The sequence below is a fragment of the Adiantum capillus-veneris genome, chromosome 22, assembly GCF_014529385.1.
Source record: "Adiantum capillus-veneris isolate H3 chromosome 22, ASM1452938v2, whole genome shotgun sequence".
NCBI classification, from domain to species: Eukaryota; Viridiplantae; Streptophyta; class Polypodiopsida; order Polypodiales; family Pteridaceae; genus Adiantum; species Adiantum capillus-veneris.
Window position 1 is genome coordinate 97,975,168 of NC_140952.1, and position 55,744 is coordinate 98,030,911.

The 55,744-nt window shown below is 43.7% G+C and overlaps 1 protein-coding gene across 1 annotated transcript; it reads right to left on the reverse strand.

Annotated features, from left to right (window-relative positions):
• Nucleotides 1-297: 297 nt before the first annotated feature.
• On the reverse strand, nucleotides 298-41,372 carry LOC147429875 (uncharacterized). The gene is made up of 4 exons (XM_086496067.1): nucleotides 41,110-41,372; nucleotides 39,946-41,000; nucleotides 39,642-39,773; nucleotides 298-644 (listed from the first exon to the last, which is right to left on the reverse strand). The coding sequence occupies exons 2-3, from the start codon at nucleotides 40,982-40,984 to the stop codon at nucleotides 39,697-39,699; spliced, it is 1,116 nt and encodes a 371-aa protein (XP_086352193.1). The 5' UTR covers nucleotides 40,985-41,000; nucleotides 41,110-41,372; the 3' UTR covers nucleotides 298-644; nucleotides 39,642-39,696.
• Between the last annotated feature and the right edge of the window lie 14,372 nt (nucleotides 41,373-55,744).

Genomic DNA, 55,744 nt, shown 5'->3' on the forward strand with positions numbered 1-55,744 from the left:
TTTGGACAGAGGCCGGGGGGGGGGGGCACAATTACAGATACAAGACCTTGGTTTTCCAGAACCTAAAGGTAAGTTTCACCCACCAATGTTAAGTGGAAGGACTTGTCCCAAAGCAAAGAAAATGCAAGTATGTGTACAGCCACTTCAACCAATGTGGCTCGTAAATGCAAATTTAAAGAATAGCTTGATCCAAGGCAAAGAAAGTTTCTCAATGATAGTTGATTTGCTTATGCAATGAAAGTAACATAACTGACAGACAAGCTTCCTTTTGCCACAACATCCACAAAGCTAAGGGAGTTTGCAAACAACTCTGTCATTTCAACACAATGCGCTTATTCATACAAACAAGACCTGGGAGCGTGTTAATTCAGCACATAGCTGGTATACATAGAAGTCGGTATGCTCAACTAAATTTACAGAGAATATACACAGCTAAGATCCCACAATAGAGAGCTTGCTTATGTTAGGACAACACGAGGGCGTTTTGCTGCTACAACTTACTCAACAAAACGTTAGAAGTTTCAAATATCACGATACAATCTACCATGTTGAAGAGCGCAACGATGAGCCATCTTCTTGCATGTCCAATGGAACCAAGTCCCTCACCTTTGTGCTCCACAGTAAGCACCATTTCAGCAGCCTATCTGAATTGACAAAATAAGAAGAATGTGACATAAGTTTGAGCAATAGCACCAAATTCAACCACCCAAAATAAAGTTCGCCAGAAAAACAACTCCTCACCCACAGAATACAGAAAAGCTAATTGTTTACCAAATGAAAGGGCATATCCTATCTTGCACTAAGGCCGGGTACTGCATATGTCCAACTCACCTTTTCTTATGTGGACCAAAGACACGTCCAACACCCTTGCAGTCCTTGACATGCTGACTCACGGACAACCCCCTACAGAGATGTTCCAGGCTGGTAACCCCGCCCATGGGTGGACACTTCGCTTAGCCAATCAGCGACAGTAAGTGCCCACAGGAAAATCACAATTTGGCTACTATTGCACTTGGCAGTGTTTTTTGTCACATGGTTGCAAGACCTCCACATGCACCACCTTTGCCCATGTTCCTTCTCCTCTGCCACCGCCGCGATTTCAGAATTGACACAGCCTGGATATTATCTATACTACCAGTAGCAAGTGGGCTCTCTTCCTCGACTTTCAAGGATTGTGGGTTATAAGTGCAGCGGAAGTGATAACTCAGAATGAGTGCTCAATACGTACTCAAGGTTCCTTTTATTTCATAAGAGAGTTCCTTGTACTTCATGAGAGATGTGCAGAGACTAGAGAGAGGAGAGAATGATACTGAGTGAAGGTTCTGAGAGAGAGCGAGAGAGAGAGAGAGAGAGAGAGAGAGAGAGAGAGAGAGAGAGAGAGAAGAAGGCTAACACCAGATGGGGTCCCAAACCCCCCTCCAAGGGGCCCCCTCTCTATCGCTATAGAGGTATTTGCTTTAGATTTGCACAAATGCTGATACGATGGTCCTAGATGCTGAGATGCGGATGGGATCTTGCTACCAATGCTTGGATCAGCAAGGCTCAGGGCTGACATGCGAAAAAAAATGATGATGGAACTGATGGGATCTACAAGGACTAACGATGCTATGGGCTGAAATCTACAAGGCTGGTCTGTTGATGCAAAAACGCCATGGCTGAAAACCGATCTGAGGGCTGAAATCCACTAATGCTGGGGCTGGTCTACTGCTGATGATGGCGATCGGCTGAATCTGGTCCGGATGTTGGCGATAGGCTGATGGTTAAAACTATTAGAGAGATGAAGGTGATGATGGTGCAGAGGAAATGCTAGTGTTGTTGGGTACAGGGTACTAGACTTAGGTTGAAGAGGTGAGCCTATAAAGGTCCTAAATACTGGGTCGAGCAGCCTCGTGGCTGGTGGACATCCCACGACTTCACGAAATAATGCAATATGTCAATTATTAGTAAGTTAATAACTACTAATAAGAGGTGCTTCCTATGCACAGGTCTAGACACCTAGGCCAATGTAACAATGTCATACTTTGTAAATAATTAATTTATTTACGAGAAAAAATTTATCTAATTAGTTGTGTGCACATCAGAATAGAAGTAGTAATTCTAGGGCCTCAGGTATGCCCAAACTTGGGCCAAAGCATCTCAGGGAGACCATTGCAAAAATACCCTGAAGCCCTGGTGATTGGGAAATCGGATCTTCAATAAGGGGTAGACAGTAGCCTCAGATTTTAGGCTCAGAAAATTACGCGCGTCAGTGCGAGCACAGGAATGAGATGGGGTCCTTAGAACATTAATCCTAAGGCTCGGATTATTTTTAAGGCTTAGATAAGTCAGTCAAACTAATTTTCATTGTTTGTACCGGACCAAATGACCAGACAAGTGCGAACAGTTAATGCCAGACAATGTCGGTACAGCATTGTGCTGCAGAGCAGCTAACGTTTTTATTAGTAGTATCCATGTGTGCAGTTGTGAGTTAATTTTCACATTTTATTAATAGCCTAGGAACTTTTTAAATGTGAAAGTTGAATGGTTTTAAAGATTATTAAGTAAGTGTTCCACTTGGCACACTTACCAATGCAAAGTGACTCTCTCACGAGTCACTCTCACTCTCACCCTCCCTCATCCTCTAGCGCCCCCTCTTCTGCCTGGTTATAAAGGAGCACCCTTCCCCCTCTTCACAAGTTGGCAGTGCACCTACCCCCCCTAAAGTGAGCGTGCTCTACGCACCAGAGGTCTCCATTGAAGCTAGAGAATCAGCCTTTGTGGTGTATATGGAGTCCTGGAGCTCCCATCACCTAGAACAAGGTATCTCTTGATCATAGTCTCACGATTGTGACTAATAAACATCATACATACACTCATGAATGCAGGTAGGCGAAGTGCCATGCCAAGGAGGACCCCTACGCTTGGATGGTTGCGACCCTTCGCCCAAAAAACATGCCTCTTCACCAAAAGCCACACTCTTTCAACCATTGGTCACACCCCTTCGCCCTACGGGTGCAACTCTTCACCCGATGGTTGTAACTCTTCGCCGAAAGGATGTGTCTTTACGTCTAAAGTCATGTCTCTTCACTAAGAGACGTGCCTCTTCACTAATGACTCTTCAATTCCTATAAAAGGAACCCTTTGTACTCAGTTTTATTCATTCAATCGAACACAGTCTCTTGAGTCTCTTATCAGAGTTATCTTCTAATTCTAGTCTTGTGCTGAAACATAATAAATATATATGAAGTAATATAGAGATCTTCACAGTGGTATCAGAGCAAAAAGTCCCGCACCCTGAAGGTTGTGAGCTTCTCACCCTTGCAGCTACACTCTACCCTCTCCTGGAGTTGCATGGAAGCAGCAGAAAGATGGACTACACACAGACACATATGAGGTAATCTGAAACCCTCTTTTATAAATACATAAATAACTCAAGAGAAGGCGATGTGTGTATGCCGCATACCTGCTGCAATTCTCGACGTATGTCTCTTCATCAAGTGGTGTCTCTTCGGGTCGACGGGTTGCACCTCTTACCGATGAAGGGTCACATCCCCTTGCAATTCCCGGCCTTGGTGTATGCCCCTTCGCCTCGCATACCCTTCCGCCTGGCAGCTATTCACCTATCGCTGCTTTTAAACGCTAGCAGCCCAGCCTACACTGGCAGGCTTTGTAAATTAAAGTCCACGCTGGTGATTTCTCTACGCAACGTATGGTTTTTTTTTAAGGCCAGCTACTAATCAAAGCAAGGTTTTCTTCATTACCCACTAAGGGCGCCCAACCTTGCCCGGCCAACTCACTTTATTAAACACTGTCATTTGAAAGCACCTTCGCTAAATACAAGCCAGCGATATCAACACAACCATGCAGGCAGGATCATTTTTTACGCCTCTCCCCCAAAGAGCCCACGCTGGCAAATCCGGCCCCTTGCACATCGTTTCCCGCGCCGTGTGCCCGCATTCACTATGGCCGATGAACATCAATGGAATGCTTTCCCGTACATAGACGAGATTCCGAAGCATTCTTGCCGACGTACCCTCTCCCGACACCCGAAGTAATTATTATTTCCGATACTCTAGAGCCAGAACCGGACTCAGCACCCAAACCACAGGTCATCATCATTCCCGATTCCTGAACTCCAGAACCAGAACCCGTTCAAGAACCTGTCCCTGCACCTGTTCCAACGCCCCACGCCATGCCAATCCCACAGGGGTATTTACTATACGTCACCCACCGCCACGAGACACAGTTCTAGACTTGGGTGGTGTGGCATATTTTTGTCACCTGCGACTCTCGGCACCTTCAGCATTACGAGTATTTACTTGGGCGATATCCCCATCTTGCCTACTCACTGGTAGAGTGCAGAGTGGACGTTGTCAACAATATAATATCCCTCCAGCCCCTGGTACGTGTTCACAGCGAGTTACGACTTCCAAATTACACACCTGTGTCGCCCGCTCCAGCAGATTACACACCTCCTGTCTCGACGAGGTCGAGGACATCTCAGATTCTTCATTTGGCTCAAAAATCTTCACCGAGTTTGGCGACGAGTTTGCTTCAGCTTCTCCCGACTATTTACCTCACACCTCGCCAGCTTCCCCTCATTATTCCCTTTGAGATATAGCCATGCCTACATCACAGGATAGAAGCCAAGCAGAGGACACCTTGGCTGTTCTCAAGGAACAAATGGGAGTACTTACGGCCAGCCTCGCGTCCATTTCCACTCGCTTGGACCAGATGCAGATGCAGACCTCTTCTCAACGTCACCACACTACTTCGCGGACTCCACATGCAGCTTCTACATCACCTTCTTCAGAAGCCTCCGCGGACAACAACGTAGAACCAGATCCGACGACTGAGGTAGATAATCATGAACTCCAATTACTTTATAAAATCTTTAATGTTGCTCATAAAAAGAAACTTGACGTTAAATTGCTGAAGCCTTATAATGGTCGTCACGACACACGCGTGCTAGACCAATGGCTGTTTAAGATGGAAATTTATCTGTCCAATATGAATTTGGCCGAGAGCAAAAAGGTTTCACTAGGAAGTCCTCTACTGAAGGACACCGCTTTCCTTTGGTGGCAACGACGGGTTGCAGATAACAAACACACCCCTTCATGGAATAAATTCCGACGCGCAATTCGCAAGGCCTTTGAGCTTGCCAACGCGGACTTTCATGCCCGGTCTTCTCTCCGCCGCCTAAACTAGAATGGTTCCTTGGCCGGCGGCCACGTATATCACAGAGTTCCAAAGGTTGACTCTGGAGATAGAGACCCTCAACCCTTCTGATAAACTCCACAGTTTTGTCGATGGGCTTGAACCCACCCTATAGGATGACGTGCACAAATACAACCCGGCCACACTGGATGAAGCCATTGCCTATTGCCTTGGTGATAATCGGCGTCCTCAGAGGAATTTTCCTCTTGGAAACCAATTCTCCAATAGAGCTTGTCCTTTCCAACGTGATCGCAAAGGACAACAGCAACGTTCATCTCAAAGCTCTCACCAATCTTCTAGACAACCCTTCTCAGGACAGCAAGCCTTTCGACCCCATTTTTCTGGCCGAGCATCAATTTCTCAAGCAGGATCCTCTTCCAATGGTAATCAAAATCGAGGCAGGTTTCGTCCAGATAACCGTCGAAATGGCCGTCGTGATTTTCAGCCCAATCCTTCTACTGGACAACAAACCTCTTCATCGACTCCCTCCACCTCTAAGTCCAATTGCACAGGATTGTGCACAATCTACTGTTTCACACAGATGGTTTGAATGTCTAAAGCGCCCTAATCCTTCTAACATTCAGCAAAATTCAAATATGGAGTCATGCCCAAATGCAGAACATTGTCCATCTCTTGTACCGAACAAAGGCAAACACACTATTCGTGCGATTCGAATTTCCAAAGTGGTCAACACATTGATGCTGAATGCACACAATCGAACCTCAATTCCTATTGATCTGTCTAACCAGGTTCTCGATCTTCTTGGTTTCATTAATCAACATCCAATCAATGTGCTCGTGGATAGTGGTTGTTCTATGAATTTCATGAGCACTTCCTTAGTAAGCAAGCTCCGCTTACCAACACGACAGAGTTTGGAAGCTTTTCAAGTCGAACTTGCAGATGGATCATTTTTGAAGTGCAACAGGAAACTTCAGCAGTTACAGTTCCAGATTCAAGATTACCAAGATCAATTAAATTTCTCAGTAATGCTCTTGTCACACTACGACATGATTCTTTTGGCCAATCTTGGTTGTACCAGTATGATCCCCTTATCAGCTTCAGAGATCATTCTATTCGGCTTTATCATGATCATCGAGAAGTGGAACTCCGTGGTCTTTTTAATGCGAAGCCTATCACATTGGTCTCAACTTTACAAGTTGAACGTTTGGTACGCAAGCGTGATGGTGCAACGGCCTTGGTTATGTTGCGAGAAAAAGAAGTTGAAAACGAAAAAAATCAAAATCCTCACCATCACCCACTGCTTACTTGCGACAACCCTTCTTTCAACCATTCTTGGACTTATTTCTTGATGAGCTCCCAACTACACTGCCTCCTTGGCGTCCCGTGGATCATGCCATTGATTTAATCCCAAGACAACCTCCACCAATTCGAGCTCCTTATCGAGTTTTGTATTCGGAATCTCAAGAAATACAGCGGCAGTTGGAAGATTTATTGGATTAAGGGTCACATACGTCCCAGCAGAAGTCCTTTTGGAGCCCCAATTTTATTGGTCAAGAAGAAAGATGGTTCTATGCGCCTTTGTATTGATTACAGTGCTCTCAATAAGCTGACAATTAAAAAACAAGTTCCCTTTGCCTCACATCGACGAACTCTTTGATCAGTTATTGGTTCAAAGGTATTGATCTCAAGGCTATCACCATATTCGCATACAAATTGGCGACGAGTACAAAACAGCCTTTCGTACAAAATATGGCCATTATGAATTTCTAGTTATACCTTTTGGGTTAACCAATGCCCTAGCTACCTTCATGACTTTGATAAAAAAAAATCTTCAGCCCTCATTTGAATAAATTTATGATCGTGTACCTCGACGACATCCTTGTCTTCAACAAAACCATGGCAAATCACAAAGAACACTTGCAGATTGTTTTTGAGATTTTATGTACAAATGTGATGTACATTAACAAGAAGAAGAGCGAATTCTTCAAGGATCACGTGGACTATCTTGGACATGTGATTTCTGCTACAAGGATTGCAGTGGATCCCAAGAAAATCCAGGTCATTGTAGATTGGCCTTTACCTCTCACTATTTCGATGTGCGTTCTTTCTTGGGACTTGCCAATTTTTATCACACCAAAGTTCACAAGTTTTCGGATATTGCTTCTCCTTTGACGGAATTGACAAAGAAGGATAAGCTACAGTGGACTCCTGAAGCAAACAAGTCGTTCAATGATCTTAAACATGCTTTGACAACAACACCAGTCTTGGCAACAGCAGATCCTACTCAATCATTTGATATAATGACAGATGCTTCTAATCAAGCGTCAGACGCAGTCCTTATGCAGAATGATCGCGTCATAGCTTTTGACAGTCGGAAATTTTAAGAAATCTAGATGCGATATCCAGTATATGACAAGGAATTTTTGGCTATCGTGCATGTTTATCGCACTTGGAAACATTACCTTCTTGGCGAAAAATCAGTGGTTAAAATAGATCATCAGTCTTTGACGTATATTGTCACTCAACCTATGATGAATCCTACTCAAGGAAGATGGGTTGAATTTTTGGCAAACTTCCACATGGTTATTCAGTACATGCCTGGTTTACAAAATGTGGTTGCAGATGCTTTGAGTCGTATGCCTACAGCAACAAATTATGCCATAAGTGACGTACAAATGAAAATTCCTGTCTGTTTCAAGAATGAATACTTCACAGATCGTGATTTTGGAAATGAGTATCGAGCTCTTAAGTCATCCTACAGAAATGAACATGTTCGCACCTTATACAATAGTGGATGAATTATTGCATTACATTGATCGTATTTGTGTACCTCACAATACACAATTAAGGAAGATTTTGATACAAGAACATCATGACGTTCCTTTTGCTGCACATCCTGGAGTCAATAAAACATATCGGCTTTTGTCAACAACGTATTTTTGGCCACAAATGCAAGCAGTTGTGATAAAGTTTGTAAAGGCTTGTCACTCATGTCAGATCATGCAAGCTTCTCGACAACTACCTCAAGGTCTACTTCAACCTTTATCCGTACCAAAAGAAAGATGGGAAAGTATAAGCATGGATTTTATCACCACTTTGCCTCGCTCACCCAAAGGCAATGCTCAAATCCTAGTGGTGGTTGATCGGTTTTCCAAAATGACGCATTTCATTCCTTGCAAGAAAACGGTTTCTGTCCCAAATGTCGCAACACTATTTGTACAACATATTTCAAACTGAGATCCAAAGTTCACAGGAAATTTTTGGATTTCTCTATTCAAATCTCTTGGCACCAATCTCTTGTTCAGTTGAGCTTACCATCCTCAAACAAATGGTCAAACAAAAAGAGTGAATCAAATTCTAGAAGAGATGCTTCGACACTATATACAGAATCGCTTAGCATCTTGGGAGGATTACTTGCACCTTGTGGAGTTTGCTTATAACAATTCTCCTCATTCAGTGACTAGAATGACCCCATTTCAAGCAGCATATGGACACACTCCTCTTGTACCTACGAACTTTGTTCTTCAACACAAAGTAGCGTTAGCAGATCGGTTGGTTCAATACAGATTCGAGATAAACTAGTTCATGTTCAACAAAAATACCAGAAGCAGGCCAAGAAGCATCTTCGTTATGCAAAATTCAAGGAAGGAGATTTGGTTTCACTATATGTGGCATCCCATCACTACAAAACAGTCAAATCAGTATTTCCAAAGTTACGTCCTCACTTCTATAGACCTTTCAAGATCATCAAGAAAAATTAAGATGTCAGTTATTACAAGTTGGAACTTCTCACCTTCATGGGGAAAGATACATCCAACTTTTCACATTTCCTCGCTCAAACAGTATATTCAAGGAGATTCGCTTGTTGCAGACTTATCTTCTTATGTACCAGAAATGGAAGATGAACATATTATTCTCGTTCCAGAAAAGATTCTCAATGTTCGTCATAAAGAAACAAGACAAAAGATTACAGCTGAGTTTCTTGTTAAGTGGATAGACTTGGATGAGTCAGATTCTACTTGGCAAACAGATGAAGACATGCAACAAAACCCTCACCTACTTCAAGAATTCTTTAACAAACAGCAGATTTTCATTTAACACATGGGTTTTATTTAAAGAGGGAGGAAATGTCACGATTGTGACTAATAAACATCATGTACATACACTCATGGACGCAGATAGGTGAAGTGCCATGCCAAGGAGGACCCCTACGCTTGGATGGTTATGACCCTTCGCCCAAAAGCTCTTCACCAAAAGCCACACTCTTTCGACGACTGGTCACACCCCTTCGCCCTACGGGTGCGACTCTTCACCCAATGGTTGCAGCTCTTCGCCGAAAGGATGTGTCTTTACGTCTAAAGTCATGTCTCTTCACCAAGAGACATGCCTCTTCACTAATGACTCTTCAAGTCCTATAAAAGGAACCATTCGTACTCGGTTTTATTCATTCAATCCAACACAGTCTCTTGCGCCTATTGTCAGAGTTATCTTCTAATTCTAGTCTTGTGCTGAAACATAATAAATATATATGAAGTAAGATAGAGATCTTCACACATAGGCTACTGTGGGGGAAGATTCATCGCGAAAAGTAGAAGGAAAAACTCTTTCTTTCACGCCTAGCTCCTGCAAATTCTCTGTTTTCAATCCCTAATCATCTCTATTAGGGTGAATTTCAGCAAAGTACTCATAAAATCTAGTTCTTCTCTACCTACACTACACGTACACAGAGTTTGGTGCGATTAAATCACGAAAAAGGTCTCTGTTTCGGCATTGGAACGTGCTCAGGTGACATTTTCAGGTTATGTGCAAAAAATTGCAACAAGCATGTGTGCGTGCATTTTGTGTGTTTCTCCCTTGTTTTTATCGAAGGAATGATTATGCATAAAGGGAAACAATTAGCGGAAGGTAGACTCTCATTTATAAGCGCTTCCGTGGAGTTTTGTGGAAGATAGACTCTCGCTTACAAGGAGCTTCCCAAAATCTCACAGCAGAGGGAAAATCCTCTCAATAGTCAGAGAGTAGTTTTCTCACTCTCTCAGTCAGAAGCAGAAAAGAAAGAATAGAGGACGAGCTTTTGCCCCGTTCCTATGCTTGTAAAGATTCTCCCTTAGTAATAAAGATATTCTCTTTATGGGGGGGGGGACCAGCCCATCTTCTCCTCCCCAATGAAGTGTCAAGCGCTCTCTCTCTCTCTCTCTCTCTCTCTCTCTCTCTCTCTCTCTCTCTCTCTCTCTCTCTCTCTCTCAAATTCTCTTGAGTATTTGAAGTGCAATTAAAAAGTCAATTTACGCTTCCGTATCTTTGTGACACTGGTTACGCTAATTAACCATAGCTATTTTGTGAGTTTATTATGAGTTTTGGTGTTATTCTCACCAGTGTCCTCAAAATTTTGTCTTATTAAGGCTAGACTGTAACCGGCCTGTTCAATCCAAAAAGGGCGGTAGACTCTACTTTAAACCTTGATTTAGCTTTCACCCATTATTAGTCGTCTATTTTACCTGTACTTTCAAGACACAACAAAGGGGAGAGGGATACAGGCTGCTAGATTGCACCTGTATGAGTAGACGGACACCAGATTGGCCCCTAACTTAGGCGCCCCTTTCGGTATTTCTTTATTGTTCAAAAGAGGGAATAAACGCTGTGGTTCCTACAAGCTGCCCCGCACAAACTCGGCTGAATTTCCACTGTTCCAGCCCGATTTCGGCAGCATAACTGTACTAGAACCCTTCACAGTCAGTATTCCCACGCATTGAATGACTTTCCCGACGCATACGGGCACTTTGCAAAACCTGGCGAGAATCTGCAGCACGCTGAATTCTCTGTTTTCAGCCCTGAAAATGCGCCAGATCGCCTGTACAGCGGTCCCCTTGCGTCCCCGAACCTCCTGGGGGTATTAGGGTCCGTTTAGGGCCAAAACCCTAAACCTGCAAAAATACACAGCAGGCTGTAATTCACTGTTTCGGGCTCCGTTCCGCGTGCCGGTCGCATCCCTAGCAAGTCCTCGAGCTCCCGCACCTGTAGGGCTACTTGCCCTTTGAATCGGATGAGATTTCTGGCGTGAAACCTCTCCGAATTCACCTGTACCTGCGGGGGGATTAGCCGCTAGCTAATCCAGTACCTGTGCAAGAGGCTCTTGCCTCGGCAATCGCGCATGAACCCACACAACTGTACATTGGTCAAATGAAGAGCCCACTAGAGGGGCATAACATACTGCCAAAGGGGAGAGAGAGGGCAGTGCGTAGCGTGCAGGGCATCACTCCTGGCACCGCACTGTGCATAAGAGGGAAAGCAAGCACTCCATAGCTCTTAACCTGTGACAAAATCTGAAAATGAGGCTCTCTCCTCTTCAAATTCAGCGCCACTTCTTGTTGCATAAGGCAAGTGCACCAGAAGGTGCCACTTGGCACTTTTACAAGCATTTTCCCGTTTCGGGGTTGCCGCCTAAAAATATCCCAACCGGTTGCCCAGTTGACTTCACGGCGGAGTAAGAAAATGTTCCCTTTGTCATTCCGGAGGTAATGACGCCAACACATTTTCAGGTCCCAAAATAGCAGTTCCCTAAATTTTAGGAGATGCTGCCATTGTATCTTTCTAGGTCATCCGACCCTCTTTGTACACTGCGGCCACATCCAAAACTGAAATGTAGCCTCTGTAGCAAAGGATTCCACTTTGGCTAGTCAATGACCCCACTTGGCTAACCATACTCCTTGTCCAACCTTAGTGCTCTCTTGCCCTCAGGCCTGGACTCCCTCTGGACAGTTCCACACTAGCTATGCAATGCAGGGCAGTTAGATTTCCCGAGGGGTGTTTCCAAAAAGTGAAAGTAAATAGATAATAAGAAAGAAATCAACAAAAAGGATAGATAGTAGTCACACGCTGGTGACATACCCCCCTCTTGAAATCTCAAACGTCCTCGTTTGCATCTATGTCGTACATGCTTACTGTCAACACTGATGTATTCAACACCTGTCGACACATATACGACACATACATGCTCATTGTCAACCCTGGTGTATTCAACACCTCGTCGACTCATGTATTGCCTGCGTGTGAACCCTGTCCCAATGACATAGTGGTAGCTTCGCACTCTGCCATTGCTTTGAGTCACTAACTTTCCAATGACAAAATGATAGCTGCACATTTTGCCACTGTCTTATCGTACACGTTGGATCCCGTAACACTTTCGAGCATACCCAAACCGACAGTTTAAGAATGCAGTTACACATGTACTCTTCAATAGAAGCAATCACTGTATCCTTGACAAACTGACAAGAAATACTCACTTCTATAGCACTAACCAAAATTTTGGACATTCCATAAGAGCAATTGCCAAACTGACAATCTGTACAGCTCTAACATTCATGTAACAGGTATTTCATTTGAGCTCACTTTAAATACCATGTACATCATTTGTTTCAGAAGCCATTGTCACACTGACAATCCATTTAGCTTTGAAACTCAAGGGGTCAAGGTAGGTTGCAAATCGAAGGCTTCCAGGTAAAGTGATAACACAGTTGGTGACTCTGCAAGTTCACCTTCTTCCATCCACTTAGCATCCATTGGTGGATAGTTTCTGAACTTTACCAAGTAACGCCTAGCAACCTTGCCTTTCACTTTCCTTTCTTTGTGTGCCAAAATCTGTTCAGGGACCAAGATCTCGTCAAGTTCCTCGACTTCCGGCTGATCTTCAGCTGGAATAGCTTCTGGCACATCACCCACATAGGGTCTGAGAAGACTCACATGAAACGCATTGTGAATCTTCCAACTGTCAGGCAATTTCAGCCTATATGCAACATCACTGATTATGTCGCACACTTGAAAAGGCCCATAGTAACGCATGCTGAGCTTTGGAAACAGTCTTTCCTTGCCCTTCATCTTCTTTAACCTTGCCTTTTCAAACCGTAGAAGCACCCAATCACCAAGTGAATATACCACTTCACGACGGTGACGATCAGCTGCTTTCTTTTGCTTTGCCTGAGTCCTTTCTAAGGCCACTTTGACCTTCTTGTACATTTCATCCATGTCTTGAACATACTTATCTGCTTCAAATATCTTGTCCTTTGTATGCAGTATGGGAGGAACTTTCTTGCCACCTTCAACTATCTCGAAAGGTGCCTTGCCAGTTGATGAATGCACTGTATTATTGTATGCATACTCCACCAATGGCAAATACTGCTCCCACTTTCCTTTATGCTCTGACACATAACACTTCAGCAGATCTAGGACAGTAGAATTTGCCTCTTCTGACTGTCCATCTGTTTGAGGATGAAATGACGAAGAGAATTTGAGCGTGGTACCCATATTCTCAAACAAGCCTTTCCAGAACAAACTAGTCATGCGTGGATCACGGTCGCTAATAATCGACTGTGGCATGCCATGATACTTGAAAATATTGCTCATAAACAAGCGTGCCATCTGATCTGGCTTTATCTTCTTCCTGACAGGAATAAAATGAGCCTGTTTGCTGAATCTGCAAATAATGGTCCAAATACCATCGTTTCCTGTCTGCGTTCTCGGAAGATCAAAGATAAAATCCATAGCAATACTTTCCCATGGTTTATCTGGAATAGGTAGTGGTTGCAATAACCCTGGTGCCTTTTGCCTGTCAAACTTGACCTTTTGGCATATTAGGCATTCTCGCACAAAGGCATCCACATCCCTTCTCAATGTAGGCCAATAGAAGAATGTCTCTACCGCTTTAACTGTAGCATCGATACCACGATGCCCTGCATACGGTGGGACATGACTCTCTTCCATAACTTTGCGTCGCAATGGCTTTCTTGACAAGGCATCAGCCACAACGTTCTTCTTGCCTTCCACATGCACAATCTGAAAATGGAACATGGACAAGATATTTGCCCATCGCATATGCTTCTCAGATAACTTTGTCTGTGTCAAGAAGTATCGCAAGGTCTGATGGTCCGTTTGGACAACAAAGTCTGCACCTAGCAGGTAGTGTTTCCAACTTAAGAGCGCATGAATCACAGCCAGTAACTCTTTCTCATAGACCTGCATGGTCATCTCTGGCCCTTGCAAAATTCTGCTCTCATAGGCTACTACCCTGCCATCTTGCATTAGCACAGCACCAATGCTACTACCGCAGGCATCACACTGGACCACAAATGACTTCCTAAGATCTGGCAACACAATGACTGGATCCGAAGTCATCTTTTCCTTTAAGAGATTAAAAGCTGAAATCTCTTTTTGTGTCCATCTAAAGGTGACTGCCTTCTTTTGAAGAGCATGTAAAGGTGAAGCAATCTCAGCGAAATTTCGGATAAACCTTCTGTAATAGGAGCATAGTCCCAAGAAGCTTCGGACATCATGCACCGTCTTCAAATTTGGCCATGACTTGATCGCTTCAACTTTTGCAGGATCCATTCTGACACCATCCTTTGAGACAATGTGTCCCAGAAAGTGAATCTCTTCCAGAAAAAACTCACTTTTCTTTGCATTGATGAGCAACCTATGACTGCGTAGCTCTTTGAACACAATGGCCAAGTGATGCCTATGCTCCTCTTCATTCTTTGAGTAGACTATCATGTCATCAAACAACGTACCAACAAACTGCTGGTGTGGACGGAAAATTCTGTCCATCATCCTATTAAACGTAGCAGGAGCATTTGTGAGACCAAAGGGCATCACTAAAAATTCGTAAAGGCCAAACGTTGTTCTAAAAGCAGTCTTGTGCACATCCTCTGATCTAATGCGGATCTGATGATACCCACTCTTTAGATCTATCCTGCTAAACATAGCTGCTCCTTCTAATTTGTCCATAATATCATCAATTCTAGGTATAGGGAACCTATTCTTGATGGTATTCTTGTTCAGTGCACGGTAGTCGATGCACATACGCCATGAGCCATCCTTTTTCTGCACCAACAACACTGGAGAACAGAATGGAGATGAACTGGGCTGAATCAGCCCCTTTTCTAACAACTCCTGTACTTGGCCCATTATCTCTTTCTGCTGAGCCGCACTAACCCTGTACGGAGGCTTATTTGGTGGGCTATTGCCTGGCACCAAATCTATCGCATGGTCCTCGGGTCTCTCTGGCGGTAATTGAGACGGTAATGAATCGGAAAAACAGTCACTATACTGTTGTAAAAACATTGACCTTTCTTTATCTAGCACAGATAAATTTGATTCATCACAATCTGACACTTCACGTGCAAAAACCAAGTACGCAGAAAGATGCTTTTTCATTACAGAAGTAATAGCAGAAGCTGATACAGTAGGAATAGACTCCCCTTTAAGCTTTACATCCAGAATGTGAGTCTTTCCCCTGCTCTGTACAGTGATCTTTTTGTTGTAGGCATCCATGATTCCCTGTACACGAAATAACCAAGGAATACCTAACAACACATCACATCCGTCCAGTGGCATGATGTAAAATTCTTCAGCATCTACATAGGACTGGATATGTAGACGCAACTTTCCAATGATGGGTGTCACAGCCTCTGTATGGCCAGGACATGCCAAACCTGCCTCTGCTGTATACCCCATCTCTTCAGGTCTGATTCCCAACTTTGAAGCCAATTCTGGGGAAATGAAGTTGGCTTTGGCACCTGGATCAAAGAAGATAAGCACTGTTTGATCCCTAACCTTTCCCCATGCTCTGCAAAGCTCACTTGCATCTGAATTTGGCTTGTCGCCCACCATATCTGGCACTAGACCAGCCATGGGCTTCTTTCCTTTCTTGTCTTCCTTGTCTTCAGAATCAGCTGGCCTTTTCTTTGTAGGACAGTTGTAAGCGATGTGGCCAGGCTGCTCACATATAAAACATTTGTTCTCTGTCCTCAGGACCTTCTTTTGCTCTTCTGACTTGCGAGGAAAACGTCTTTTCCATTTCTTTGCTGGTCCTTTTTCTGATTCAGCCGTAGCTTTGTCTTTCCCTGTGTTGGCTGACTCCTGAGTCCCTTTAGGAGCCTCATTGGGAACGTGCTTCTTGGCTGAATTTTTCTTGCCTGATCCTGCCTTGACGCCAGTGTTAAATTCACAATCTTCTCCCTTGAGCAAACCATTGCCAGTGTTTGCTACCTCGATGAGCTGCGTCAAAGTAGTGACTTTTGTCTTTGTGCAGTATTTTCTCAATCCTTTGGGTAGGCCACAACAGTATTTTTCAATCTGTTCTGTCAATGGCACAAACCTATAGGAAGTTACTGGAAGTAGAGCTTTCCAAAACTTCCGATTGTAATCATCCAGATTTCTGCAAGTGGCAGCATTAAGCTGGTGCCATTCTGTCATGACATCTGCTTCGAAATCATCAGATAACCATGCTGCTGCAAAAATCTGCTTGAAGTAAATCCATGTGGACGGAGCTTGCCCTTGAAGCAATAAAGTTGTCCACCATTGTCCCGCATTCCCTGTCAAGAAAGTGGCTGCCTTGCGGACCTTTGAAGCCTCTGTAAAGTTTCCCCCTGCATAGGCCTTGTCAAACTGCTGGAGGAATGAAAGAGCCTTCTTCCTGTCATCAAACCCTGTAAAGGTCGTGAATGACACTCCTTTGCCACCTTCTTTGTACGGAGTTGGCCTCTCCAGCGGCGTTAAATTGTCATATGGAAGTGACTGAAACATGGGAACACTAATAGGGTTCATCTGTGTTCCTTGGCCGCTATTAACTTGACCTGGAAATGCCATATTTGGCTGCTGATTTGTAATTCCAGCCATGCCAAAATTTGCTTGTGGCATCCCAAATTGTCCCTGAGTGCTTTGAAACCCTGGTTGCATACCCATGACACTGTACATGGGGTTAGGCATCATCGTTTGAGCACCCCCAAACACTGTTCCTGGCGTATAAAACTGATTTCCAGGTGCATGACCAGCCATGCTTTGGAATACGGATCCACCTCCAAAATAGCCAGGGTGTACTGAAGGTGGTGGGAAGACCTGTTGCATAGCCTGTAAGTTGCTTCCCTGCCCATTAGAACCAGCTATAGGCTGCTGAAAGGTGGCGGACTGAATTGGTACAGCTTGAAAAACTGGCATCTCAGCCACCTGTTCTTGCACCTTAGGCATACGTTGTGGAGACTGCATGTTCTCCGTCAAGTGTACAGGTGTTTCCATTGACTGTGCGGTATGAATCACCTGTGTTCGAGCCTTAACAGGCTTTTGAATATGATCCAGTGACCCAACTTGCTGAGACGGAACAGGAGGTTGCAGAAAGGCTAAAAACCTTGGGTTCTGCATTACTTGTGTGAACATAGCCACAGCAGTAGCCAACTGGGTCCTGAATATATCATCATCAGTCTGTGGTGGTCTTGAGGACTCACCCACTTCATGTGTCTGTTGACCCTGTGAAGAGGAAACCTCTTCAGTCACATCATCTGGTCTGTCAGCCATAATTACAATTCCCTGTGTCTGGTCTATGATCCCCTGTGTCTTCAAGCCCAAAACTGACCAAGGCTCACTTCTATGGGAAAAAGTGATTTAATCCCGTCGATGGAACCATGTAACCGGCCTGTTCAATCCAAAAAGGGCGGTAGACTCTACTTTAAACCTTGATTTAGCTTTCACCCATTATTAGTCGTCTATTTTACCTGTACTTTCAAGACACAACAAAGGGGAGAGGGATACAGGCTGCTAGATTGCACCTGTATGAGTAGACGGACACCAGATTGGCCCCTAACTTAGGCGCCCCTTTCGGTATTTCTTTATTGTTCAAAAGAGGGAATAAACGCTGTGGTTCCTACAAGCTGCCCCGCACAAACTCGGCTGAATTTCCACTGTTCCAGCCCGATTTCGGCAGCATAACTGTACTAGAACCCTTCACAGTCAGTATTCCCACGCATTGAATGACTTTCCCGACGCATACGGGCACTTTGCAAAACCTGGCGAGAATCTGCAGCACGCTGAATTCTCTGTTTTCAGCCCTGAAAATGCGCCAGATCGCCTGTACAGCGGTCCCCTTGCGTCCCCGAACCTCCTGGGGGTATTAGGGTCCGTTTAGGGCCAAAACCCTAAACCTGCAAAAATACACAGCAGGCTGTAATTCACTGTTTCGGGCTCCGTTCCGCGTGCCGGTCGCATCCCTAGCAAGTCCTCGAGCTCCCGCACCTGTAGGGCTACTTGCCCTTTGAATCGGATGAGATTTCTGGCGTGAAACCTCTCCGAATTCACCTGTACCTGCGGGGGGATTAGCCGCTAGCTAATCCAGTACCTGTGCAAGAGGCTCTTGCCTCGGCAATCGCGCATGAACCCACACAACTGTACATTGGTCAAATGAAGAGCCCACTAGAGGGGCATAACATACTGCCAAAGGGGAGAGAGAGGGCAGTGCGTAGCGTGCAGGGCATCACTCCTGGCACCGCACTGTGCATAAGAGGGAAAGCAAGCACTCCATAGCTCTTAACCTGTGACAAAATCTGAAAATGAGGCTCTCTCCTCTTCAAATTCAGCGCCACTTCTTGTTGCATAAGGCAAGTGCACCAGAAGGTGCCACTTGGCACTTTTACAAGCATTTTCCCGTTTCGGGGTTGCCGCCTAAAAATATCCCAACCGGTTGCCCAGTTGACTTCACGGCGGAGTAAGAAAATGTTCCCTTTGTCATTCCGGAGGTAATGACGCCAACACATTTTCAGGTCCCAAAATAGCAGTTCCCTAAATTTTAGGAGATGCTGCCATTGTATCTTTCTAGGTCATCCGACCCTCTTTGTACACTGCGGCCACATCCAAAACTGAAATGTAGCCTCTGTAGCAAAGGATTCCACTTTGGCTAGTCAATGACCCCACTTGGCTAACCATACTCCTTGTCCAACCTTAGTGCTCTCTTGCCCTCAGGCCTGGACTCCCTCTGGACAGTTCCACACTAGCTATGCAATGCAGGGCAGTTAGATTTCCCGAGGGGTGTTTCCAAAAAGTGAAAGTAAATAGATAATAAGAAAGAAATCAACAAAAAGGATAGATAGTAGTCACACGCTGGTGACACTAGACACTCTATTAAAAGTTTCCTTTTGGCACTAGAGCAAAAGTAGTGTCAAGTTTTTAGTGTTTGAGCAATTATTATGGCACAAAAGAGAGCACATATAAGTGGAGTCCATGACCACGAGGGTTGCCTAAGAAGCAAACAAAACGAGGCTACATTTTGGTTGAGGATGTTTCAAACGACTTGCAAGGCAAGCAATAGGCAGATCGTTACCTGAAGTCTTAGTTAACGCAATGCACTGCAGAAATGGAGGGACATGAGATAGAGTCCACTATCCTTCAACAGCAGGTGACAGAGTTCTCTCTCCCATCCAGAAGTCCAAAAGATTCTTTATACCCTTGAGAAAGGGATCGAGAGAAATCCCGCAAAATGCAAAGTCGCAAGAACCAAAGAAAGATACTTTAATTGGAACCTCCCGCATGCAGGAGAGACAAAAGAAACCTCCCGCATGCAAAATGCAAAGTCGCAAGAACCAAAGAAAGATACTTTAATTGGAACCTCCCGCATGCAGGAGACAGAAGAAACCTCCAAAACGTCATGTGCAGTTTAATCCAAAGGTTCAAGAGCAGGATCCTCCTGACTCTCCTCAATTTTCTTTCATGAAGAATCTGGCTGACATAGTCGCTCCAGAGGACATGTTCCTTGACGATCCGCCGTAGTAGGAAGTACAGTCAAGGGAAAGGACTCCTATCCACAAGGAGTCTAAGAATAGAAAGAAGGAGCATCATAAGAAGAAGCACCACAAACAGAAAACAATCAAGTCACGTGACAAAGATGTAAAATTTGACACCTACAACGGATAGCGTAATAATGACAAAGCTTTGGCTTTCATCCGCCAATTTGAAGTTGCATTTGGAGAAGGGAACTTTAAGGAAAGGTCTAAGCTTCGCCATGTCAGTATGTACCTAAAAGGCACCGCCAGCAGTTGGTGGCTGACCCTAATCCTAGAAAAACACAAGCCCCAAGATTAGACTACTTTCAAGAAGTTCTATGCACAATTCCTTCCTCCAGACTATGAGGAAGAAGTAAAGAAAGAATGGGATCGACTCTTACACTCAGAGAACAAAACTGTTGCACGTTATGTGGATAGGTTTTGAGACGTTCTCTTGAAAGTCACCCCATTCAAGAAGATTGAAGATTCGGAGAAGATGCGCAAGTTTGAAGCACGATTGCATGAAGCCTTGCAAAAGGCTATGAAGCTTTATCCTCAAGAACTTGTAGATACTTATGGAATCAGCTCGCATAGTTGATGGTATACATGACAAGGGTACTCCCAAGAAGATGGAGCAAAGCACCTATCATACCAAGCAAAAGGCTCTCCATGAACAACCTACTTCTACTTCTTCTCAAAAGAAGAAAAGAACCGCCTCCGATGCAGAAGCAAAGCCAATTGAGCCCAAGAAAGGGAAATACCTCTCTCTTGCTGAATTGAGACCCTACATCAACGAAGGCAGATGCTTCAAGTGTCAACAAATTGGACATACGAAGGGTGATTGCCCTACCAAAACCCCGCAACCACCTTCTTCCAATGCAGTCCGAGATGTACAAGGGAATACAACCAAGGATGGAAAAGAAAGAGCTCTTCTCAAAGCATGGGGTAGCATCAACAACCAACGGGCTCTTATTTTGCTCGATCCCAGCAATACAGACAATTTCATCTCTACAAAGCTAGTTGATGATCTAAATCTACAGCCTAACCGTTTTGGAGTTTCTATTCAAGCATCCTCTGCTTTCAAAGGGCAAAACTCCAACTCTACTCCAATTATAGGGAAGCTGAATTTAAAGGTCGGTAACTACAAAAATCAAGAGTCTTTCTTACTAGCTTCACTTGAAGCGTGTGATGTCATCTTGGGAATGCCTTGGCACTACAAGATGCATCCCATTCCTAACTATGTACAGAAAACTTTATCCTTTGATCATAAAGGAAAGCAATATATTTTACTTGCGGATGCAGGTGATTGGCGTATCCCCATCGCCAATCACATTGCAATCAAGAAAGTAATGAAAAAGTGTGTTTCAGCGTATTTAATTTTTGTAAGAAAGAGAGATATGTTTGCTTCACAACTTTCTTCCTCTTTAGAGCAAAAAAGGATTAAGTTACTGGTAAGTTTTGAAGATTGTTTTACAGATGAACTCCCACCTTCTCGACCCGAGGATCATACAATTGATTTGATCCCAAGAAGTTCTCCTCCAAATCAGCCCTTTTATACAATCGGTTTAATGCAGCAAGAGGAGATCCTCAAGCAGGTTAAGGAACTTTTGGAGAAGGGCTTAATAAGACCTAGTATTTCTCCATATTGTTCACCTATCTTGTTAGTACTAAAAAAGGATGGCACATTCCGTATGTGTATAGACTATAGATCTTTAAACAAGATCACAATCAAGAATCGATTCCCAATCCCTCAGATTGATGACATTCTTGATAAGCTACAAGGAGCAAGTGTCTTTAGTCGTATAGACTTGAAGAGCGTGTCACATGACACATCCAACCCTATGTGTCCGTGGACAAGCTACAGTATGACCAGGGTTCAGTTTCATCAAATCAGTCTAGAATAGGAAGTGATCTGGCACTTTTATGAGTCTGTTCGCAGACCGTGCATGTCCAGACACTTAGATTAGAAGCATATCCTCTGGTTGCACACAGCATGATCATAAGCATTTCCATCAGAATCCATCAAGGGAATTTTCCAGTGCATTAAACCTAATTTCCCTATTTTTGACATTTTTCACTTATTTATTAAGTGACTTTGTTGGGAACTAGGTAGGGCAATTTTGCTAGGATAATATATAAGCAAACCAAAGCTAGCACTATCTGGCAGAAGGAGGAGGAGAGCATCAGCCACTCAAGTGCAACAGGCCTCTGGAGACCCTTCTCAGCAAGACGATCCCCCCCACCAACCTTGCGTTTTTGGAGCCAAGAAGGCCAACGTTTTGCAGCACTTCCATCAGCGTTTTCAGCCTTGCATAGCCGCTTTCCAACCAGCAAATTCAGCGAGAAGCAAGGCCCTGTGAAAGGGCGGTGGTAATGCGTGTGCTAGTCTCCACCCAACCGTGCTATCTTATAGCCTCCCCCTAGCGTACACACTGTCCGGCCGTGCTGGTGGCCTTGCCAATAGGACCCATGTCCTTACATTACCCTCCCCTTGGAGAATCGTTTTCGTCCTCGAAAACGAACGTAGGAAAACGTTTCTTTAAGTGCGGAGACATTCTCCCATGTAGAACCTTCTTCAGATCTATCTAGCCATTTTACCAACACTCGTCGTCTGATATGATGTCTGGTGCGAAGCTCATGAGAATCCAAAATCTTTTCGGACTCATGAGGAATGCTTGGCGGTGCGATAAGGTCAACCAACACACCTGTGTCAATGACATTATCATTCTGTCCTAGCTGTTTTCGTAAACGGCTAACATGAAAAACAGGATGAACTCGTGAGTGCTCTGGAAGAGCTAACTTATAGGCCACTTGACCTATACGTTTGAGAATGGTAAACGGTCCACAATAACGTGGTGAAAGTTTAGCAACTTTTCCCGTCTTCAGACTTTTTGAATGCTCCGGAACTTTGAGGAAAACCTTATCTCCTTCTTCGAAAATAGCAAGACGTCGATGCTCATCTACGTACTTCTTATATCGATCTTGATCTTGCTTAACATTCTGTCGAGCAACTCGAAGCATGTCAAAATGGTCTTGGAGAAAATCCTTCGCTTGTTGTATCTTCTCCTTAGCCAACCGCACCATAACGGGTGATCTAGGATGAAATCCATACAAAAGCATAAATGGACTAAACCTTGTAGTCACATGCTTTGAACTATTATAAGCAAATTCCAACATAGGTAAATAGTCTTCCCAATTGGTTTGTTTCTTGCTAACGTATGCTCGTAGCATATCCTCTAGCACTTGATTAACTCTTTCTGTTTGACCATCCGTTTCTGGATGATAAGTTGTACTTAGATTAAGTTTAGTTTCCAACTTTTGGAACACAGCTCTCCAAAAGTGATTATCGAACTTTCGATCTCTATCACTAATGATACTAGCTAGAAGACCGTAGAGTTTATATATGTGCTCTACATATAGTCGTGCTAATTCCGGTGTCTTAACCGTAGTCCTAGTGGGAATGAATCGACCCATATTTGTGAGACGGTCTACAATTACCCAAATGGCATCATGGCCACGATTTGTAGTAGGTAGTCCTACTACAAAATCCATAGAGATACTCTCCGACTTACCTTGTGGAATCTCTAAAGGATGTAAAAGGCCACCTACCTCGAGGCGCTCTGCCTTATTAACTTGGCACTGTTGACAGTTTAGTACGTACTCTTGAACATCATGATGTAAGCCCGGCCAATAAAGTGCCGTCGAACTAAGGCATACGCCTTACGAATACCTGGATGACCAGCACTTGGACTATTGTGACACTCAAATAAGATTTGGCGCCTAGTGTCTGAGTCCTTTGGCACACATACTCTACCTTTGTGGAGTAAGTAGCCATCATCAATGGAAAAATTCTTCCATCACTTAAGCTCTTCCTGAGTAGGGGTGGAGCTCTGTGTGTTGGAGTTTCTATCTGCGCGTGCAGAGACATGTTGATCTGGCTGTTCAGAGACATGTGAGTGGGAACTCTTTTTAAAACTGCACTCCACACTTTAGCATATGATTAATCTTGTGCACACTTGCCACGTAATGACTCCAAAAATCCACTCTTTAGTTCCGTGAAAGCAAGTGAATTAATAAGAGGCATCCGACTTAGTGCATCCGCTACTACATTATATCGCCCCTTGCGATATCGTAGCTTACAATCATAATCTTGAAGGATTTCTGTCCATCTAGCTTTACGGCCCTTCAAGTCTGTTTGAGTAGTAAACCATTTGATACTCTCATGGTTAAAAACTACTTCAAACTCGGCACCATATAAATAGTGTCGCCACTTTCGTAAAGCGTGAATTATGGCATACAGCTCTCTCTCATAGAAAAAATTATTCTGTTGAGCTCTATCTAACTTTTTACTTTCAAAGGCTATAGGTCTTCCCTCCTGGAGAAGTACCGCACCAATGGCTTTATCACTAGCATCAGTCTCTACCACAAACGGCTTAAGTGGGTCGACAATTGCTAGGATGGGAGCAGTGGCTATAGCTACCTTGAGCTGTTCGAAACTGCGTTTTTGGGCTTCTTCCCAAGAGAAGGTCTTACCTTTTGCTTTAAGTTGATCCGTCATAGGAACAGTGATTTTAGCATAGTCACGGATATATTGTCGATAAAATCCAGCCATGCCTAAAAATAGTTGAAGCTCATCAACCGTGTTGGGATGTGGCCATCGAAGAATGGCAGCGACCTTGTCAGTGTCCATCTTGATGCCAGAATAAAAGATCACATGACCAAGGTAATGTATCTCTGTTTTAAAGAAATCGCACTTGCTTTGATTAGCATACAGCGCGTGAGCTCGCAGCTGTTCAAACACTAATCGTAAGTGTTCTATGTGTTCATCTTCAGTCTTACTGTAAATGAGAATGTCATCAAGGAAAACCACAACAAATTTTTCAAGAGAGGGACGTAAGACACTATCCATGAGTGTCATAAATGTAGCTGGAGCATTGGTTAGACCAAAAGGCATAACCAAAAATTCAAAATGCCCGAATTGTGTTCTAAAGGCAGTTTTGGAGATATCTTGCAGTAGGATACGTACCTGGTGGTATCCTGAACGAAGATATAACTTTGTATAGTATCTTGCCCCGTGGAGTTGATCAAACAACTCATCCACTCGAAGCAGAGAATACTTGTTCTTGATGGTTATCACATTTAATCCGCGATAATCTACGCACATGCGCATAGTACCATCTTTCTTTTTTACCAATAGAATTGGTGATGCCCAAGGCGAAGTGCTAGGTCTAATGAAACCACGAGCGAGGTACTCAGTCAACTGACTCTCAACCTCCTTGGCTTCTTTAGCACTCATACGATAAGGTGGTTTACTCACCGGTTTAGTGTCTGGCAAGACATCTATGCCATGTTGCACATCACGTGTAGGGGGTAAACCCGGTGGTAAATCACTTGAGAACACATCACTATACTCCGTGAGTAAGTGAGTCAGCTTTTGCCATGCAAAAGGAAACTAAACTAGAGTTACGCTAGGATGGAGAATCTTGTAATTCATGTAATGTTTGTTTTACAACAGTTGCACGTTGCTCTGTAGAATTAAAATTGAGAGCACTTTGCTCGTTAGATTTGTTAACACTTTGTTTATCAGTAGAATTCATTGCACTTTGCTCTTGAGAATTCACAAGACTTGGAGACAAGCAATAACACAAAAAGACTTCATCTATTAAATTTGCTTTCTACAAAATAGAAATCTCGGCTGTACATATAAGAGGTGCAGATGGTATATTTTTCTCACCAAGCAAAAGCACATGTTTACCATTGGCCATAAAGGATAAGGAGTTAAGTTCATAACTAGTGTGCAATGTGTTTCCTAAACCATGCAGCCACTCCCGTCCTAAAACCTCGCCTTGCGGGGGAAGGCTTTTCTTCACTTTGAAGCTACCTCCTTGAGGAAAAAAGAATTTTTAGAGGAAAACTTGCCTTCCTCCAAGAAGTGAAAAGGAAGGGTGAAACTACTTCCTTGAAGTTTGAAGCTTTCCCTTTCCTTATAGTTTCCTTTCAACACAAGTAGACTATCTTTCCTTGTTATACACAACAAGGGCCAATAGCTAGATGGTAAAGTGTTTGCCTCTTACCCTCGTGGGGTGGTTCAACCCTCCTTCATGCAAGGGTTAAGCAGGCCTTCCTACGCGTGCAGCCAACGGAAGCCTTGGGAGCCTCGGTGCCGTCAAGTTGCCGGTCGAGTTTGCCTTGGTCGCCCGCCTTCGTCGTACGCTATGGAGGGCATAGCTAGAGCTGCCGCGGTCCACGCGCTGCTCGCACAGAAAATTGTGTCTGCCTTCTTTTTGCTGCACAACGGAGACGTCGCTGTCTGCGGAATGTGGGAGGAAAGCAGGGCGTCGCACGCATATGCAAGCCGCTTTTAGCCTCCTCTCAAAAATAGCTCGAATACCAGTAAAAGGGCGGTGGTAATGCGTGCTAGTCTCCACCCAACCGTGCTATCTTATAGCCTCCCCCTAGCGTACACACTGTCTGGCCATGCCGGTGGCCTTGCCCAAAGGACCCATGTCCTTACACCCCCTGCAGATAGCGTTTCTAACCATTGGTACAGCGTTATAGCAGCCAGCCTATCCAACGTTTTGAAAGCACCAGCACGTAGCGTTTTCTGCAGCACTACCTCAGCAACACACAAGCCTTTTTTATCAGCCCTTAGCCCAGCGTTTCCAAGACCTGCATCTAGCGTTTTCAAGCCAAGCTACTCAGCATTTTGGCAGCCTAAGACTTCAGCGTTTTTCTACCTGCTGTACAACGTTTTCAAGCCCTTGAACCAGCGTCTTTAGCAGTGGTTGCAGTAGCCAATTCAACAAGGAAACCCAGCAAAACAGCAAGCCTTCAGTAGCGTTTTTGCACAGCCTATGACCAGCGTTTGTGGCAGTCCGAACCAGCACTTTACATCAGCAAATTCAGCCAAAGCAGATAAGAAGGGACAGCCCGACAAGAGTCAGCATCGAAACACTCAGTTTTCAGCCATAGTCTCGTCCTCGTCGTCAACACTGTCGACATCAACATAGCCATTAGACTTACATCAGCATCATAGGATCAAATTGTGCAATCAATAGTAGACCACTCTCGCCATCGAGAGTGGGGCCAAGGTTTGACAACATCTCCGGTGTCGTATTCTCTTCTCTCTCTATATCTCAATCTCATGCACTTTCACGCACAGTGTCCATTTACTTTGTTTGTGTCCTTTGCACTCTCTCATTAAAGAACGGAAGGCTCTCCCTTCCCTAAGAAAAAGGAACCTTGAGCACAGTTCGGAGCACTCATCTTGAGCAAAGTTGAACATTCAATCCACTGCAACTTACATTGGTATCAGAGCTTTGGCAATGTTCCGTATCACTCAAGGAAAGAACCACAAGAATCACAAGAATTTTTTTTGCTTGTTGCGGTCGCACGTAACCCAAGTCCTCTTGGGCGTGTCAATTCCTAATCGTGTTTTGGAAGAGTGACAGGAAACCCAAGAAAGAAGGGCTTGTCCAGCCTCCCCTTGTGCCTCTTTTCACTCATTGAGAGCGGACCGTGCACTTAGCGGCCGGCCAATCGACGTGAGATGGGAAAAAGCAACCTTGGTGTGAGCGCAAGGCCGCCAAGAGGTGCGCCCACGGAAAAGAGTATAACTCGGGTGAAGAGAAGTTCCTTCTCTAACACAGATTGCAAGCGAAAGAAGAACCTCAAGACCCTCAAGAACCCCAAGAACCCAAGACCCACAAGAACCCAAGTTCCTCGTGAACTTAAGAACCAAAGAACACAATGTATGGTCATCACCCGAAGCGGAATGGATACTTCGCATGGAGGTGATCAGCATGAAAGTAGTGAAGAAGAATTTCGTCACCGTGGAGGTTTTCCTGACCCTCCCCCTTCGCCGTCAACACCTAGGATTGCACCAAATCCTATGGAGGCCTTGGTGAAATCAATAATGGAGATGATGGCACGACAAGAAGCGACTCGCATTGCCTTGGAACGCGAGCGCGATGAACGAAAAGAAAGAAAGACGGCTATTGAGCGTGAGCGTGAGCAAACGCGCTTGGAAGCCGAAGCAAGACGAGCGGCCTTGGAGGCCGATCGTGAGGTTCACAGGGACCTCCGCACTCAAGAATTGGTTCGACAGGTTCTTGCCTCGAAGTCCGAGCCAACCAAAGATGTTGGTAGTTCCTCACGTGGCGCAAGCCGAGATTCGGACTCCAACAACCCAGTCACAAAGAAGATCCAATTCAGTAAGTATGATGGTAAGGTGGATGCTACGGTAATTCATTCTTGGTTGCATCAATTTAATGCTTATTTTGCGACAACTAAAAAGACAAGAAATAGCAAGGTTTTGACGGCAGCTATGTATCTTGGCGGTGATGCAATCAATTGGTACCACGCATGGCAAAAGGCACAGTTAGTTGCGCACCTAGAGGAAGCCGACAAATTCACGCCTCTTTCCTTCGATTGGGCTGGTTTCCAAGACAAGATCAAGGTGCGGTTTATGCCACCTCAGTACCTCGTACGATTGAAGGACGATTGGCGCGGTCTTAAGAAAAATGATATGCCAGTTATGTCTTTTTCTAATCGTGTTTTGCAGCTAGGTACCCAATTACACAAGTCGGATGATGAGCGCAAAGAGGCATTCCTTTATGGATTGGACGAGTATATCAAGTACGATGTCGAGGTACTCGATCCAATCGATCTCAACAAGGCGGTAGCGATTGCTCTCTCACAGGAGATAAGGCACAACAAGCAAAAGCCTAAGGAGAACAAAACTTCCACAAGTACCTCTCAGAACCCTCAGAAAGGTAAGACCGATAAGAATGGTAAGAACGGTAACTCTTCTAACCAATCTTCCAATAGTCTCTCAGAAAAGAACTCTCAAAGTGAACCCAAGGGTAAGGCTAACACAATTGCTAAACCTAAGCTCACTCCATATGAAAAGGTAGCACAAGGAATTTTAGGAGGATACATTACGTCGGAAGAGCAAAGCACTTATTCTAAGGAAGGTCGTTGTTTTCATTGTCACATTAAGGATCACATAAAAAGAACATGTCCTAAGCTTTACTCTAATGAATCTAAAGAATCCACAGAACCCACTTCCTCTGTCAATGCAATAAATGACAACACGAGTGTGCACCAAGTTTCTCATGACCCTCCCATTGATGAGTCTCTCATTAAATGTTATGGTCATATGACGGGGCAGCGGTTTGTCATATTGTTTGACCCAGGCAGTATGCATGATGTGATTAGTCCCTCTCTTGTTGAGAAAGCCCGCCTAGAGGTTAGTCAGAAATCTCCTCTCGAAGTCTCTGGCTTTGCTCCCGGTATGGACTCTCTCATCACGAAGGAGTGCTTTGATGTGTTGTTTACAATTCAACAAGCTGCTTTTTGTAGAAAATTTTTTGTCTCTCCTCTTTCAGGGTGTGATATGATTTTGGACATTCGATGGTTTCGTGAGCATAACCCCCTCATTGATTGGGCGGAAAATACATTCACTTTCAATGCCAAAAGTGACTCTCCCATTGTCATTCGTGGAGAGCAAGTTGTTCATTCTCCATCTCTCATTTCTAATGTGCAGGCGAAGATTGAACGGATTCAGGAGAAGGAGACTCTCTCGGTCTCGTCTTCTCCAAAGCATAACACACAGGAATTGCATGATTATGATAAGCATGATGAATTGCATGATAATGATGAGCATGATGATTTGGATGATAAAGACAAGCATGAGGATTTGCATGATGATCAAGATGTATTTTCTCACAAGCATGATGATTTTTATGATCAAGACGTGATTGTTCACAAGGATGATGGTTTAATTGTTGCTTTTTCTAGTGAAGCTAACCTCATTGCAGAGACGACCAATCACGAAGAACCGATCTTGGCTCTCGAGCCTAGGTCCAAAGAACCCCCACAGGAAGTACTATGTGTTCAAATGATTAGAGGGTCTCCACACGGTGGGTTTCATAACTCACACTCTCCATAAAAAGGTCTAAGGAGAGAATAAAGGAGGAGAGGATGCGTTACACAAACTTTTGCAAATATGCAAAAGTTTGCATAGTTTGAAAAAGTATAGGCATTTCTAGAGTTTAAATTAGAAACTTAACTATCCCTACCTACTTTAAGGCTGCGTGAGAAAGCGCTATTCAAATTTTTTTGTGAGTTAACAAACTCACCATGCAAAAGCCCTGTTAGTCAGCACGCATTGTTCGAGTGTTTCATTCGTGATCGATTCCTGTATTTTAGTCGTCGTCTTTATGTGATTGCTTTTCCTAAGCATGACATATTGTATGTTGAACACGTTTCACTCATGAATGAGCACGGATGTATGCAGATTATTCATGAAAAGCTGAAAATTATTCATTCAAGGAAGTCACATTCCGCGTCTCTTCCTTGGCACGACACAGTTGTAGAAAGAGCACAAGAAAGTATGATCACCAAGCATGGGCATTTCGTTGTGAATTGCCACAGTTGATTGATTTAGATCAGCAAGACAAGATTCGATCTCATTGTTTGTGTATGTGTGGTGAACGGTTTGACACTCCGTCTATTTGTTCATCTACATTGCATGCACAATCTTTTGAGAAGACGAGATTTTTTCCAATCACTCTACATGGAATAGGTATGTTCATGTTTTTGTGTTGGAAGTGGTTTCAGGAATTTTCAGCCATGGAGATTCTTGAAGAAGGTGGACCTACGTCTATAGACAAAGTTGAAGCATTGAAGGAGCTATCAATGACTTTGTGTCGCTTTCGGCGCGGCCCAAAGAAGCAAGTGTTGCAGATCTCTATGAAGTTCAAGCATCGCACGACCCACACCTCAAAGTGGGCCGGCGAGGAGTCTTTTCGAGGATTCCGGATGTTGTTGGCGATCTCCATCGTTGCCATACAGTTCGGTATCAGTACATCACTTTGAAAAGGAGGGGATGTCACGTGACACATCCAACCCTATGTGTCCGCGGACAAGCTACAGCATGACCAGGGTTCAGTTCCGTCAAGTTGGTCTAGAATAGGAAGTGATCTGGCACTTTTGTGAGTCTGTTCGCAAACCGTGCATGTCTAGACACTTAGATTAGATGCATATCCTCTGGTTGCACACAGCATTCCCATCAAAATCCATCAGAATCCATCAAGGGAATTTTCCAGTGCATTAAACCGAATTTCCCTATTTTTGACATTTTTCACTTATTTATTAAGTGACTTTTGTTGGGAACTAGGTAGGGCAATTTTGCTAAGATAATATATAAGCAAACCAAAGCTAGCACTATTTGGCAGAAGAAGAAGAAGAGCATCAGGCACTCAAGTGCAGCAGGCCTCTAGAGACCCTTCTCAGCAAGACGATCCCCCCCACCAACCTAGCGTTTTTGGAGCCTAGAAGGCCAGCGTTTTCAGCACTGCCATCAACGTTTTCAGCCTTGCATAAGAGCTTTCCAACCAACAGATTCAGCGAGAAGCAAGGCCCTGCAGATAGCGTTTCCAACCATTGGTACAGCGTTACAGCAGCCAGCATATCCAGCGTTTTGAAAGCACCAGCAGGCAGCGTTTTCTTCAGCACTACCTCAACAACAGACCAGCGTTTTTTATCAGCCCTTAGCCTGGCGTTTCCAAGACCTACATCTAGCGTTTTCAAGCCAAACTACTCAGCGTTTTGGCAGCCTAAGACTTCAGCGTTTTTCTACCTGCTGTACAGCGTTTTCAGTCTTCGCAAACCTTTCGAGGTCTTCTGCAATGCATCTGGAGATTGTGTGGTAGCAATTTTGAACCAAGAGGGTCACGCCATAGCCTACGAAAGCCGACACCTTAGAGATGCAAAGTTGCATGCTTCCATTTATGAGAAAGAGCTAATGGCAGTAATTCATGCTCTTTCCATTTGGAAACATTATCTGTTAGGAGTTGATTTTATAATCAAGACAGATCATCAGAGTCTTCCCCACTTTCTCACACAGAGAAAGTTATCAAAAAAAGCAGATGAGATGGCTAACTTTCTTTCAATGTTCCATTTTCAGATCTTACACACCTCTGGAACAAAGAATGCGGTTGCAGATGCCCTTTCCAAGCATCCAAAGATCAATGAAATGACAACTATTTATCATGAGGAACTAGAATCTCTCAGTGAGATGTATCCTCAAGATCCAGACTTCGCTACAATCTGGACAAATCTTCAAGCTAGTCACTCCAGGCCACCTTATTCCATTAGGGATAATACACTATATCATCAACAAGCAATATGTATAGCTCAGCCCTTAAGACAGAAGGTGATGGATGAAGCACACAATTCTCCCTATGCCGAGCATTGGGGAATTGCTGCTACCACTAGTGCTCTTGAAAGATATTTCTTTTGGCCAACACTCAAGGCGAACATTGAAAAATATGTACGCGAGTGTTTAGCATGCCAAAAAGCGAAATATGATCGACGTAAAGTTTATGGCAAGCTCCCTGTGCCTAACACGCCATGGGAAAGTATTGCCATGGATTTTATTACGGATCTTCCTAGCTCCAAGAATGGAAATGATGCAATTTGGACTATAATAGACAGATTTAGTAAGCAAGCACATTTCCTTCCAGTTAAGAAGATAATCAAAGCTGATCACATGGCTAGAATATTTCTAGCTCAATTTTTTAAACATCATGGATTGCCAAAGACTCTGTTAGCGATAGAGATCCTCGCATAACTAGTCTATTTTGGCAAGCATTATTCAAGAATTTGGGAACTAAGCTTGATTTTTCATCAGCTTATCATCCTCAACCAGATGGTCAAAGCGATTGTTTTAGATCTTCTGAAGTGCTATGTTTCAGAAAGACAATCCGAATGGAAACAATACTTATCCTTAGTTGAGTTTGAATATAATAATAGCATACATTCCTCAACTGGTAAATCTCCCTTCGAAATTATTTATGGGAAACCACTCTTACTTCCTATTATGGTTACCCAAGAAAACATATTTGCCGCAGACGAATTTGTGCGCGATATTGATACCGCCTAGAAGCAAGTAAAGCAAGCGATTCTTCGTACTCAAAAGCAGCAGAAGAGAAAAGAAGACAAGCACAAAAGAAATCTCAATCTTGCGAAAGGACAATACGTCCTACTTAAGTTTGAGAAAGCTAGATTGAAAAAGCAAGTCGGAAAAGGGAAGGTTGTAAAACTTTCCCATCGATTTTACGGCCCTTTCAAGATAACAAATAAAGTCAATGAAGTGGCTTTTAGATTGGATTTGCCTTCTCATTGGCGCATCCATGCTTTTCATGTAAGTCTCCTCCGACAATATGTTGGTCCTCCTCCAGTGGCTCCAGTACAAGAAGATCCTCCAGAAGTCGAAGAGATTGAGGAAATCCTTCTATTAGAGCAGATAATACACCACTCCGAGAGAACTAAAGTCCAGGAGACTACATCGAAAATATTTAGTCAAGTTCAAGAATTATACCCCTTAGATGCAAAGTGGATGACTGCGTCCTATCTGAAGGACTACCCAGACATCTTGCACAGTTATATTGATGCTCTACAATTGAGGTCAACTCTTTAAAACCAAGAGGGATGTAACATTGTCAGACTTTGTAAATAATTAATTTTATTTACGAGAAAATAATTATCTAATTAGTTGTGTGCACATCAGAATAGAACTAGCAGTTCTAGGCCCTCAGGTGCGCCCAAACTTGGGCCAGAGCATCTCAGGGAGACCCTAGCAGAAAATACCCTAAAGCCCTAGTGATTGGGAAATCGGGTCTTCAATAAGGGGTAGACAGTAGCCTCAGATTTCAGGCTCAGAAAATTACGCGCGTCAGTGCGAGCACAGGAATGAGATTGGGTTCTTAGAACATTAATCCTAAGGCCTGGATTATTTGTAAGGCCTTAAGATAAGTCAGTTAAACTAATATTAATTATTTTTGTGCCGGACCAAATGACCAGACAAGTGTGAACAGGTAATGCCAGAGCAATGCCGTACCGGCATTGTGCTGGGGAGCAGCTAACGTTTTTATTAGTAGTAACCATGTGTGCAGTTGTGAGTTAATTTGCACATTTTATTGATAGCCTAGAAACTTTTTAAATGTGAAAGTTGAATGGTTTCAAAGATTATTAAGTTTAAGTGTGCTACTTGACACACTTACGAATCCAAAGTGACTCTCACTCTCACTCACCCTCCCTCCCTCGTCCTCTAGCGCCCCCTCTTATGGCTGGCTATTTAGGAGCACCCCCTCCCCCTCTTCACAGGTTGGCAGTGCACCTACCCCCCCTAAAGTGAGCGTGCTCTACGCACCACAGCTCTCTATTGAAGCTAGAGAATTGGTCCTTGTGGTGTATGTGGAGACTTTGAGCTCCCATCACCTAGAAGTTAGAACAAGGTTTCTCTTGATCATAGGCTGTTGTGGGAGAAGATTCATCGCGAAAAGTAGAAGGAAACTCTCTTTCTTTCACGCCTAGCTACCGCAAATTCTCTGTTTTCAGCCCCTAATCACCTCTATTAGGGTGAATTTCAGCAAAGTACTCATAGAATCTAGTTCTTCTCTACCTATACTACGCGTACACAAAGTTTGGTGCGATTCGATCGCGAAAAAGGTCTCTATTTTGGCATTGGAACGTACTCAGGTAACATTTCCCAGTTGTGTGCAGAAAAATACAGCAAGCATGTGTGCGTGCATTTTGTGTGTTTCTCCCTTGTTTTTATTGCAGGAATGATTATGCACACAGGGACATAGTTAGCGGAAGGTAGACTCTCATTTACGAGAGCTTCCCTGGAGTTTTGTGGAAGATAGAATCTCGCTTACGAGAGCTTTCCAAAATCTCACAGCAGAAGGAAAAACCTCTCAGTAGTCAGAGAGTAGTTTTCTCACTCTCTCAGTCAGAAGCAGAAAAGAAAGAATAGAGGTTTTCTCACTCTCTCAGTCAGAAGCAGAAAAGAAAGAATAGAGGACGGGCTTTTGCCCCGTTCCTATGCTTATAAAGATTCTCCCTTAGTAATAAAGATATTCTCTTTAGGGGACCAGCCCATCTTCTCCTCCCCAATGAAGTCTCTCTCTCTCTCTCTCTCTCTCTCTCTCTCTCTCTCTCTCTCTCTCTCTCTCTCTCTCTCTCTCTCTCTCTCGTATTTGAAGTGTAATTAAAAAGTCAGTTTACACTTCCGTATCTTTGTGACAGCCAGGTACTGGTACTCAACTATGGGAACACTCCCGAGTGCCTACGCCTAGCAAACATTGGTTGTGCTCATGGTCAGTCACAAAGTATACAACTAGTCTAAAGTGCTTGGACATGCAAGTCTCGCATACATGCTCACAAGGGTGACAGGGCCCAGAACACTTCCTAAGTTGTCCTAAATCCTAGCACTAGGAGTTAGCTTGTCCACATGCACATAGGGTTAGAAGTGCACGTGACATGGGTCCACAATCAAGTTTTGCACCATCTTCGGTGTTAGACAAAAAGAAAACCCTACAGTTCCTACAACAATTTGACAACACTCGACAATTACACTGAGGAATCTAAGATTACTCGGGTTGCAGCTTTTCCGAAGTACAATGTTATGCAATGGTGGAGTTCTTCACCTACAAAACCTCATGCTGCAAGGACATGGCAAGCCTTCAAGATAATTTTTACAAACAATTACCGCACATCTCTCTTCGAAGCACAATTTCTTCCATATTGGGAAAATTTTAAAATGGTCTCCAGCAACACCTTAGACGATTATAATCAAAGATTTTGGGATGTGTATCTGCCATTCTCGCTATGATTTGCAACTTCTCTATCACGTGCACATCTAGGGTTTAGGACAACCTAGGAAGTGTTATGGCACCTTGTGAACCTGTACGCAAGACGTGCATGTCCGGGCACTTTAGATTAGTTGCATACCCTCCGATTGCACATGAGCACAACCAATGTCTACTAGGTGTAGGCACTGGGGAGTTTTCCCATACAGCACGATTAGTACCAAGCCTAGGTAATAACTGCATATGAAGCACCTCTTACAATGAGTTTGATAGCCTATTTATAAGTGGGACTTTTCAGCCAGCATTATTAAAAAGTTGTGAGGCTCCAGCATAACTATGCTCGGCCCAACCTTTTTGACCTATATAGGTGACTCTGAGGCCCAAGGGTCACCTCTCTAGACATTAAAAACCCGCAGTACAAGTACCCATAGCGTCTCAATGACCCTGACGTTTTTGCAACCACTAGCGTTTTCCTCATCGGGTCAACCAACATTTTCAGCCTACTATTGCTAGATCCCTCGGTACCCCAGCATCGGCCCTACCGTTTTCAGTTTTCAGCCCTTAGCCTCGCAGATCCAATCATCTACCGCAAGGATCCGATCAACATCTCAGCATCTGGATCCAATGTATCAGCATTTGTGCAATCTAAAGCAAATACCTCTCTAGAGATAGAGAGGGCGGCCCTTGGAGGAGGATTTGGGACACCATTTGGTGTTATTCTTCTCTCCCTATCACTCATAGAACCATCACTCACGATATCATTCTCCTCTCTCTCTCGTCTATTGCACATCTCTCTCATCAAGTAAAAGGAACCTTGAGTATGCACTGAGCACACATCCTGAGCATTCACCATCACTTCCGCTGCACATGACATTCTCTCTAGTGTGAGTAGTAGCACTGGAAAGCTTCGGCCTCTGCTAAAGGGATCCCGATACGTAATCTAAGAAGAGCTTGAAGGATTGCCACATCCTCAAATCGGGCTAAGACTCTTTGGGAGTGGTGAGCTTTGGCTCTCAAGATGTAGTTTAAGAAGAGGATTCTCCCAAGTACCATCAAGTTTGAGATTGGAATGAAGCTTGCATTTTGTCATAAATGGGAGCACACACGAATAATCAACAAGCTGAAAATAAATAAACTTTCGACCAAAAGAGACAAGGGAGAAGATCGACACAATATTTGGGACCAGAAGATGGGCTCGTCCCCCCCCCCCCCCCCCCCCCCTAAAGAGAATCTTTATTAGAGAGAAACTTTTTTACAAGCACAAGAAGCAGAGTGACCACTCCGTTTTCAATTCCTTCCCGTGCGGAATATTCCAGAGAAACGAGCTCTCAATTTCATTTTCGTATGTACCTAATGTGTGGAGCCCTACAGACCATTCTTGATTTTGTTTTCGAAATCCCTGAGCATAGACCGAGGCCTCCTAGCTCCTTCTTTGTGACTAAATACCTGCAAAAACAACATGAAACAACTCCTATAGCGAATTCACAATCGGTACCTATCACCCGGAATGAGAAAACCGACCTTCGGGCACTAGCTTCGCATGACCACTTGCAAATTCCCGGTGGAGGTGCTCCTTGCTGCTAACGCTGGTGAAACTGGGAGGCTAAGAGAGAGCGTGGGCTGTTTTTACAGGCATTCATACCCAACAAGAATAGCCAGTGCAGTGCCGGCCAAAATAACTTCAGAAGGTAGCACTAGGCGAGGAGGGAGGCTGGCGGTAGTTTATAGCCAACGCTTGTTATTTTTCCACGGAACCTTGTTTTATTTTAAGCACGGGCTGCCCACTTATTAAGTGGGCGGCCAGTCAATGTTTTAAAATATGTGAACCTGTTTAAAAACTCGATAAAACTCAATGGGCTGAAAATTGATGCTACAGAGACACGTTCCAAGCATCCCCGGTCGCAATTCTCATACACAAATGCTATGCACACACAGACTCCTCTCGGAAAAGCATCCACTTTTCCAAAAAAACACTTAAAAATATTCTGCTTCATGAAAAAGCTTCTCAGAAACCATCTTTCTTCTTGTGCTTGCAGCTTTACGCGTATTTCTTTTTCCAAATTGGATTTCCTGCCAAACCAATGGAATATTCCCTTTCCAATGCTCATGTCACCCATCATGTGACGCATCAGGAACATCCGTTTCCACGTCTCTCCTACCGAACTAACAATACAACCCCTTCGCGATGCTTAATGTCACCCATCATATGACACATCAAAGTTGTCCGTTCCTCATGGCTTTTAATAATCCCAGTAAATCTGCGGTTCCTAACCTTTACGGTTGAAGTCCACACAGTTAAATATCCTAATTTCAATAGATTGAAATTACTCAAAAAAATAAGAAAATAGTCCATTTAGCAATATCCCTCTGGCTTCTAAACAATTGTCCTCAACTATAGTGCTTGTACATATCCTTCCAGAATCTCGGGATAAGATGTTGATTCTTGCTGGATCATCCACACAGCATCTAAAGTAGAATAATTCTTGAAATTTACCAAATACTTTCATGTAATCTTTCCGGACTTGAGTAACTGTTAACCGCTCCTGATGATAAATAATTTGCTCCGGTTGAAGTATTTCTTCTGTTTCCTCAACCTTGAGAGATTCCTCAGCAATAGACCGACTTGGAGGCGGTCCCACATATGGCCGGAGTAAACTAACATGAAAAGCATTATGGATCCTCCAATTATGCGGTAGCTCTAAAAGGAATGTCACATCGTTCACTTGGTCAATTATCTTAAATGGCCCATAAAAAGTTTTACCACTTTGAACTTTCCCTTTATGAGTCGCTTCTTTCTTTAGTCTTGCCTTCTCAAACTTGAGTAAGACCAATTGATCGACTATTAAGTCCAGATTCCTTTTGTGCTTGTCTGCAGCTTTCTTATGTTTTTCCTTAAGAGCTCAAAATTGCTCTCTTAACTTGCCCGTAGGCCATGTCCAAATCCCGGACAAACTCATCCACTGCAAAAATCTTATCCTTACTCAAAAGGATTGGTGGAAGTAGAGGCTTACCATAAAGAAAGGGCACTTTCCCTGTAGATGAATGTACGGTATTGTTATATGGGTACTCAACAAGGGAAAAATACTTCTCCCAATCAGACTGTCTGTCCGACATAGAAGATTTCAACATATCCAACACTATGGAGGGCAATCTCACTCTACCCATCTGTTTGAGGATGATATGCAGAAGAAAAACTAAACTTCGTGCCAAGGTTATCAAACAAAGCATGCCACAAATTTCATGTCATGCAAGGATCTCGATCACTCACAATAGACTTAGGCATCCCATGATGCTTAAAAATCTTTGCTAGAAAAATCCTAGCCATATCATCTGCTTTGATCGTTTTCCTTATTGGAATAAAGTGAGTTTGCTTGCTAAATCTATCCACATGGTCCAGATCGCATCATTTCCAGATCGCATCATTTCCATCTGAGTCTTTGGGAGATCCATGATAAAATCCATGGCAATACTCTCCCATGATTTGATCAGGCACAGGCAAAGGTTGAAGTAACCCAGGCATCTTATGCCGATCGTACTTTACTTTTTGGAAAACCAAGCATTCCCTGATATACTGATCGATGTCTGTTTTATGGCTTGGCTTAAAGAAATATCTTTCCAATGCTAAGGTTGTAGGGAGGATACCCCAGTGACCCGCATAGGGTGAAGCACGCGCTTCTTCCATAATTTTCTTCCTCAATGGCACCGCCACGCAAATTGCGTGGTGGTTGTAGAGGTAACCATCCCAACTGGAATAGAGATATTCATCTCTCCGTTCTGTAACTTGCTACAAATGAATGAGAAGCCTAGGTCGTTTGGATACAAATCCAGAAGTGATTATGGTTCATGGTGATATAGAGAAGTTACTACATTCATCCTAGTAGGCCGTCTAGACAATGCATAGGCAACCACATTCTTACTCTTAGCCGCAAAGATCCAAATCGTACAAGATTGGCCAACTCCCACTACGGTACATGATATGCGTAGCTTTTTGGGATTGTGTTCCTATTATTGGCGGTTTATCGGAGGCTTTGCTCAAGTAGCAAGACCACTCCATGACCTAGAGGCTAGCAAGGAAGAAGATCCCTTTCAAATAGGGATTCAGACAATAAGGTATCTATTCGCGCACACATGGGGGGGGGGGGGGGGGGGGGGGGGGGGGGGGGGGGACTCGCACCAACACATCTATACCCTATTCACATACAAATTGGCAATGTTTGTATAGCTTTACTGAAAGAGATAAGAGCCTCACCGGTAACTAAAAGGCTTGATTTGGTTGAGTTTTTAAGTGCAATCTTTTGTTCTCCTTATTCAAGCATAAGTGACGAGAAGTATTCTTCAAAATCATGGTCAATGGTGGGAGCTCTTCGCCCCAGTCTTGCCTCTGCATCAAAGCCACAACAGACAATATCAGCTGCCTAGAAGCTCATAAAGTCCGACATTTTCTAAAACTCCACATCCAGAGGAACTCTATTACAACAAATCTTGAAGAGTTTTGAAAGATCTACGTTGAAAAGAGACAAAAACTCCTTTAATGCGTTAAGTTCAGAACTTACCTTCTTCAAGGCTCAGACGCCCAGATGATAATACATAAGACGGACCAAGCTCCTCCGTTTTTCCCTTATGAAGAAACGGGGAATGCAAATCTACCCTGGGTCTAAAATGCCCACTTGTGCTGAAATTATCTAAACCTTCACTTCTTTCTTGAGCTCTTGGTCCTACCAAGCCCTCAGCTCTACTATTGACATTATGAGATGCCGCAAACGATTCCTTAGAAACAGACCCATATTTGTCAGACAATCTCTGCTTTGGCCTGATTTCTTCCGAAAAAGATTTTCTGGTAGCACAAGAAGAACCACTCTCAGATGCCATTGGGAAGAAAGTAAACCCTCTCCTCCGACTTGTACTATGCAATGAACTGTTGCCTTCAAGCCGGTTTTCTCGCAACATAACATCTGACCCAAACGCATCTTTAACCGAAGCCTCATCTATGCTCCACTTGGGGTTCAAGCTACTTTTCTCGCGCCTTGAAATGATATGCGTAGCCTTTCCTGAATAGGAGACTCCTTCAAACTCACGCATGGATACACTACTTGTTCGTGAATAAGTGACCTCACTACATTCAGAAGCTGTCCCCTCACATTTAGAAGCAGCTGCAGAATCGGAAGCTGGCCCTTCACATCTAGAAGCAGCTGAACGATACATCCATTTATCTTTCCGACTTGCTTCAAAAGTTGAGCCTCTGACACTCTTCAAGGCCTCTGTATTATAGCTTTCTGTGTCTGAAGGTGCCTGTGAGTGTGTGAAAACTGAAGGGTTCTTAGAGCTCACCACATTCGTGAACATGGTAGAGTGGCCAACGCACATGCTGCTACTGCAATCTGATGTAACGGCAGCAGAAGCTGAATTCCACATAGACCCGTGTGCTCCATCCACCATACACTCTGGACGAATTGTTGAATCGTTCGCTGAGTCAATGGAAGAGTCTAGCTCAGATTCAGAGATGGACAAAAGCCTCTTTGGAGAAGAAGTGCTGAGATGAAATCCATCTGGGTGGTGCCTTTTCTTACAAGCAATGACTATGTCCCTCGGCATCTCTCTGGATGAAAACCTGTTGTGCCCAAAACACAGAGATGACACTCTCTCTCTCTCTCTCTCTCTCTCTCTCTCTCTCTCTCTCTCTCATCAATCAATCAACAGGAACGGAGACTAGATCCTACACTTAATTAACCAATTCTGCTCCAACTTGCTTGGGGATGGATGACTGTTATCTTGGGTGCGCCATGGAAGTGTTATCCCACCGGCATCGGGTCATCATGCCAATGGGCTTATCGTGGCTTTTAGCTAGAGCAAATGGGCTCTTCTGGCAAGGCGAAAATCGAAACGAAAGGTGCGATCAGGGCGCGTGAGAGACAGAGACGGAGGAGTCAGGACGACGAGAAACGGTGATGAGTTGTGTGCCATTAAAAGGTCGACCAAGTGAGCTTACAAATGAAATGCAGACACAAAGGCAGGCATTCACGTGGCTGGGGGGTGCCCCTGTGTCCGGCCATCTGTGTCCACCGTTTAGGATGTTTCTAGGACGCCCAATTCTAGCCTGAGAAGGCCTTAGTAAAGCATTTAACTCTTGTGAGCACTTGTGGACCATCGCATGAAGCTTGTTGATTAGTGTCGCATGGCACGTTAATGATGGCAACCTTTTTGGCCTGCTAAAGCCTTACAAACAAGGTGGTCTATAGTAGCCGAGGGCACTGCCTTAAAGTAAAAATTAAAATTGTTGGTTCAAAGTGTTATTAAATATGCTTGGCGGTTCATAGTAAATGATATAAATTGTGATCTGGGTTATGGAAGATATGTGGTTTACACTAGTAACTTACTGAAAAGTGTGGCGTAGGAGAGAAAGTATTCAAAGATCTGAACCAATATGACCCACTCCCAAGGTGTTGTATCTTACTCTTGCTGAGAGAATTTCTTGAGAATAGCGTTATTGCATTGTGTCCTAACGTTTGCAACCTTCCCAGCAAGAAGAAAAATACACATTACGAGGGTTACAATCGAAAACCTTTTTCTATCATTTTATGTGTTCACTAAGGTCAACTTTGCGTTGGCTCAACCATGATTCGACCTATGAGCAGAAATTCGCACTGTCACACTGAGTTAACTTTCTTTGAGTAGTTTAAGGCAAGTCTCGTAAGGCGCGAGGTATTGAACTCTTTGAGGGGCCAATTTTTCTAGGAAGGTTTGTTAGAAAGCACAATCAACCTAGATAGAATAGAGAAAATAAGCTAAACTTCTTTACTCTACATCAACAAACCAGACTTCTTTGACAGATCCATAGACAGTTGCCATCATTCTAAAATCAAGAAAAAAAACTGAAGTTGACAATCAAGTTCGTGGCAAGGAACTCGATACACACATGATGGCACTCGCCTTCCTCACAGAATTTTTGTTGATTTCCTTACCATTTTTCTCTTGTAGACACAATCAAAACTTGTAAGGTGCCGCTGGGAATCGAACTTGACACACATCCACCTTAACCACTGGGTTAAGATCCCATTGGCTCTTTCAACATTATTGCTCAAGCATGTCATAGAATTTAGCACATGTATTATTAAATGATACTCGGAAGTAGGAAGGATAAAGCAGAAGCCATGCCTCCTTTTGAGCCACTATTCACTCTTCGACGGATGTCTTGCTTCCCTTTCCAAGAACTATGTACTCATAACCACGTAGTAATGTACAAATCAAGAGGCAGTTCAAAGCTACACAACCAAGGAGACACCTTCGAAGAAATTACCCATCAGCATCATTACAAGTTCCTTGGTAGGGCAGAAGAGGGGTCATGGGGAAAACTTAATGGCGACCCAAAATGATAGTCTTAAGTTTTCAAGTGACTCGGTACAAGTTTGAAAAAACCCATAATGTTAGTCTTCAGATGAGCTCGATGAACATCTGGTTTACAAATCAAAGATACCTGCAAAGAAGAAGAGCTTTGTTAGAATTGGCTATGCATGACTTCAGTATTCTTAAATAAAAGAAGAGAGATTTGAATGCAAATTGTCAAACTAAACGACCATCAACGCAAAAGTACTATGGACGGAACAGATTGTCCATGGTAATGAATTATCATATCAAATGGGCTGGAACTTCTTTCTTATTCACTTGGCTAGGACTGAGCTTTCTTTCTTTCCTTTTTGAACCGGCCTCTTTTGCGAGTTCATCTCGGGAGAAAAATTGGGATTGATGTACGTTAATTATTTCATGGATGATCTACTGGAGATTCAACAGCATCGAGCAAGGTTACTGAGAAAAAGAGAGGCCTACAGACCAGGAGACACACCCAGAGATAGATCTCAATGTTCTTTCATCCATAGAGTGAGCAAAGATGAGAGCAGTCAGAGAGGACTAGGAGAGATATTCTAAGTGATCGAGTAGGCAAGCTGGGGAGATCTAGGAGGCCCAACCGGAGGAGGTTGAAGCATAGGATCACATTCATATTGGCACGACATAAGAGACTCCCTATGTGGATTCTCACCATGGAGGACGTCGGCACAATCATTCACCGGCTGATGTGAACCATCAATGGATTTGATACATACATATCCACAATATGTATTTTGAGACACCTACCCATTTTTTGTATATGTACCCCTCGGCTCATGCTACCCGCCTCTTGCATCTCTATTGGTGTTCTTGTTTAGTATAATTTCTTTCCTTTATCCAAACTTGTATCAGATTCATGGTCATTTTGGCCTGTTAATATAATATTTCATTTCATTACTCTCGTTTGGATCAGCCAGAGAGCAGTGTCTCTCTTCATCTCTAATACCCGCGCACACTTTTCTCTCTCTCCCCCATCCTCCTACCCTCTCACTCTCTCCCTTGCCTTCTCTATCTCGGATCACCAGCCAAAGGCGAATTCCCTCTCCCCTTTTGACAGGTAAAGGTTCTCCCTCTCTCTTTTGTTCTCACACCCTCAATACACACATACACTCTTGTTCACACACCATCACCCTCTTGTTTTCTCTTGCTCTCATAAGCTGCTAAGCAAAAAAACATTTCTCTCTTGTATTCATATCCATACACACACACACTTACTATGCACACACTCTCGCCATCTTACACGCACTCAATATAAAAACACCTAAAACACACAGACACAATGCATACATACACATTCACAATACGCTTTTACCTACAACACACACATGAACACCATGCACTACACGCCCTTACATGTATAAACAAAAAACAACAAACAAGTTTCAACGAACATAATTGACGACAAAGGCGATGGCTAAACACGCCACAAATAAAGCAACTGCACCAAAGGTGTGCATCGAGCACACAGACAACCAACCGGACAATCCCCGGCCACTTCTCCTCAAGCGGCCTTTTGGCTAGTGAGTTGCCAAACAGTTTGTAATTTGTGTAAAAGAAGTGTGTGTGTGTGTGTGTGTGTGTGTGAGAGAGAGAGAGAGAGAGAGAGAGAGAGAGAGAGCACCTGGTCTCTCAGAGGACAATCAAAGCGCCTACAAATTGTTCTCATGCATAGCTGCAGCTCATCGTTCTGTCGAAAAGCGACAGCTGCATCCAAATGTAGCACGCAGCACTCACAAAACCCTCCTGGCGTCAATTTTTAATTAAGAAATACCTCTATGGTAACAAGCATTCACAACAAAAATAGCAATCCAATGCATGCCGTCCACCTAAAAAACATACCCTTACTGGGCAACTCCCAATTGGCCTGAGGCCCTATGGCCATGGCGACAAGAATCCTCCCCATAGACCCTGCCTAACGGCAGTGCCAACAAAGGGAGAAAGGTGTACATTCGCCTACTTTTGCCAAGTATTATCTCTACTTTTGGAAAAGATCGTCGATCCCGGACACGGCTGGACATCCCCTTTAGGTTTTCCAAAGTGAAATGGTTGCATCTACATCGTACACAGGGCATTGGACAGGTGAAGTGCATTTGTTATTGTAAGCTTTGTAAGCCATGCCAACGTTTAATGTTCAAGCTTGTGAGCATGGGATGTGTGTTTGTTAAGCCGTCGAAAACCTTAATGTATGTATGAATCGGCAGGAGCGCTGATTGGAAACGGTGCGACCTTTTGTATCATTATGTTCATGCGGAGTTATACAGTCACGAGCCCTCTACGTGTTGTAATTGTATCAAGATGAAACTGTATTTTGATGTTAATGATGATGATGATACTAGTACGGTGAATTATGTTTGGTCTCTTGTACCTTATCTGTAATGATGTATTCTTGAATTCTACCTGTAATCGTCTTTATACACGGATAACACCACCACGATGATTGGTGGTAGCTGTGGAGTTGGGGTTCATGGCGCTGACCACTGAGGCACGACGGATTTCATGTTACGGTGCGGACAAGGTCTCATGGTCCACCTTCTCCCATCCTTCTTTCATCATGGTAGCAACGTCAATTACGACAATCCCACCTAATTAGTGACGCCACTCTGGCAGAACCAAAAGACTTATGGGGGAAAGGGCGTTGGAAGTCGATACGATCGAAGTCACAGATACATTTGCCCAAGTGGACACTCTCGAATTGGACCGATTTATAGACGTACGACGCGAATCTGACTCCACTCCGGAATCTTTGCAAACCGCGTCTCCTTCTTCGGATCGGGCTTATGAATCAGATGGTGTTGGCCTTCCCGAACCACTTTTGTCGACGCTAATGGGATTTGGCCTTGGAGGAACTACAACAGCAACTGCGGCCATAGTACCAGTAGTAGTCACAAGTCGTAATCTAGGTGGGGGTGTCACCACCATTGCGAATCCCACTTTACCAATTAGAGGGACTAATTGCGGCTATAGGAGTCCCACCCGGGGGTTCAGCGGCGCCTGTTATGACTGGACCAGACCCTTCCGGAGCTTTCAATATGGTAGGACCAGGCGGTAAGCATCATGGTCTCAAGTACAAAAAATTTGCAGGAAAATCTAATGAAGATCTCAATTTCCATGTTCGATCCTTTGAAAAGTGGTATGCACTATTGGACGGTAGTGGTGATGTGGTGCATAAGGAAACAGTCTTTGAAACTACTTTGAGTGGAAAAGCTTCGAAGTATCTTGCGAAATATCCAATGACTTATTTCAAAACTTTTTGGAATATTGTTGTAGCGTTCTTGAAGAGATTCCGTACAGAGAAAATGACTTCGCAGATGATGGAGCATTTGCAGTTGTGTAAGGAGAAGAGATTCAATGTGGAAACTTACACAGGTAAGTTACGCATCTTACTTCAACGGATGTGAATTGCACGCCGAGCGGACGAGATGATGAATTCGTATTATGTACGGGGTTTGCGAAAGAGTCTCCAAACCGCACTAGCCACAATTCACCTGGAAAGGGTATCATTGGAACGGGTTATGTTGGTAGCCCAGGTGGTGGAGAGATCTTTGGGTGTTCCCTTCTAACGAAATTTAAGAAGCAGTCAACAGAAAGTGACTCCGAAGACGATACAGACAATGAATCAGAAGAGGATGCGAGCTCAAAAGAGGACAAAGGTCCCCCTGCACGATCAAAAAAGACCAAGGAAGCCAAAAAGAAGGCCCTGGTTGTGGTGGCAAGAAAGGGATAACCCTCGGAAGTAGACACCTCAAAATTACATTGTACCAAATGTTAGAATGACGATCATTCAACAAGCAACTGTGCACTAAATCAAATGTGGTGCGACGTTTTTCAGATGAAGAATCATAATACCAGCCAATGCCGATATAATTCTCGGAACATGGTCAATTGGCAAAGTCAACAAAAGAAGCAGCCAAGTCAATCACCCAATGCAGTAGTTGCACACTAGCAAGAGACCCATCCCTTCAAATCAAGGACTCCGCTTTTGTGGCCGAGGGGGCTGCAAAATATGACCACAAGAAAGCAAAAAATGGAAAAGCGCCTAGTACAAACATGGTGTCCATTGATCTACTGATAGTGGAGGATGTAACAACAGACGCACTTAACTATGTTGACCCACCAGTCCAATTCATCACCCGCTCGGGAAAGGAAGTTCATCCGAGTCGAAAGGTGGTTTTGAAACCCGTTACGAACAAATAATTGCCTTACAAAATACGGTGAAATGGGCGGAGCAAGAACCCGTATTGTTACTTCAAGTTCGTCCGGAGGAAATTCCACCAAAAATCTGGGATAGACAAACACGACTGCAACCATCGAAGAAAAGACGGAATGTGGGAGTAACTTGTGATGTTCCTACTACAAAACCAGTTAAGATTGACCTTGTGATGAACCCTGTAACAAAAATGGCCGAGATTGATATTTGGGACGCTATGGTACAGCTTCCCATTCATATCAAGATGGGAGATATGCTCCAATTGGTTCCCGCTTTCAAGAAATAGTTAATGTATTCACCGAAATGACCATCAACCATTAAAATTATACTAGAGAAATGAGTTCTTTGGCATATGATTGAGGCTCGTTGATCACATCGAGGCAGCAACATAAAAAATGTATTGGTGGTAGATGGCGGTTTCGGAGTCAATATCATTACATGGAAAATGTGTAAGAATTATGGATGGTGTGAATTGGAATCTGTCTCGTTCTTTGTCCGGATGGCGGACAAAAGAAGATTTCAAACCCGCAATATCCTACGAGGTATCACATTTGATATTGGATGAATCCCTTTTGCGGTATCCTTTGTGGTGCCGGATCTCCAAGGCCTACAATCTCATTACCAGATATTGTCGGGCTAACCATGGTTGTGACAAGCCAAGGTGAACCAAATTGGGCCAGGCTTACGCTAACAATACGGAGAGGATCAAGGAAGGTACAAGTTATGTATCAACAAGCCAATGATCTTTGTGATGAGAGTCGACCTATTGTGACTGAACTTGTAAACATGATCGAAGGATTAACAGATGAGGAAGAAGCTGAATTCTTGCAAGAAAAGCAGGATTTGATGGCTATTTGTACGGTGGACATCGAAGCCATTTGAAGTCATTATGCGGAGAATGTCCCGACCAAACCATGGTGGGCTGAAGCTGAGTTAAGTTCCAAAAGTGATGTTCTAGACTTGGCGGAAAAGAGTAAATCCAAATCCAAAATGATGGATTTGAAAGAGTTATTTTAGCAAGAATGCAAATTTGAGAAGCAAATGAATAAGGTCTTGCGAGTCAAAGAGGATGCAATCTAAGAAGTCAACTTGGAGACATCATACATCCCTAAACATGTCAAGATTTGTGCGGATTTGGATGAATCCTTTCAAACGAATTTGCTCAAGCTTTTGACGAAGTTCATGGATGTGTTTGCATGGGATTATTCGGATAAGAAGGGTCTTAATCCCAGATTTTACCAGCAGCGCATCAATTTGAAGAAGGATGAGATTCCCACCAAGCAGACTTAGTATCTCATTAAAGAGGAACTCGATAGGCTATTGAAGGTTGGATTCATTGCCCCAGTTGATAATCCGAAGTGGATCTCATTGATTATGGTGGTTCCAAAGGAAAACAAGAAGCTGTGCATCTATGTTGGCTACTGAAAGTTGAATGCGGCTATAGTACCGAATCCTTAACTTTTACTCCCACTTTTAGATTCCACTTTGGATGAGATGGCCGACCAATAGATATACTCTTTTGAGGATGATTACAGTGGGTACAATAGGGTTCGAATGGTAGTCAAATATCAACCAAAGACCGCTATCATAACAGCATGGGGAGTCTTTGCCTACACAAACTACAGTAATGTGGTTCGGATTGAGGAATGCACCTAGTACGTTTCAAAGGGATACGAAGCAGATGATTGTTTTGTACTTTACTAATTTTATGTGCATTTTTTTGGATTATTTCTCCATTTCTATGGATAAATTGAAGCATTTGCATCATTTGCGGCTTTGTTTCAAAAAATGTTGAGAAACCTGATCGAGCTTTAATCCAATGGAATGTGTGTTTGCGATGGCTAGTGGAACGTTGTTGGGCAACATCATCTCCAAAGATGACATTGCGTAGATCCCAGCAAGATTGTGGCCATTATGCAGTCACCCCAACCCGATTCACCAAGGCCACCCTGAGGTTTCTTGGTCAGGTTTGATGGCATTGCCAACATCTGTAGTTTTTGGCGTATATTGCGGTGCTGTTGAGTATGTGATGGCACATGTGGATAAGAAAGAATTTAAGTGGACTCTAGAATGTGATTTGGCTTTCCATCGCCTTAAATTGATGCTAACTAGAGCACTCGTTCTTCTACCTCCAAATTGGGATAAGGATTTTCATGTCTTTGTGGATGCGTCTGATATCACAATCGAAAGTGTTCAGATGCAAGAGACAGTAACCGGTTGGTTCAGACTGGTGTATTATGCTAGTAGAGGACTTTTTGCAGCAGAGAAAAATCATTCAGTGATGGAGAGATAATTTTTTGCTATGGTGTACTCGGTGAAGAAGTTCAAACATTACTTGCTTGGAAAATTATTTTATTTCCATGTTGACCATTCTGCATTGTTGTTTCTAGTATGACAACAGAATTTGGTCGAGAAATTGGCCAGATGGATGATTCTGCTACAAGAATTTGATTTTGAATTTGTGCATCGACCAGCTGTGCAACATGTGGTGGTGGACTATTTGTCCCAATTGGATTCACGAGAAGCATCCACTAGTGTTGAGGATGAGTTGTTGGATACACACTTGTTTAGAGCAGAAGTTGAAGAGAAACTTGTTCCATCTCCAAAACCTCCTCCATGGACATGGTACGAGGAGATAATGATTTTTCTACAGGAAGGAGTTATGCCAGCACATTTGAGGGTTGACCAGTGGAAGAGAGTAGCACTGAAGAGTCATAGGTTCGAAATCTTATTGGGTCAGCTTATTACAAAGATCTGTGGGGTACGTTGTATTGCTCCGATGTGTTCCTGAACCTAAACAACGAGCAACTCTTGAAGAGACTCATGAAGGCATTGTTGGGGGGACATTTGTCTGGACCACTAATCGCAAAGAAAGTATTTCAAATAGGACTATGGTGGTCGATAATTCATGCAAATGCAATGAGGTTTACAGCTCAAAGCGATGTTTGCCAATGGATTGGGCGGCCGATTAACAAGGATCGCTTACCACCATTGAATCTGATCCTACCACTCAAACCATTTTAGAAAGGGGGTCTTGACTGTATATGCCCAATCAAACTGATAGCAAAGCGATCGCAATGTAGATATATCTTGACTTGTACAGATTACAGTACAAAATGGATTGAAAGGTGGGCACTAATGCGGTTTCAGTTGTTGGATGCCTATGTGGAATGTTTTTTCACGGTTTGGGTTACTGGTGGAATTAATTTGTGATTGAGATACACATTCTTAAATAAGGTGATAAGGGAAATGATGTGGACTTTCCAAATCATGCATAAGAAGTTTATTCCTTATTATGTGCAAGTGAATGGCTTGGTTGAAAGCATCAATAAGCTCATTATGTGGATGTTAAGTTAGTGACTGTGGAACGTGATGATTGGGATCTTAAACTTCCTGCAACACTATGGGCAATTGCACCTCATATAAAGTGGCTCTACGAGGTCTACTCCATTCAAGCTGGCATTCGAAATAAAGGCCATTTCTCCATTGGAATTTGTAGTACCCAGCATGCGAATTGTGGTCTCAGAGAAACTCTTACAAGACGACTCAATGGTCTATCGTATCGACGAGTTTCTCTAGTTGGAAGAGGATCGATATACCAATTTTAGGCTAATGCATAAATTTTAGTCCAGGTAGAAAAAACAAGTCGATCGGAGAATGTGGTTTCAGATCTTTAAACCAAGAGACTCGGTGTTGATGTTTAATTCTCGACAAGGGCAACATAAAGGAAAGCTTAAGTTGTGGTGGCTAGACCCATACCATGTTCATGAAAGTGTAGGTGCCAATGCTTTTTTTTTAATGGAATCTGGATGGCACTTTTATTATGAGTCCAGTAAATGGGTTCAAACTATGGCATTACATTGGGATGGTGCCCTGTAATCATGAGGAGAAGATAGCAACGGCTGATCCAACTGTCGATGTAATTATGTTGGTGAGCAACTTTGAATGCAAACCCTATTCATAAGGGGAACATTTGAGGGGATACTAGAATGAGTAGTGTAATTGTGACAGTGCATGGGGTCCATTAATTATGACACGCGTGAATTCACGAATTGAGGCATGGTCTGTGGTGTTTAACATGCACAAGAGATGCTATAAAAGTGCGGTGTCTATTTTGGACTCACTTTTACATGCTGAGTACTTTTATGTTCCTTGTGTGAGAGTTCTACGCTTTCTCAAGCATTCTTGCTACTTGCAAGCTTTTGCCTAGTCCGTCTATGTTTTTCTACAGCTTCTCCAGCTCTCTGCAGATACAACCATGGCACCAACAACGGGGTCGGCAAGCATGAAGTCCCTTACTCCTATCAACAATCAGATGACAGAAGGCATGAAGACATGGCTCGAGCGCAAATGTCGATTAGAATACACTCTCATTGATTGGGTGCAGGTACGGTCTTACCTGCAAACCCTCTTAATTCTACAGGAGCTCGTCGCCAAAGATAGCCAATCAATAGTGCACCTTCATGGCAAACCGCACTAGCTTTCTGTACAATTGGTTGCAAAAAAGTACCCTTGCATGTTATAAGGGTGACAACGCCAACATAGAAGACATTAATGCAAGATATGGTGGCGGCATATGGGAACCCAACTAGTAACGAGTTCCACTTGCACGGGTGTCAGGACTTGGAAGTGCGAGAATGTCTACGATGGGTGTTGGAAGGAGTTTGGATTATGGCTAAAGTCTATAGGAGGTGTAAATTGGGTGGAAATCTTAATCAGATAGCTGTTTGCAAAAGCCAGGCGTGTTGCTAGCACAACAAATAGGGGACAGACAGTAAAGACCAAAGTGGGTCAGATTTTGAGGTTCCCTGAACAAGGATATGAAGGGTGTATTTTTCGACCTTTCTGTGCCTGCTACGGCGTATGTAAGCTCTTGATGTTTCGATTACTTCTAAGCTGGTGACATTAGAAGAGGGGGAGTCCAGTCATTTGGCTACAGTCAGTATAGGTGGCACATCAGGATCGGCTCTATTACATCCACAAGTAACCTTGTGACGCTAGCCAAAAATTCCCAATTAGTAGTCAATTCCCGCTTAGAAGAAGGAATCTAGCAACCCCTTGCTAAAAGATGAAAACAGGAAATGCAGGAGTAGTGATTGCAGGCTTTGGCAGCAAGTCAGGTTGCCGATGTGTCGAAGCAAGTAGTGATGCGGTTCGCACTGTGTCAGTCCCATCTTCTTCTGTGATGTCCACTGTGGTGTCTACATAGACATCAGCGCCTTGGACACAGGAGTAGACGCAGGTATTGGGACCGATCCCTACCTTTGCAAAGTCACAACAAAGATCGGTCAATTTGGGCCAGAGTGCGGGTTATCACTAGTTACATCCCAACTACACACAACAAGCTCAACATGTTACGGACTACCTCCAATTCATGTTCCATGTTAATCGGCACTGGTAGAAACAAAGTCAGCAATTGCATGCGATATCGGCACGAAGAGAGAGAAACTTTGAGTTGACTGCACGAAATCAGAGGCTAATGGAGCGACTCAAGGAAATGGAAAAGCGATTGCACCAAGCTGAGTCACGTGCCTTTTCTTTGGAACAGCGTGAGGACCAGGCTTGGCAACATGCTCGTGGAGCTTTGGAAGCGGCCACGACAACAAAGGAGCAACAAGCACAGTCCGCCCGAATCATTTCAAAGGAATTGGCAAGTGAGAGTACAAACTTGTTGATCCAATTGACCTAGAAAGATATACATACAAGGGTACTCCAATCTCTACGTACTTGCAGCCAAGTGTGAGTGCACCAGGGATCTTTGAGACTCAAATACAAGGAGTTGAGACTCGGTTTATGGGAAGAACGGGATCCAATGAGTCTCTTGAATATACTCATGTTCTAGAGACTAAAGATATGGAGGTCAATAGGACATAGATTTTCAAAAATGATGCCAAGATGAGAAGAGCGAGCGAGAGACGTCTTATCAAGAGACCCCAAATTGGTCAAATTGGTGACTGAACCATGACAAATGAGACCATCTCAAGCGGCCAAATCTGACAAGGCAAAGTACAATGAGAGAGAGTATAGACCTGAAAAAAATATACATGAACATAGAATACCTAGTATGACTACTTTTTTGGGTTTTCAGAATCTATCTTTTCTTTCAATGGGAAGATATGATTGTTTTAATGATCTAATCGTGACAATTGTATCTCTATGCCTTCTATGCACGTGTGCACTTTGGCCACAATTCTTGCACCCTACATGACCATTTTGAATGAGCGAGCATCTACAATTGTATCTCTGTGGCTTCTATGTATGTAAGCACTGCTACATAGATTCTAATGGCCACATTTATGTTAAGAGCAAGTAGGCTCTTGAGACTGACACATTAGTCTTGTTGATAAAAGGGCAAGCCCTTGTGGATCAAGCACCAAACATAATGTGAGGATATGACTTGCCCTAAATACTTTGATTTAAAGGATAGTGTCAACTTCGATATATCGATAAAATCTACTATCAAGTGTATCGTATGAAAAATCCCTTGACTAGATGGATGATGATGCAGCATTTCCAAACCACTATTAAAAGAATCTTTTTCACACTTGGTTGCCACCAACCTGACCTTGCTTCATACAAACTCCATCATCATCGCAATTACTATGGCCAATAAAGCACTTAATTGCTTGGTAAATGCCAATATGTTGATATTCATAGTCATTTGTGGCATATACATTGTGCCATCCGTTGACGTTATCCATGGCCTAGAAGTGCTTATACGCACAACAAAGGCCATGCACTACTAACCATATTTCTTTCTAACATACCTCCCATCAAAAGTAACTGTCTTTGGGAACCAAGTCATGACTTTGCCAACATATTCATTAGGCTACATTGACAATCACAAAGCCATGACTACCAAGGAAAACAACACTTCCTATTAACGTCCTCCTACACCTTCATTACAGCCATCTTGGGCCCGTACAACCCTTTGCGCCATGGCAGCCAATGACATTGTCGGAGTGTGGTGATTGTCCAAGGGAGTCCGGGTAGGTGCTAGGCCTCTAGCTATGAGAGAAATGAGAGAGGTGTAGAAACAAAGAGGAAACATAGTATATGTAGATAATAGATTGCTAATCGCACAAGAGAATAGTAATTTGATACATATTGGAGAGAGATAGATGAAAGGAGATGCCAATAAACTATTCCAATTGATGATTTACACACACTCAAGAAATACAAAGCGGCTTGCACAAACCCCAATGAAAAACTATCAATAATCCGATAGCTACCTTCAAATCCAATCCCAAATCCACCCTAATCCAATCTATTTAAACCCACACAATCAACATTGTTGAAACCCTACTTTCGACAATAGAAAATTTCGATGAGGCCTTGAGAAAAGCCTCTTCTTCTTCTTTCCCTTTGTAGAGAGAGAGAGAGAGAGAGAGAGAGAGAGTCCATGAGAAAAGCCTCTAATTGCCCCTCACCCTTCGCCTGTTTCCCCCCCCCCCCCCCCCCCCCCCCCCCACACACACACACAGAGCAAGCCGAGGAAAAGCCTCCAATTGCCCATTCCCCTTTGTCTCCTTCCTTGTGGAGAGGGAGGGGACGCTCCAAAAAAATTGTTAAAAGAATAAGCCCCCCCCCCCCCACACACACACACACACACACCTCGCCCCTCTCTCAAATCACCAACATCCCCAAAATGACCCTCTTTGTCTTTATGCTTGGCTCATCCTCCTCTTTCTCCAAAAGGTTTTGCTTGTTGCTATTGTTAGCCTTAGCTTCAACCACCACCACTTCTTTTTCCTCATGCTCATGTAAGTCTCCCCAATCCCATGTGCCCATCTATACACGTCATTAGCGAGCTCACTAGTGGAGCCGGCTCCCATGTAAATTGCCTTGTCTGTCAAGCGCAAGGACCGCCAATGGGGTAGTTGAGTGGGAAACCCCCACTTAACACACTATAAATGACAATAGCAACAATGGCCATGGCCTCTATCAACAACAAAGTTACAATAGCAATCCTTCGCCAGACTTGCAAGTAGCGCTCCTTGCCATGTAGCCGACGAAAGTCCATGGCCAACAGGGAGGCAGGGCCCCCAAGGGTAGCCTCTCTTTCTTGAGATACCAACAATAGTATCACACTCCACTATATGTAGTTTTAAATATTGGCTTTGAGATTTGCATGTGCGGCTATTCAAGCACCACGTGGCAACACCTTGGGAGTCCCCCCCCCCCCCTGTCAGGACACGGGTTCGGGCCAAGGGCCAGGACGGACATGCAGTCAAGGGGGTCCCTATATTTAGAAGGCCAGGGGTCTATATAGGGCATGGCTGGGTGGAGATTAGCATGTTCAGTTCCCTAGTCCTTTCACTAATGTCAGGACACGGGTCCTGTACCCTAAGAACTAGGCTAGGCACAAGGACTACGGCCACGGGCCGGGCTAGGCAGTGTGGACAGGGGATTCGTCTAGGGCAAGGGGCTAGGAGCCCACCCTATAAAGGGGACGTTGGGAGGAGGATCTATGAGAGCCTAGTTGCCTAGTTTCTTACACCCCCCCCCCCCCCCAAATTAGAGCCTCCAAGCCTTCACTAACTTAACACAAATTGCATGTTTTGAGCATAAGTCTCATTTGGAGCCCAAATCGGACGCAATAATGCCCGATTGGCTTCCAAGCTTGGTGACCTTATTTGAAACACGGGATTGATCTTGTAAACCAACAAATATTCCCATTCACACAACAAATTTGCCATACAATCAAAGTCTTTAAAAATAAAAAAATGGAGCTATTTGAGTAATCCCACACAACTAGCATAATT

Bases quoted from the DNA above. Each gene is read 5' to 3' on its own strand.
- LOC147429875 (XM_086496067.1), bottom strand. From the start codon at position 40,984: ATGCCGAGGGACATAGTCATTGCTTGTAAGAAAAGGCACCACCCAGAT. The intron at 39,774-39,945 runs GTAAGTTCTGAA...GCTTTGATGCAG, and splicing joins GCGTCTGAGCCTTGAAGAAG to AGGCAAGACTGGGGCGAAGA.